This window comes from Oppia nitens, unplaced genomic scaffold (assembly GCF_028296485.1).
Source record: "Oppia nitens isolate AA-2021 unplaced genomic scaffold, nextdenovo-longstitch-racon4-pilon3 scaffold3_pilon_pilon_pilon, whole genome shotgun sequence".
NCBI lineage: Eukaryota > Metazoa > Arthropoda > Arachnida > Sarcoptiformes > Oppiidae > Oppia > Oppia nitens.
This window is the reverse complement of record NW_026533221.1, coordinates 10,087,945-10,160,033: the sequence shown is the minus strand read 5'-3', so window position 1 is coordinate 10,160,033 and position 72,089 is coordinate 10,087,945. Positions and strand designations below refer to the sequence as shown.

General features: G+C 24.5%; 9 protein-coding genes across 9 annotated transcripts in view; 5 read left to right on the top strand and 4 right to left on the bottom strand.

Annotated features, from left to right (window-relative positions):
• Positions 1-8,348, top strand: part of LOC128958291 (fatty acid synthase-like) — a 9,537-nt gene extending 1,189 nt beyond the window's left edge. Inside the window, exons 4-14 of the mRNA XM_054304106.1 lie at positions 56-417; positions 474-738; positions 803-1,084; positions 1,173-1,760; positions 1,818-2,675; positions 2,745-3,493; positions 3,675-5,169; positions 5,233-5,490; positions 5,573-6,912; positions 6,983-8,083; positions 8,238-8,348. Of these exons, the coding sequence (XP_054160081.1) occupies positions 56-417; positions 474-738; positions 803-1,084; positions 1,173-1,760; positions 1,818-2,675; positions 2,745-3,493; positions 3,675-5,169; positions 5,233-5,490; positions 5,573-6,912; positions 6,983-8,083; positions 8,238-8,348 (7,409 nt within the window). The remainder of the gene's footprint in view (positions 1-55; positions 418-473; positions 739-802; positions 1,085-1,172; positions 1,761-1,817; positions 2,676-2,744; positions 3,494-3,674; positions 5,170-5,232; positions 5,491-5,572; positions 6,913-6,982; positions 8,084-8,237) is intronic.
• Positions 8,349-8,997: 649 nt separating this feature from the next.
• On the bottom strand, positions 8,998-9,672 carry LOC128958561 (uncharacterized). Its single transcript, XM_054304439.1, has 2 exons — positions 9,446-9,672; positions 8,998-9,323 (listed from the first exon to the last, which is right to left on the bottom strand). The coding sequence occupies exons 1-2, from the start codon at positions 9,658-9,660 to the stop codon at positions 9,020-9,022; spliced, it is 519 nt and encodes a 172-aa protein (XP_054160414.1). The 5' UTR covers positions 9,661-9,672; the 3' UTR covers positions 8,998-9,019.
• Positions 9,673-12,418: 2,746 nt separating this feature from the next.
• LOC128958317 (uncharacterized) lies at positions 12,419-15,731 on the top strand. Its single transcript, XM_054304157.1, has 7 exons — positions 12,419-12,524; positions 13,265-13,475; positions 13,572-13,678; positions 13,767-14,319; positions 14,468-14,646; positions 14,879-15,026; positions 15,383-15,731. Exons 2-7 carry the CDS (start codon positions 13,415-13,417, stop codon positions 15,715-15,717), a joined length of 1,383 nt encoding a protein of 460 aa, XP_054160132.1. The 5' UTR covers positions 12,419-12,524; positions 13,265-13,414; the 3' UTR covers positions 15,718-15,731.
• A 3,144-nt stretch (positions 15,732-18,875) lies between these two features.
• LOC128958289 (very-long-chain 3-oxoacyl-CoA reductase-like) lies at positions 18,876-19,895 on the bottom strand (the record flags this gene model as incomplete). The annotated part of the gene is made up of 1 exon (XM_054304105.1): positions 18,876-19,895. A coding segment is annotated over one exon (1,020 nt), but the record flags the coding sequence as incomplete, so codon positions are not given.
• Positions 19,896-28,935: 9,040 nt separating this feature from the next.
• Positions 28,936-30,581, top strand: LOC128958288 (putative uncharacterized protein DDB_G0287457). The gene is made up of 2 exons (XM_054304104.1): positions 28,936-29,157; positions 29,895-30,581. The coding sequence occupies exons 1-2, from the start codon at positions 28,945-28,947 to the stop codon at positions 30,579-30,581; spliced, it is 900 nt and encodes a 299-aa protein (XP_054160079.1). The 5' UTR covers positions 28,936-28,944.
• Positions 30,582-31,857: 1,276 nt separating this feature from the next.
• LOC128958287 (cGMP-dependent protein kinase 1-like) lies at positions 31,858-42,333 on the bottom strand. The gene is made up of 10 exons (XM_054304103.1): positions 41,933-42,333; positions 36,766-37,295; positions 36,580-36,634; positions 34,399-34,504; positions 34,100-34,163; positions 33,647-33,924; positions 32,824-33,207; positions 32,566-32,728; positions 32,327-32,469; positions 31,858-32,248 (listed from the first exon to the last, which is right to left on the bottom strand). The coding sequence occupies exons 1-10, from the start codon at positions 42,114-42,116 to the stop codon at positions 31,858-31,860; spliced, it is 2,298 nt and encodes a 765-aa protein (XP_054160078.1). The 5' UTR covers positions 42,117-42,333.
• Positions 42,334-52,876: 10,543 nt separating this feature from the next.
• On the bottom strand, positions 52,877-53,221 carry LOC128958286 (dehydrogenase/reductase SDR family member 7-like). Its single transcript, XM_054304102.1, has one exon. The coding sequence runs from the start codon at positions 53,219-53,221 to the stop codon at positions 52,877-52,879; it is 345 nt and encodes a 114-aa protein (XP_054160077.1).
• Positions 53,222-59,926: 6,705 nt separating this feature from the next.
• Positions 59,927-62,037, top strand: LOC128958285 (fatty acid synthase-like). Its single transcript, XM_054304101.1, has 6 exons — positions 59,927-60,068; positions 60,159-60,311; positions 60,638-60,910; positions 60,987-61,348; positions 61,405-61,669; positions 61,739-62,037. Exons 1-6 carry the CDS (start codon positions 59,927-59,929, stop codon positions 62,035-62,037), a joined length of 1,494 nt encoding a protein of 497 aa, XP_054160076.1.
• Positions 62,038-62,248: 211 nt separating this feature from the next.
• Positions 62,249-68,989, top strand: LOC128958284 (fatty acid synthase-like). Its single transcript, XM_054304100.1, has 8 exons — positions 62,249-62,696; positions 62,754-63,611; positions 63,667-64,389; positions 64,761-66,080; positions 66,146-66,403; positions 66,484-67,223; positions 67,302-67,835; positions 67,901-68,989. Exons 1-8 carry the CDS (start codon positions 62,249-62,251, stop codon positions 68,987-68,989), a joined length of 5,970 nt encoding a protein of 1,989 aa, XP_054160075.1.
• Positions 68,990-72,089: the final 3,100 nt, after the last annotated feature.

The window sequence follows — 72,089 nt, the reverse complement described above, 5'->3', positions numbered from 1 at the left end:
ATTGTTATTAATATAACAGAAAATATATAATAGTTTTATCTATACAATCCTTCAGGTAATGTTGACTATGCTATCGTTGGCGGTACTCATATGACATTTGATCCGTACGTACTCCAAATGGCACAGGAATCTGGTGTTTGTTCGCCAACTGGACGCTCATCCGTAATGGATGAATGCGTCGACGGTATGGTCAAAGCAGATACTGTTGTGTCGCTTCTGCTTCAACTTAGACCCGGTGCCCGACGAGTGTACGCTAGAGTATTGACTTCGAGAGTCAATTGCGACGGCCGCAAGACTATCGGTATGTTTCATCCGTCGAGTGAAGAACAATGCAAACTAATGGTAATGGCCTACACTGAGGCTAATATAGATCCATTGAAACTGACATATTTTGAGGGACACTTGACTGGAACTAAGGTAAGTGATAAGCAAAATAAAGTGTTTTATATGTGAAGTATGTGACTGTCCTATAGGCTGGCGATCCCGAAGAAATTCGTTCAATTTTTAGGGCTTACTATGAAAAGCCAGACCGTCGTCAGCCGTTATTAGTGGGCAGTTTGAAAAGCAATATGGGTCACGCTGAGGGAGGTTCCGGTTTGGCCTCACTTATCAAAGTGTTGTTAGCTTTTGAAAATGAATGTATTCCCCGTAATATTAATCTAAACACATTAAGACATGAACTTAGACTATACTGTCCACCAATTAGTCCAGTGACTAGCAATATGCCTTACAAACCGGGTATAGTTTTTTAAAAATAGATAATCATTATATATTAAATAAGTTTTTTTTTATTTTGTTGAAGGAATGGCCGCTATTAACAACTTTGGTTTGGGTGGAGTTAATGCACACTTATTGGTTGAACCCAACTATAAAATTAGATCCACTACTGATGATGATTGTCTGTGTATAGCAGATACTATACCGAGAATAGTCAATATTTGCGGCCGAACTGAGGACTCGGTCACATATATTATGGATTTTATTGAACAAAATCCTGGAAAAATAACTAAAGATTTTTTGGCACTTTTGGGTGAAATTATGAAATACACGCCTAATATAAACTCATCCGGCTTTCCCTATAGAGGTAATATAATGTCTTAATTGCTGAGATATTTAAATAAATAATTTTTCAAAATATATAAATAAATATTATTTTCTATTATTTTATTAAGGATCACTTATTATCTCAAAATTGAGAGAAAACTGTAATGACATTAAATACAGTTATAAGAAGAGCATCAGTAGATATGTCAACAAAACACGCAAATCTTTGTGGATTGTGTTTCCCGGTTTGGGTGGCGAATGGCCAACAATGGCAAAGGCATTGATGTCTATACAAGTGTTTGCCGACAAAGTGGATGAATGCCATCAAATACTATCAAAAGACTTTAATGTTGACCTGAAATGGCTGATCCTATCGGACGATCCGCAGACAGTGTCGACAATGACCAATAAGTTTTGCTCGAAGACATCCATAGAGATTGCATTGTTTGAATTAATTAAATCATTAGACATTATACCAGACGGCATAATTGGCCACTCTTTCGGCGAGATTGCCTGTGCCTACGCAGACGGTTGCCTAACAACTCGAGAGGCTATGGCTGTGGCCTACTATAGGGGAGTCATAACTGCAAGTGATAGACTCATACCTAAAGGACTAATGGTTTTCGCTGCTGTTTCCAAATCAGAAGCTCAGAAGCTTTGTTCGGATGGCGTGTATGTGGTTTGCAATAATGCTAAAGATGTTATCATATTATCAGGTTTAGTATATTTGTAGAGTACATACAATATATGTTGAAAATTAAATTAATTTATAGGCCCCGTCAAAGAAATGCATGAAACCATTAATAGACTGGTAGATAGAAGCATATCTGTAAGACAATTGAATAGCAATGACATTCCCTATCACAGCAAATATTTGCAATCATCGGCACAGCCTATGATTGATGCAATAAAAAAATATCTACCTGAGCCGAAAATTAGATCAAATAAATGGTTGTCCACATCGTTGTTGACCGAACCTCGGGATGATGTGCTCAAGTATGCATCGGCCGAGTATTTTGTATACAATCTGTTAAATCCGGTCGAGTTTTACGAACGATTAAAACAAATACCTACCGATGCTGTTGTACTGGAGCTCAGTCCGCATCCTATATTCAACAAAATTATTGCCGAAACATTGGTTAATTCAACATATATATCGTTGCTTAAGAATGACAGGGAGGACAACAACTTAGACCGGTTTCTGACAGGTGTCAGCAAATTATATGAACTGGGATTCAATCCGTCCATTGAAATACTCTATCCGAAAGTCGAGTGGCCAGTAGCCCGACAAACGCCATCAATAGCATCGCTACACCGTTGGGATCATAGCGAACAATTCAAGCGACGTCTATATCCACTGACAAACTGTCGTTTGACGGCTTCCGATATGAATGTGACGGTTGATATCAATAGCAAAGACTGGGAATTTCTAGCCGATCACTGTATCGACGGTAATATTATATTTCCGGCCACCAATTATTTAATGCTCGCGTGGCGTCATTTGGCTGCCAGTGTCGGCAAATTATGGATTACCGTTCCCGTTGTGTTTGAAGACGTCCAGTTTCATCGGGCAACTTTTCTATCGGCTAATAGACCATCACATCTGAAAGTTAGATATTTTGCTGACACAGGTATATATATATATATATATATTAATTTATTTTTCAACTAAATTTGATTACTAAAAAATTGTTATCAAGGTGATTTTGTTATATTGGAAGACAACAATATTGCAGCTGTAGGTAAAATGTCGTCACCACCTAATAATACGGAGTTCCTTATGTGTCAGCATATGATTGCTGAAAAAAATAATCTTAAAGGGATTACAACCGATGAATATCTACTGGAAAGGGATGACATACGTAAGGAACTGCGTGTCAATGGTTACGACTTTGGATCATATTTTCGACGATTGAAATCAATTCGTACGAAAAATTTTCGACAATTTCTGTCTATTAACGAATGGGACGGAAATTTTGTCACATTCTTAGATTCGATGATACAGTCAATGCTTCTATCGGTACCAATACGTCAATTGATGGTACCTGTTATGGTTAGATCAGTCAAAATTGATCCGACAGTATTTTTTGATCAATTGAAACGATATCGTCGATCGGTTTCACCACCAAATAAACTAATTAATCCTATCGGTGATGAAAAACAAAATAAATTTAATCAAAATCTAGTTGACACTGATATAACTACTACCGAAAGACTGGATGAACGATTTCATAAATATCAGGCTGAAGTTCCCATTTATTATAATCGTGACATACCGGTGCTGGTCACCCATGGCATTGAAGTCTACGAGATTCGTACTTCGGCTGTATCGCGAAAAGTGGACACTCAATCAACGAGATTGGTATTGGATTCGTATGAATGGATGCCCAACACTGATGTTATGGCCATTGATGTCGACTATCGTAAAGAAATTCATAAATATATTGAGGCGAGTAATCACTAATTAAAATTATAAACTTTTATTTTATTATTACTATCATTATTATGTATTTATACATTGTAATACATAATTATTGTATTTATAATATTAATTATGTAAAACAAAAGTTTTGTTTTTACATAAATTAAATTTAATACTAAATGTCTAATATATTTATTTAAATATATAGGTTTGTAAATCATTGGCAGCTAAAGTAAAGCAAACAGTATTTAATGATATGAAATGCAATTTCAATTATCAACTTTTTGAAGACAATGTAATAAATGAGTATAAATCAGCTAATAATAGTAAAAATTGTTATACAATTTTACACATTTTGGATCAATTGCTGACTATTGTTAAAGATTATAATAATAATGACAACGATAGAAATATTGATACAATTAAAAACAATAATAAATTGATGACAATTGTTGCCGACATATATGCCGATCAGGAGGTTGATATCAATTGCGATATTATTAACAATATTGACAATAATGAACGCCTATTGAGGACAATGATTGACATGATTAGCGAAAATGTGATACCTGTCCATGAATTGAACGTCACTGAAATCAACTTAAACAACTCCGGTAGTAGTTATTTGATGGACAAAATAATGCCATTAATGGTTAACTTTAAACTGATACCCACTGATGTTAACTATCGGATTATTGTCAACAAATCAGGACAACAAACTACTGTTTCACCACTAGATATTGGTTACAAACACAACATTCAGGAATGGGATGTCAATGAAAGTATAGTTTTGTCTTCAAATCATTTAATTATACTGAGAGACAGCCACCAGATCTTGGATGACAGTAGTAGTGTTGTTGGCGGTGTCGAAAAATTTATACAAGATATGTACGACTCGATAGTCCCAAACGGTTTTTTATTGGCCATATTTCGTTATAAGTTAACCGAACCCGAAGTGGCCATTAAATCATTGATTAATCCGAAAAACAAGTGCTTAACAGACAAATATTTGACGGACAGAATCGATACGTTCCATAAAATTGCAGTTAAACTTGGATTTCGGTTTATTTGCTCCAAGTTTGACACTATTGGCACTCAGGCTATACTTTTCCGAAAATCTACTGATAAACCTACCGTTCCCAACAACGATAATATAGTATGGATTGCTGGACAACAACAGTATAATCTATGGTTTGATACATTAAAAAACAAGTTAAACAATATATCTGATGGCAAATTGGACACCATTTGGCTAATATCCACCAATAAGGACACAAATATAAACGGTTTATTGGGTTTTATAAATTGTCTGCGACTTGAGCCCAATGGACACTACTTTAAGTGTATTATTGATTATGACAACAACAACAACCTCGACGCTAATAATACAATTGATTTTACTGTTGAACCGTACGCTACAATATTAGCCAACAATATGGCTATAAATATTATACGCGACGGGAAAGTTGGTACATATAGACACTTTAGACTACCGAAATACTTTGACACAGTTATGAGTAATAACTATTTTCTCGATTATGGTCAACACAGTGTCGCTGAAATATCGGGGCTGACCTGGTATGACAGCAGTCATATTAGTTATCCAAAGGAACGTTACGATTTTAATAACAATAAATACACAAATGTTTCGGTCAATGTTTATTGTTCGGGCCTTGTCTTTAGGGATGTCATGTTAGCTTCCGGTTTGTAATAAATATTTAAAAAACTAATATTGTTTGACTAAAACTATCTGTAATTATCATTAGGTAGTATAACAGCTCCTATAGATATCCTGAACAGCAATATGAACAGTGATCTCGGCTGTGAATTTGCTGGCAGACGAGTGGACACTGGGGAACGTGTTATGGGAGTCGGTATGGGATGTATTGCATCGGTTGTTAATACTTTTTCAAACAATATTACCCCAATACCCGAGCACTGGTCAATGGAAGAGGCGGCCACTGTTGTGGCCAATTATTCAACACTATATTATGGTCTTATACTTAAGGGTAATCTACAAAAAGGTAAACTAATTGTTGTAAAATATCAATTATTGTATATTGATATCACATATTAAATAGTGATTATATAAAACTTTATTTTTAGGTGAAAAAGTATTGATTCATTCGGGAACCGGTGGAATTGGACAGTCGGCTATTAATATATGTAGACACTATAATTGTGATATATATACAACTGTAGGAACTAAAGAAAAACGACAGTTTCTTATTAAAGAATACGGATTATCTGATAATAAGATATTCAGTTCGCGGGACACACTGTTTAAACTGAAAATACTTGAGTTGACTGAAGGAAAGGGAGTAGACATTTGTATTAACTCATTGGCCGGCGATAAACTGGATGCCAGTTATCAGTGTATGGCAAATGGGGGCCGATTTTTGGAGTTAGGAAAAGTAGATATGATTCAAAACAAACGCTTAGGTATGTTTGACTTTTTACGTGACATCAGTTTTATTGGTGTGGCAATGGATAAGAAAGTGGATCTAATGCCCAAGTTTTTCCAATGGATGCATCAAAACTCTGGTTTCGATGGTTGTGTCAAACCTATAACAAAAACAGTGTTTACACATACTGAAGCCGTACAGGCATTTCGATATATGACAACTGGCAAACATATCGGCAAAATTGTAATTAAGTTTCGTAAGGAAGAAGATTATAGAGAACCGATAACTATAGTAAAACCCTCACCCGATATGTTGGTCATCAGGAAAACCTATTTCAATGCCGACAAGTGTTATATAATAACTGGTGGTTTGGGTGGCTTTGGCTTAGAGCTTATACATTGGATGATTAAAAAGGGCGCTAAAAAGTTTGTATTGACCTCCCGTTCCGGAGTTAAAACAAATTATCAGAAATATGTTATCAATCGTTTATTATTGTTTGGACAACACATACGAGCTCTCGAGGTTAATATAGTTGTGTCGACAGCAAATGGTAAGACCATTGATGGCAGTCGACAACTACTCTTTGAAGCGGAACAGTTGGGTCCCATCGGTGGTGTCTTTCATTTGGCTCTTGAGCTCAATGATTGTCTGTTGCAAAACTCAAAATCACTGGAAAAATATCAGTTGGCTATTGACACCAAATATTTATTGTTTGAGCATTTGGATCAACTGACCCGTGCGTTGTCATATAAATTGGATTATTTTGTTGTATTTTCATCTGTCGCTTGTGGTAAGGGTAATGCCGGCCAAACCAACTACGGTATGGGAAATGCTTTGTGCGAACGTATTTGCGAACAACGAAACCGCGATGGTCTACATGGACTGGCCATACAGTACGGACCTATTGGCGATGTTGGCGCTGTCGTCAATATGGAAAGTTATGTCAAACATTTGGCAAATATGCAAATGCAACGAATCAACTCGTGTTGTCACGTATTGGATAAATTGCTTCAAACCAGACAACCAATTGTTACATCATATGTATGTTTTGTATCAATAAATTTTATTAATACTTTATTTATTTATTTATTATATTTATTGCAAACTACAGGTAATAAATACATGTAACAAAAATTTGAACACAAAAGAAGATCGTGTTATCGGCAAACTATGGCGCGCACTGGGCATAGATCCTGACACCACACCCGACAACATGTCTTTGGGAGAGATTGGTATGGAATCTATGTTTGTCATTGAACTGCAACAGGAACTCCAAACCCGATACGGAAGTCAACTGAATGTCCAACAAATAAAACGAATCACTGTTAAAATGTTGAAAGATTACGATACCGACAATAATAATATCATCAGTCAGTATATGGATCAGTTGAGATCATGTAAATCACACCTACTATGCTATCGATTCCAATTACCTACCGATGCATGGGTTAGGCTTAACAATAGCACTCAAGGAAAGCCAGTTTATTTAATGCCGCCACCAGAATGTAATTTTGCCGCATTTGAACAATGGTCTCATAAAGTTAACCGACCAGTTATTGGTCTCAATTGGACCCGACATATGTATCAACCTTCGTCTGCAATGAAAGTGGTTTTTGAATATTACATAAATTTGATGCAAAATTTAGAGCCTAACGGAAACTATGATGTTGTGGGCTATTTGGACGGCGCATACATCGCAGCTCAGTTGGTTCGTAAAGGAAAAGCCGATAGAGCTTTGATTGTCGATATGTTTAACGAAAACGGTTTAAAAGTTGACGAACAGGTGCTTAACAACAACAACAATAATGATATTTTAAATATAATTATTGACTACTATTTTAATGACATACCCGAGTGTTACTATAATAAACTGCAAATTGATTTGAAAGATATTGGCGATGATCTGAGTAAACAAATCAAACGATTGATCGACGAACTAAAAGAGTTGGCCGGACGACAATTGGTCACTACCGATTCCGACCAAATATTAACTATTTTTGCCAAACGACTGTCCATGTTGTTGACCTACTTGAAGGACAAGCGTAATAAGTTTGGCACTAATTTAGATGAACGAGTAGACAAAATGTGGGCTAAAACTATTGGTAAAATAGTGTTTCTCAGTTCAAACACCGGCGACAGTGAAACTAATTTGTCTACAAATGATGGACACAAAAGTTTTATCCGTGACATGTATTTGTTGCCAAATTCAAGTGTTAGTTGATATTTATGTATTAATAGTAATAATAATAATAATAATACTAAAATTCTAGATATTATTGCCTGAATTATATTATATTGTATTAACTTTTATTTTCTAAAATATTTTAATTTGTTTTTAATTTATTTATTTGTTTTTTGTTGTTTAGAAATTGTTTACCGAAGTACCGATAGTGGACAATGCAGACAATACTCTCACTAAATATAAATTAAATGATGTTATTCAGCATAAAATTATGGAAATACTTAATAATACATAATTAAAAAAAATATCTGATAAAATTTAATATAAATACTTAAATATAATTGTATACTGATTTAATTTATAATTTTTATAAAAATGAGTTTAATAAAAAAATAACCATTACTATTAAACTATATTTATATAAATATATATATGATATATTTAATACTGTATATTATATACTAGTATATTAATTGTTAAAATATTTATTATAATAAATATTGTAAAGTTTAATAAAAAATATAGTTTTAGCACACATTTATAATTAAAAAAATTTCGGCTAAATATAACCAAATAACAAAATTCTTGCATTTTTTTGAATATTCAAAACTTATATATATATTGTAATCAAACATTAATTTATATAAAATATACAATTCTATATATTAGTAATTAATATAACAAAAAAATTTATTAAATAATAAAAATTTTAAACTTTTATTTTTATAAAATAAACATATGATAATGATAATGAGTTTATTAATAAACGATTTAATAAGCATAAGTAATAATTTTTGTAAAACAAAAAATCTAAAATAAACCAAATCTTGAATTATATTTATATTTTACAAAATTGCTAACTAATTGTTAATTAATAAGGAAACAAACAAATTAAAACAAAATAATAATAAAATGATTACTACAGGAAAAATAATGTACTAATACTTAATAATAATAATAATTGTCTTATAAATTGGTAAATATATTGATAAACGACGGAAGCATCGATCGCGAGGAACTGGACTTTCCTTTACGTGATGTACTCTTTGATGTCGATGTCGTCGTCGTCGTCGCCGCCGTTGTCCTACTGTTTCTCAATTGTCGACATTTGGCACTTCCGTCGTCATATTCACCGCACAGTAAGTCCAGTGCATCGTTTGAATAGCCATTGATTAGATTCAATATGGCGTCAATCGACTCTTTCGGACAACGATTGGTGTCCACTGATGTAAACGATTTTCTTATACAATCTTTGAAGTGCCAAAAATTGCTTATCATTGAGATTATCAAAGTTATTTGAGGGACAGTCGGGGGGGGGGGTTATACACAACAATAACAAAAATTATATTACAAATCAATTTATATTATAAATCAGTTATTATTAATAATTACCAACAAAAATACGGTATCTTTTTATCCTTGTCCTCTGTTTCCGTACGTCTAAGATCACCGACAAACACATCCATACACTTGTGTTTGTCTTCAATGTTGATATTACCACACTTTGAGTGCTTCAAAAAGGTCCGTTTGGTTGCATCGGTACTGCACATGGGTTTGTTAGCTTTGGTAACACCTGATACCAACATATTGGTTATCGTACGGGCCATACGTGATAAACATTGCCGTGAATAGCGTTTCACACAATCGTTTAGCTCAGTAATATTTCTGAACAACAGTTAATTATATGTATCAAAAAAAACAAAAAAAAATAATTTTCATAATTTTCTATAATCAATAAACTTGAAAAAATTAAATCAGAAATAATATATATATATATGTACAGATAATGCCAATTAAAAGTTTAAATTTGAGTAATATAGTGTACAGTTAACTTTACGCTAAGCAAGGTAACTTGATATACAGTTAACTAATATTAGGTAAGTTATATAAAGTACCCTGGCTAAAGTATTACATATTACTCAAATTTAAACACTTTTAAGTGGCATAAACTGTATAAATTTATATATACTATAAAATTATTAAATAAAATTATATATAAAAATAGTAAAAAAAATTATATATAATTAATTTAACTCTATATATATAATCATAATAAATATAAATTAATAATATAATGAATGCAAACTTGCAATATCCGTTCATTTCATCTATAGTTTCGCGAAATCGTTGACTCCGGTCGCCAATCATCAGCATCTGTGCCATACAGATATCGGCTTTAGTGGCGTCTCTGTCGACACACTTTTTGCCGTCAATTTCTGGCACTAAATAAACAAACAAAAAATTACATTAATATTATATTAAATATTTTTTTTAAAGAAAATGTATTTTAATGTATTTCAATGCAATCTATTTATTGCAACAAAAAAAAAATATAATTTACCAAAAAATAAAAGTAATGATAATAAACAAATAAATAACACTCTCATCATTATTGCCTCAATAACTGTTTATTGATTATTATTATTAATAATAATTTAGTAACAAATATCAAATATAATAAATCACAAAATATATATTAATATATATATATGATATTTTTTTAATGAATTTACAAGACAAAATATTTTTTTAACTTTTTTTTATTTTAAAAACAATTATCATTATTACTAATAAGTTTTGTTGTTGTTGGTGGTGTAAATAAATATAGACATCAAACATAACAATTTTATAATTAATACATTGTGCACTAGTTTAGAAAAAAATAAACTACATTAAATATATATATATATTGTACACTAATAAAATTTAATAATAATAATGATAAAAATTGCTAAACAATACTAATTATAAAAACAAAAATATCAACGATTGAAAAAAATACTGTATATAATAAACTGTTTTAAAAAGACAATAATGTTTTTTGTTTGGGAAAAATCAATTTAATGTGAAAATGATTTTTTGAGGAAAATGCTTATAATGTCAACACTAACTAAATAATAGCCGCAAAGTATTTTACTTTATATTTATTGATAACAGTATATACAGTACATACATATACTGTATATATATATATATATATAAACAGTAATATATATATATAACTTAAATATTGTATATATCGGTCACAACAACGAGATTTTTGGGGAAGAAATTGCGATACTGTTTGGGCGCAAAAAATCGATGACATCGTGTAATAGTCGACAAAGTCATTAGTCATACTTTTATATAGCTTTCTCTCTCTATCTCTCTCTCTCTCTCTCTCACACACACACACACACACACACACTTACTCTCACTTACTCTCACTTACTCTCACTCACTCACTCACTCACTCACACATATCATCAGGTGTTTGCATGAAAACCGGTGCTTTTCAGGTAATGCCAGTGTCTCCCAATTCAAGTCATACCATACCATAGGTTAACCTAATTTAATTTTTTGGATCATAAATTTATTTTATAGTATTTAATAAAATTTTTTATTTGTTAATTTTTTATTTTACTAATCATTCATTAGAAAAAAGGGGAAAAAGAATAGTAATTTCTATACGATATCATACCGTATAATAAATTATATATTTTTTAAATAAATATTTTAGTAAAATATTTTATGGTTCATATTATATATGAAATGTTTTGAATGAATTAATGTTATATTTTTTTATTTAAAAACAACTATGTTTAATAAAATTTATTTCTATAAATGTATTTTACAAAAAAAATTAATTAAATTCTATTAATTAAAAATATAAATTTTTAATATTTACTCCTATTGTTATCCTAAAACAATTTTAATTACAATATAAAGATTATACTATTTATAAAATAATTATAATAATTAATACTAATTATACTTTTGAAAATCTATATTATAAACACTTATGATTATAAAGCTCAATTTAAATAAAAATACATTTAATTAAAATTATAAAATAAAGTATTTACTACTAATATACTGTACTGTATAGTTAAAAGTAATAATAATTATCACCATTTTTTCATTGAATAAATTGTATTTATATCACATGTAATATCAAGTACCCTGGATACTGTTATAAAATATTTATTATTATAAACAAATAAAATAGTTTTGGTTTTCTAAATATAATTATATGGTTTTCAGATTTAATTTTGATTTCATGTGTCAATCATTTTATTTAAGGGGTTTTTATATTTATGTATACACAGTATGTTTACATAAAAATTGAATGATAAGTATTATATTACATTTTATTTTTATATGATATATTAAATATTATACCATACATTGGTAATAAAGATAAACAATATAATTTTATAGTGATATTAAATATTAATCACAATATAGTATAGTATGCTAGTGTTAAGTGATATCATAATTTTGTTACCAAATATAATATAATATTTTTGTTTTTCAAATGCATAACACTATTTCAAAAATAATAGTAAACTAATAATTAGTAATATATTTATTATGAATAATGTCTTCTTATATAATAAGATCAAAATTAATTTCAAATAAAAATGATTATCAATCGATTAGTTCATTAATATTGGATAAACTTAAACAAAATTTTGATAAAACAGTTATCGTAAGTAATGAAACTTTTAAAGTATTATTTTTATAAAAATTTATATTATAATATAATACTACTGTACTATTACTACTAATAATAATAATAACAAAATAGATTTAATTGCTTAAAAATTAATAATATTAGTTGATACAATTTTTTATTTTATTTTGGTAAATAAAATATTTTAAATATTTTTTTCTGAAATATTTTAATTAACAGAGACCTCATTAATTTTTTCATTAAATTACTAGTTTTTGTTTATGTGTTTTATAATATTAATAATAATAAAAATGAAGTAACATATCATAAGACCATTATAATTATTATTAACTTTAAATACAGATAAGATTTTAATCAATTAAAGGTCAATTTGCTATAAGCAATATTATTATTTTTTAAATAAATTAAATACATTAAATAAAAATATTTTGATTTTATTGTACATATAATTTCAACTAACTTAAATAAAAAAAAAGTGAAATTAAAATTATTAACATTGATAAGTATTAACAAATCATTTAAACTTAATTATATAAAAAAATAAAATTAATTTTAATATCTATTAATATTGATTGAATAAAGCATACAATTATAGTTTACATTTAATTAATAAAATAATTAATCACTCTATTTATATACTGTAGTATTAATATAAACATATATCACATTTTCAGCAGTTTATATACAATAAATATGATAGTTATTTTGATTTAATTGTTTGTTTTTATAAATTATTTATATTAAACTTTTTAAAGTTAGACTGTGAGTCGGGCCGCAAATGGACGGGCGAACAGGTATACGAGTGGTCACAAAATTTAGCCTATTATTTGGTAACCGAGTGTCAACTCAAACGGCAAGATGTGGTCTGTTTTCTGGCCGCCGACAGTGGCATACATATTGTCGCTATGCTGGCCGTCTGGATAGCCGGCGGTATCTACATGTCTCTACCATACCGTTCCACATATCGTACGGTTTATTAATATTTTACTAAATTATTTTTTATTATTTAATATAATATTTAATTAATTTTTCTTTTGTTTTGTTTATTATTATAAATGATAGGAGAAATTGATGAATCAATGGTCAAAATAAGACCAACATTTCTGGTAACCGATTCACACAACTATGGTATCAGTGCTATACTAACAACAGAGATGATGTCAATTAAAGTACAGTATATTATTTGAAATAATTTTTTAATCAAAATAATAAAAACAAACAAAATATTATTATTATTAATTAGTTTATTATTTGCAGAAACTTTTACTAATTGATGAAAAATCTGTTTCGGATTTGACATCCAGTTTCGATATCATTGAAGCTATTATGCTATACGAGCGACAGTACCTACCGTTACCTATTGACGTATCAGGAAATGATACCTGTGCTCTACTATCAATCAGTTCAGTGGATGGCAGTAGTAGGCATGTTGTGCGTACTAATCGTAATCTAATAGCTGGTATAGAGTCACTGGAAAACCCGGAATCGTCGGCACTGGCCGTTACCGATACGGTCGCCGTCACTGGTCTCTATTCGAGCACTGGTATTAATTTTCTATTGCATGCATTGGCTACCGGTTCTACTATAGCTATATATGATAAAAATGATGATACACCAGATAGTACTAGACTACTAGACTATATAAACCGTTATGCAATTACCAGTACACTGTTGACTACCAGACAATTGGACAGATGTTTAGCCAATAAAAGCAATGTCCGCAGTCTGATGGACGTATGGTTTGTCGGTACAGCCATCGGTGTCAACACACATCAGAAAGCGCTGAAAATGTTTAGACAATTTAGAAAAGGTATCAAATAATTAACATAATTTTTTTTTGTATGTTCAGCAATATTACTATTAATTATACTAAACTTATAAATATACAGTATATATACTGTATATACGGTATATAATTACCGGTAATTAAATTTTTTAATATTTATGTTGTATTCTAGTATTAAACAGTCCAGAGGTCGGTTGGGTGACCACTGAATATCTAAGCGAATACCGTACTAATGGTAATCACAAGACAATTGGCCGACTAGTAGCCGGTGTCGAGCTGATGGTTGTGGACAGTAATGGCCGATCGGAACCGCACGACATCATTGGCGAGCTTTGTGTCCGCAGTTATCAGGTTTATATATATGCAGTATATACTGTATATCATGTTAATTAATATAATTTTGGTATATATATAAGTTATATAATATAACACATATACCTTAAATACACAAATGTAGTTTTCTTTCAATTAAATCAGTTAATTATTTGAGTAACTTATTAGTGCTATAACAGCCTATAACTGTATTATACGGTTGTAATGTATTGATATAATTTATATCTATGTCTTGTTATGTGATCATTAGTGTGCACCGGGCTATTGGCGTAATGAAGTGGAAAGCCAACAGTTGGTTATGTCAGATGGCTTTGTTAGGACCGGTGAATATGGCTATTATGATAGAAACGGACTTTTCTATATTGTCGGACATAAGGATCAGTTTGTTAAAGTAGATGGTATGTACTGTACAATAAAAACATTGATAAAAATAAACAACAGTTTTTGATTTTTGATTTTAATCAAAATGTTTATAAATAAAAAAAATATTATAGTAATCAAATCTAATATTTAACGTAACATTAATAATATATATAAACCGATTATTTTTAAATTGATAGAAATTTTTAGTTTTGTTTATTTATTATTATAAGAAAGTATATTATAAGATTATATATATATACACTATTTATAGAAAATAAAATAATAAATAAATATAAAGTGCATATACATAATATTTGTCTAAAACATAACCAATAATTTTTAGCTATTGTATAATTTATTATTATTAGTAATAATATTATAATTATTAAAGATTTTATGATCTCAACGGAGGAATTGGAGTCAATACTGTTAACTCATTTAACAGTCGGAGAAGCGATTGTCATCTGTGCCGAGGATGACAATGGCTGTGAATATCCTAAAGCCTATGTATCAATAAATCCAAACTATAAACATACCGGTGCTGCTGTTGCTGAGGAACAGTCATTGGAAAATCAATTGAGAGAGTTTGTCAATATAAGGATTGATCCGCGAAAACGGTTATCCATTGATTACCAATCGGTAGAGATGATCAATGGAGAAATACCCACACAATCACATAATATTAAAAGATTATCATTGAAAAAGGAACTGGAAACATTTTTATAATTTTTTTTAAATAAAAATTTATTTATATTAACTTATTTTTAAAAATTAATTATTTAATTATTTACCATTTAATATGTTACTATTACTATAATTATGATTAGTATACTACCACCACCACTACTACTACTACTACTACTACTACTACTACTAATAATAATAATAATAATAATAATCACATATATTAAAATTAATTAATTGTTATAAAATACATATATTGCACTGATTTTTAATAAAAATTCATATTTAAATTTTTTGACATTTAACATTTTAATAAATAAAGTAGAAAATTCAAATATTTTATTAAATATTTATGTACTATACATACGGTATACTTACCATAAAAATAATGACACAAAAATAATCCTATTTTAATTATATATTAATATTATTGTTTAACATTATCATGTTGTATAGTGATATAATAAAATTGAATGCGAGGCTAAATATAGCAATATTGATATTTCAGTGACAGTACAATAATAATAAATATAAATTATTAACCTGTAATAGTAGACAGCTAGATTATAATAATTGTAATATAAAAAATAAAAATATATTATTATTTACTTTACAAACAACATAACATTATATACGAAAAACAACAACAAAAATAACATTATTTATTTACTAAATAAATTTATTTCATACATATACTGTATAGTACATATAGTTTTTCATATTTATTTAATTTTATAAGTTTAAAGTTTTTTCAAAAATGTAATGCAAAAATAATTTATATAAAAATTTCCAGATAAAATTGTATTATACATGATTGAAATATTAAATAAGATTATATTTATCAGTTTAGCTTGATGATTTGTTTTAACTATTGAAAATATGCAATAACTGTAGCATAACATAGAAAGTAAACTAAAAACCGGACTAATTGGGGTTAATGATGTGCTAAACAAGCAAAACACATAATAGTTTAGTAGTAGATATAATGATAAACATATTTATTAGAAATGATAGATACAGTAGTTATAAATCTTATATACTGTTTGACTGATAAGTGTTTGTTTAATAAAGCAAACAATTTATATACTTTTATATTTATATACTGATTATCAATAATATATATCTATTGTATTATATTGTCTTATACAGCACAACACAAAATAACAGTTAATACAGTAATTTTGTGTTAGTTGCCTATAAATAGATTGTTATTTACATATAATATAATAATTGTGATGTTTTTAATAAATATTATTTTTTAATCATAAGATTCTTGTTTTTTTTAATAATAATAATAATAATAGAAAACATGTATAAATTCAGTTATGTTTACTGTTGTAATATCATAATTGAATATTATGTACACGTTTTGGGTGTATTTGAAATCCTTATTAACTATTCAACATAAGTATAGTACATACAGTATAATAAAAGCCTATTGAATTGTATTGTCAATACAGTATTGAATTAAATATAATTTATATTTATAACTTAAATAAATATATATAGTCTATATAATATATAATGCATTGTTGTGTAAATTAATATAAAAATAAAAATAGCATAAAATTATTGATTTTTTTTTGTTCATAACATCCAATTTTTATGTTTAATACTTATAACAAAAATATTTCTATATTTTGTATATTTTGCAAAACAAAATATTCTATTAAATATAATAATAGGCAATTTTTATTGTATTTTGAGGATTGAAAAATATTTTATAAAAATAATGACAATAATTTTATATTTTCAATTAATTTGTTTTTCAAAAAAAAAGATAATTATCTATAAAACGAGTGTAATTTATTTGACAGTAAAGCTGTTCTAACATTGAATAATAATTATAATTTTGTTGTTCAATATATTTAATTAAAATATTATTGACTACATATTACTGTATTTTATTTATTTTTATATAAAATAATTTATTTATAATCTTAAGATATTTTGTTTTATAATTAGTTTCACAAATGTATTACTATGTTTACAATTATTGTTTTTAATTATAATTTTAATGTTAATCGCATAATAGCATATTAACTATTTATTAAGTTATATTACATTAAAGTACTTTATAATCTATTGTATATTATAATTTATAATTATACTTACGTTATAAAACAAAATTCATATAATTTATAAGTAATAATAAGACAAAATATGCTAATTGTAAAATATTTTAATTTATTAAGTTTATAAAGATATAGCTAGGTTAATTAAGTAATCAATATGCATTATTATGATATACTTTTTGATTTAGTAAATATAAATTTTAGATAATTTATTATTTATTTATAATTATATTACATATATATGTAAAGTATAAATAATTTATATTTAGAAATATTTCACTAAAATTTAGAAATAATTTAATTAATAGAATAGATTTAAATTCAATATTTATGCCATTTATAAAAAATATGCTATATTTCTATAACTTAATTACCTTTTAAATAACTGCCGACTATTTTATGGATCAATCTATTGTCCATACATTTTATGCTCGGATATACCAGTGCTTCACGACTGCAACATATAAACTACAAATGTATAACTAAATCAAATAAAATGATTTCAAAAATACAAAATCTTTTTTTGTTGTTGAATGTATTGGTGCGCCTAATAAACAATTGCCGTAAAACTCAACTTACATATTTTACATATACAAACATTAATATCAATAATAAATTATATAAATAATTAAATTGCATATTTATTTATAAATAAGTTTATTAAAAATAATGTTTAAATATAATTAATTTTGTAAATATTATATTCAATGTTTATAAAATTGTTAATTTTTTATTATCTATAATAATAATAAATAAATAAATATCATTTTTATTGTTTTTAAATATTTTTGTGAGGTATTAATACTTTTCAGTAAAAAATTAAACATATAATTATATTGATTTTAATTACTAAAAAATATTTTTTAAATATTTTAAAAAACTATTTCAATTTACATATTGAAACACATAAATTAAATTGATAAAATCAAACACTAAATTAATAAATAAATGCTGGTATTTATGAAAAAAATACAAATTAATTAAATTAAACATAAATTGGATAAAAATTAAGTATAGTTACTATACATTATACAGATAGTAAAATTTAATCCAAAATAATGAAATAAAAAATTATATTATTAAGTAAACACACAAATAGTTTAATTAAAGACATTAATCAGTCAATCAATCATTATTATTATTGTTTGCATTGATTGCAGTATTCAATGCCATTTCTTCGTCATCGTCATCGGCACCGGTAGTAGTAATATTGTTGTTGTTGTTGTTGTTGTTACCCATTTTCTTATGAATAATACGATGCCTAATACCCCGGAGCCGAGCGTAGCTAACCTTAAGCGAAAAGTTAATGCCAAGCAATTCGGCCGAAACAGTGCCCCAGTAGTTGAAAAAGTTGAAAAAACGGTGCGTATAATAGCCCGAAGTTCGCGGCTCTTTGCCTACAGTTTTCAAGGCACTGGTCACGTATTGGCGAGCAGTTGGCACAAACCAATTGGACGACATATTGTGTGACATATTGGTGGATATGTAGGCCGGTACCAGTGACTGTATGACTATGCCTTTGGACTTGTATTCCTGGTGTAGCGATCGGGACAGATAGTCGATGTAGACTTTGGTAGCCGAATAGACTGATAACAGAGGAACGGGATGCAGAGCCGTAGCCGATGACAAATTAATAATGACTCCACGGCCCGAGGCCACCATCTGAGGTAATACCAGTGCTATCAGTTGAGTACAGGCGCGTACGTTGACGTTGAGAATGGCCGGTATGAACTCATTGAGCTTCGGTATGTTGAGAAAGTATTCGGGAGTTTCACTCGGATAACACATACCAACATTGTTGACGAGAACCTGTATATTAGTCAACTGTCTTAGTTCGTTATCGATCTTCTCATATACATTACTGTTCGTAAAATCTATTGCCAGCACCCGTACACTGCACTCCCGGTGCCGGCACTCGATGTCATGTTTAACATTTAACAATTTATGTTCACTGCGACTAATAAGCAGAAGATTATAGCCTTTTTCGGCTAATTGTTTGGCAAACTCTAGTCCGATGCCGTCAGTGGCGCCGGTAACCACTGCCCAGGTATTTGGGCTACCAGTCCACTGGAAACCTCGTTTCAGATACAGTCGCCATACAATTAGTGTAAAACGGATGGCAGTTATAATGACTATAAATATTGTAATAATAAAACCAATTATTTGGCAAAATATTTTAAATGTTTCACTAAACTCGTCCATAATTTCAGACATTTTATTTTATATTAATAAAATAAAATAATAATAATATTTTATTTTGATGTCACATTTATTAAACACACACACAACTATATTATTTTAACTTTATGTAAATTATAACAACTATTTTATTAATTTATCTTTTTTTTGTTATGAATTTTGGGAAAAACTAAAAGAAACTGATATAAAGTTTAGCACCGCATCAAACTTAATAATAATAATAATTTTTTATGTTAAATATGATGATTAAATATGTACATTAATTTTACATATATTATAAACATTCAATAGATTACAATGTATAAAAAAGTGATTTTATTTAATTATTGAAGATAATTAAGAAAAATATATTTTTTTTCATTAGCACAACAAATAAATTCAATTATTGATTGCACACGTTTTGTAAGTACACTAAATATATATACAGTATTTATATTTAGTTATTGTATATAACTTTTAGTTTATAAATATTATTGATTTATAAGTTATCATAAAATTATATTATTATTATTATTATATTTGTAGAAACACTTATATATCAACAAATGAGAAACAAATGTTTGCTTTTGTGTGTTGAAAACAAACACATAATGTTATTAAAATGAATTAATTTTACATATTTTAAAAAACGTTATTTAGCAATTTAGTTATTATGTTTTTTTTTATAATAACTTATTTCTAACAAAAATAAAATAAAACATAAAATTTAATAATAGTAATTAGCAAGTCAATATTAGATGGATATAAATTAATTTTTTCATCATCATATTATTATTATTATTTAACTACAGTATTAGTAGTTTTTTTAACTACATGTGTGCTATTTATATTAGCAATGCCAGCAATAGTCTATGTATTAGTCATTTTTCAATGTCAAGTCAAGCAATAAAATTTTTTGAAGCAATGGTTAGCACCAAAAAAAAAATAAAACAAAATAACTAAACATTTTTTTTGTTGTTGTTGTTTACGAACGGAATAATTTTATGTTTTTATTTCGGAAAATAATTTTTATTAAATATTTTAGACAAAACTCATACCCAAGCAAATTCATGGGACCCCAAAAAAAAAATAAATATCCCACAAAAATAATTTATATTTTCAATTAACACAATTGACCAACAACAAAAAATTGTTTTTAACAAAGTTTATTTTTTAGAAAATAAATTAATGTTTTAAATGATTTTTAAAAATTATTGATCAAATCATTGTTAGTTTAAATTGTATGTTTGAGTTTAGTCTAATTTATATTTGGTTAGTAATAATTTGGGTATTATGTTTTTACGATATGTGACATATTTTAGCACACCTATAAAAAAATATTTTTTTTTAATTACTATCATTACCAGGATGTATCTAAAAATAGCATACTATATAAAAATATTACGGTATACACAATTATTTAATCATTGAAATATATATATATATATATTTTGAAAAATAAACTTGAACTCCATGATAAGCAATTATAAGAGTATTTAGATAATGTATTTTATCAACAATAAAAATTTTTTTTCATTAATTGTCGTTATAATAAAAAACAAACAAAATTGACAGTAAATAAGAGTTCACACACCTATAATAATATATTTTTAATAATAATAATATAATAAAATAGTCCCCACAAATTGAGAAAGTCAAGGTTTTATTTTTACATTAGCACACAGTTTACAAACACACACACAAACAAACAAATGTTAGTCTATATTTAATATAATAAGTGATGATATTTTATTAACAAAAAAAAGATACTAATACACCAAAACAAGTATAAAGAAAAATAATTATTTACTAAATACAATATTATTTATATCACTACTAAATAAATAAATTTTTTGTTAGTGTGTCCATGAATGGCAATTTTTAATAGCATCTTCAATAGTATTATATATTATTTATATAAGTAAAGATAATTATATATTACAAGTAGTACTTATATAGATAATATAGATTTAGTTAGTTTTTCGAAAATAATGATAACAAAATAAAATTAAACCAAAATTAATAAATATATTGTTTATTATATATGTAAAGTTAATATGAAATATATTTATATAATCTAGAGTATTACAACTTATATGTACAGTATATAAATATTTATATACAGTATACTAAGATACCAAAAAAACAGGTTTTAAAAAATGTGTGTTTATGATTGAGAAAAAAGTAAAAGTGAGAGAGAGAGAGAGACAGAAAGAGAGAGAGAAAGAGAGAGAGAGAGAGAGATCATAATAAATTGAAGGACAATAAACGTTTAAAATAGATTTTATTTTTAAAAAAAATATGATATAAATAATAGATTATTCTTTAGACAATATTGTTCTAATGAATATAGTTTATATCTACAAATTATTATTATACATGTTTTTATAAATTAAATATATATATATATATTCCTAAAATATTTCTATATTTTATATATAATCACATTATTGTTAAATTTGGATAATATGTAAGGTAATTGATAATTTTCAATATAATTGGTGTGACATTGATTTTTTTAAAAAACATTTTTCTACAACTATAGTATGAAAAAAAACTTAACTGCAGTCTATAATAAACATTGATTATTTTTACAGTTGCATATTAATAAAGACGATAGCTAAAATTAGTGGAAAAAATTATTATCAATGCAATTTAATTTATTCAAAATGTATTTTTATTTTATTTGAAAATTCAATGTACATTATAATAACATTTATATTTTACTGTAATATAAATGTAAATTTAATCATATGACTCATTCAATATAATATATTATTGCCAATAGCAATTATTGCAATGGTTAATGTAATTAAAAAGTTTTTACATTATTTTTTTGATTTTATTTTATTTAAGTAAAAATAAATTATGAATAAATGAAAATAAATTGTATGATGCAGTTATGCAAAAATAAATATAAATTGTAATATTTAAAAATTTACATATTATTGACTTGTGGCATAGTTATTATAAATTATTATTAAAATGTAAATTGACATCTATATAAAAATAATTAGACGACAGTTGCACACTTATATACTGTATATATTAATATTTTTTATTAAAACATATTTTTGTAATAATTTTAACCATATATATGTAATAAAATGTCATTATTATAGTTAATCTACATTATATTAATAAAAAATAGGTTATCATAAAATTATAGTAATATTATTATTGTTGAAAAACATTTCTATGTCTCATTATGATCAAAATATTGCAATATTATCTAATCGAGTTGTAAAATATGACTTATTGGTCGTAGATATATAATTATGATAAAAAACTGGGAACTGGATGTCTACTAAAACGGTCAAACCTAGCACCGGTACAAAATTTTACCTGTTGACAAAACATCATGATAATTTTTATTTCATAACTTGTTGTAGTTTCACAATTATGTTGTGTTATTTTATTATCATCTAATAATAATTATTTAAAATTAAAAATATTTTTCAAATTAAATGAAAGTTACATTTGATTGGATAGTAATAAACTAATAAAGCTTATTTTCATTTTTAATAAAAAAATGGCTGTTTATATTAAATTAAATAATAAAATCAATTACATAATTAAATTAAAAAAAATTGTTACTGTATCTCTCATATGGTAATTATAATATTACTCAATTATAATTAACACTCAATTTACTATGTATAATAAATATTTATTATTATGTTTTTTAATGATTTTAATAAATATGTCCTGGATAAATGGATCACTATTTAAGTCATTAAATAATTTAAACTTATTAAATCTGAATCAACCTAAACAACATTTAAGTGCGTTTTATTATTTTAATTATTAATGTTTATAATTAAATCTATCATTAACATTATTATTAATTTAACTATTATTTTTTTAATTAATTCAAATTACTTATAGTAATCTTTGAATAATCTTTAAAAATTTTTACAAATAATTTATGTATTTGCAATAATATTATATATGAATATTTTCTATTAAAGTATTTTTTTAAATAAATAGTAATAAATAAATATTTTATAATTTGTAAGCATAACTTTTTAATAAATACTATTGACGTCTAGTATTGTATTATTAATTAGTATAATATTAAATTTAAAAACACATACATAAAATAAATTAAAATATCTAATTATATATTTTTAAAAAAAAAAATGTATTTCTATTATTTGGATGTAATAATATTATTATTAATAATAATAGCAAAAACATCAACACCTATAACAACAATAACACCATCACCACCAACAACAACAACAACACTAACACCACCATCAATAACAAGACTAACATCACAACCACTAACAGCAACAACAATAGCAAAAACGACAATATTATCAACCGGTGAACCGCTAGAAATATATAGGATTTATGCGACCGGAGAATCATTAGCTCAAACATCGGTCGATTTCGATGCAATCAGTCTCGCAGCTTAATAATGTATAATTTATAATAATAATAATAATAATAATTTTTAATAATTTTAATGTCAATTTCATATAATTATCATTTTTAGTTTTTGTGTCAAAATTTTGTATAAACTATTATTTATTTAATAATTTATTATGTATTAATTGATTAGAAAATATTTTTAAAATTGTTAATAATCAATTATAAAATGTCTACATAATTAGTACTTAAGTGTGTGTGTGTGTGTGTATGTGTGTGTGTGTGTGTGTGTGTGAGAGAGAGAGAGAGAGAGAGAGAGAGAGAGAGAGAGTACGTGTATGTGTGTGTGTATGTGTGTTTGTGTGTGTTTATATATATATGTGTGTATGTGTGTGCTAAAATGTTATTATATTTAAATTACATTAAACTTAAATGTTTTATTAACATTTAACATTTAATATTAACTTGTGGATTTATTTCTATTTATAAATAATTTTAAAAAAATTATAATATTTATTGAATGTTATTTATAAATGAAAATTTCAATAAATATTAAATATTAAATTACTATATATTATAGATATAAATAAATGATTAATATAATTTGTAAAAATGAACTAAAATAAATTTTTATTTAATTTTTAATTTAAAACTATTTTTATAAATTTATTATATTTGTCCTAAAACTATATTACTGTATAAAAAATATTTATTTAGTAGTGTTATAAAACTATTTTTAGTTATTAATATTATATTATATAATCGCAAAATTTTTGTATTATAGTAATAATAAGACAAATATTACAAAATCTATGAGTTATTTAATATATCATATATTAATATATTTTTTATACAGTTCTATAATATTAATGTTTTTTTATTTTTGCCAATCTAGCATTTTAGTATATTTAAAATTTATTACAAAAACAAAAATAAATAATAAGGTAAATATAGTATGTAATCTTTAAATAAAATAATGGACAAAAATACAAAATGTATTTTATATATTTATGAAATAATAATATCATTTAAAAAAAATGTTTTATACATTTAAATTCTAAGTGAAATTCAAATAAGATTTATATAATATAATAAAATGTATTGAACCTTTATTGTTTTCTAAAATACTAATATGTATACAATTTATATTTATAATGTATCTACAATATGTACATTATGTACAATATATATATACAATATATACAAGTACTATAACTAAATCCTTAGAAAAAAATATTTATTAAAAAAATAAGATTTTTCTATATCTAATAGATCTATAAAATTCTAAGAAAATGTGTGTATATAATAAATATTGAAACAAATGTATATATATTAGTATTAATAATAATAATAATAAAATACACGAAAGGGACGTAGTTTTGCTCATTAATGAAAAATATATTACACATTATATTATATAATTTAGAGGAAATTATTATTTTCAAAAAATAAATAGCTTTTATTACTTTATACAGTTGATGTTATTTAATAAAATAAATAAAATTATATAAAAATATTAATAGGTTTTTATAATAAAAATTGATTTACAAGAAAATTGTATTATTCAATTGTAATTTAATGGAAAACTATTATATTATTATATGAAATTATTAGGAATTTTTTTTATTACATTTGTTATCTCAGTTATAAAACAATTGATTTTTTATAATATATAATAATTTAAAATGATATCCTATTACAAAATTTTAACAAGTATTCTACAGGTATATAGTATATATATAAAATTAAGTTGTTATCAATTTTCAATAAAATAATTTATTTTTTTATATTAAAACACAATAAATACTTGACTACTACTACTACTACTAATAATAATAACAATAATAATAAGAATAATACTTACAAATATTATTTTCTATAATTTTGATAATAAAAATTATTATTACCATGTAAAAATATTAAAGAGAAAAAAAATTATAAATGTCAACATTTCAAATGAAATGTCAAATTTTTATATAAATTAGCATTTTATTTAACAAATAAAAAGTAACAAATATTTCACAAAAAAATTAATTTAGTGTAAATCTTTGTTAAAGTTCGTTTATTTAAAATCTTATAAAAATTTTATATATTGATTTAGTATTTTTAATATATATATATATATATATATATTTATATATATATACTCATTAACAAAAAATAATAATATATAAAAAATGAATTTTGTTTTAAACTTTTGTTACAAAAGTGATTATGATTTAAAGCTTTTCAAAAAAATCATAAAATAACATTATACTAAAGTCTATCAAAAACTTTATGTTTTTATATTTAATAATAATAATATACTATAATGATTTATAATAATGATATACTATATTTTATATATCACTTTAAAGTAGTAAAATAAATATAAATTCAATCATAGATGAATAATATTCATATAAATATATACTTGTATTGAATTTTTTTATAACAACATTATATTTTGTATAACTTTATAATGAATACAATTAAATGAATGAATAATTTTGTTATAAAATTTTCAATAATTATCTATTATATATATATATGTATGTATAATATTGTTAAGCATAGAGTTTGTTAGCAAATAAAATAATGTTGTTTGCATATAACAGATATATACAATACTGTACCAAATTATAAATATAAAGTATATAAAACTTTTATTATATTTGTGTAAATTTTATGCAAATTATTTGGTGTTATTATATTCTTTATATTATTCTTTATAAGTTTATTTGTATTTATTTACAGTATTTTTGTAATTCAATATTTTTAAAGTGGAATATTTTCATATTAGACATAATTTATAAATATACTGTAAATATATATATATATAATATTGATAAACATGTATATATAGTATTTTTAAAACAGCCTTTACTTCAATTATATTTTTAAATAATATTTTTGAATATATCAAAAATTTATAATTAAATAGTAAATATAAAAATTTAGCAAATTATTTATTGTACATAACTATATAAATATACAATAATATAGAACTACTAATTACAAAAATAAGCAAAAATATATAAATCTTTTAATGATTAAATTATTTTTGATATTATCTAGTATATATATACTAAAATAAAAATTAAATACTGTATATTAATAAGTATTACTAATAATTTTTATATTATTATATTATCATTGAATAAGATAATTAATATTTTGAATTTTAATATTATTGTATAATACACTAAATAATTATTAAAGAATATTTCTGAGAAATTTTATAAAATTAATTGTTATTCTACAAATTTTATATTTTAATGAATTATTTTAATTAAAATTAAAAGTATTATTATTATTATTATTATTTACTATTAATTATTAAATATAATAAACTGTAACAACCTAGTGCTTGAGGAAATATGAGTTTATGATTGACCTTATCTATTTTATTAACTACCATAGCTATATATACAGTATACAGTATATTATGAATCTACAGTTTCAACATCATCATTATTGATTGTGAATGTGCAGCTTATACTGTATATATATATATTAAATAATAATTGCATCTTATATAGTAGAATATTTGCTATACATATCCTATATATATATATATTATAGCTACCAGTGCTTATAGACATGCACTTATATTTTACTGAATATACCGTATCACATGCCAAGCACTGGCATACAGTTATTAATGATGTTTAAAACTTTTAGTGTTTAATATTTTTATATGTATTTTAATATAAATGAATGTGTCGTTCATTTAATTTGTAAACATTAGATTTTTGTAATTATATTAAATAATTAAATTTCTAAATAATAATAATAAGTATTAATATTCCATTTAATTTAAATTTAAAAATAAATAAGTTTAATATAGATTTTTTAACATAATATAATTAATAAAACAATATAATTATTTATAAATATTAACTTCTTAATTATTTAATTAATTATGCAGATCATTGTCGTTTAATACGGTATGTACAGTGCTATTAAATATAATTTAAATTTAATATTATATATATAATACATACAAACTCATATGTAGTTTATTATATCTGTAAAAACTATATACATTTCTATCCACACACACACACACACACACACACACACACACACACACACACACACACACACACACACACACACACACACACACACACACACACACACACACACACACACACACACACAAACACATACCTGTTGTGCGACAGACATATATAGACAACACACAGAATCACTACAACTAATACTTAACGTCAAACACATATACAGAATATTCTCTATTTCTCTGTCTCTCACTCTTACTGTTTGTGAGTTTTGATTATCATTTACTGTATTATTATTATTATTATTATTATAGACAGATAGTATTGTGAGCTAAAAGCTAAATGTTTTTTTCATATTGTGCTTTCACTTACACACACACACACACAGAGAGAGAAAAAGAGAGATTTATTTTATTCAAATATTAAAATGATTGAATTTACTGTATTTGCGTGCTATTAATGTAATATATATTTACTTATATATAGATATGGATATATGTTGACTACTAGTTTTACCTATTGATTGATTGAAGATTTTGAATAATAAATAACTTAAGCTTAACACTTAATAATAATAAACCTTTTTATATAAAATAAATATATAAGTTTATATAATAGTGGGTCCAATAATTAATATGTCCGCCGCGGCCGCCGCTTCCGATAAGGAACACCGTATCAGAAGTTCGACATTTGGATCGTTGCAGACACTGACCCGTGCGCTCCGGGAGTCGCTTAGACTACGGCGACTACGCAAACAAAAACGTTTGCGAAATGAGGCCAATGCCGAACAAATGAGACGGAGAAGCAAATCGGTCGGCAATGCTATAGTCGACGATGATATCAGTGATGTATTAAAAAATAATAATAATTTTAATTTCTAGTTATTATATAATTAATTAATAAATAATGAAAATATTATAAGTTAATTTTTTTATGTATACAAATAGTTTACAATAATTTAGCATTAATAATATATTAGACATATCTTTATACAGTATACACTATTATAAAATAATAACTTATAATCAAAATAATTTATTTGTAAAACTAAAATTAAGTTAAATTAGATTAACGGTTTTGTTGAGTATTACAATAAATTTCTTAACAATTTTCAATATATATTTTTAAAATAAATTATATAACATTTTTATTATTATATAAATATATCAGTTAAGAAAAAAATCAATTTATATGTCAATAATTTATTTATAATTAAATTTTATTAATAGAAAATTCTTAATTAATCTAAATAAGTTTTTTTCAATTAACTTTTGTATTCAATTATTTATATAATATTATACAATATTGTAAATAAGTAAGACTCTGTAACTTAAACAATATAATATAATTATTTTTAGAAAATTATTATTATTTAGTATAATTTTTTATTATTTGCTAACTGTCCCTAATAAAATTAATAGCAAATTGTTAAACATTAATGTGCAAATAATAAACAATTTTTATAGTATTATATTTATAGTTATTTAATTGAATAATAATTATTAATATATATATATATATATAGATAATAAATTACTGTATAAAATTGCTTAATAATATTATTTTTATTATAATATGTAAACAGATCGGCATCAGTGTAGTGATGGCCTCAGATATCGGGCCAATCGTGAATCCGACCCGAATGCCGATGCAAATGAAGCCAAAACAGTTGACACATAGGCGTCAATCAAAATCGGTAGACGACGTCGAGTTGGCCGAAATCAAGCGCAACGTTGAACGTGAACGGGAAGCGGCCAGCAGTAAGCTATCGCCGCGTATGAATGCCAACAACAATGGCCACAATGTGAGACGTCGGTCAAAGGACGACCACGACTTACCTAACAATACCAACAAAGAAAAGTCGTCTAACTATTACGCCTCCGAACAGAAAGGCTTTCGCAAACGGTTTGGCCGACTGTTTGGATCGCTTCGTACTAAACAGTCATCGCATACACAGCTACAGCCAGAGACACCGTCACCGTCGTCGGCCTCCAGTAACGAGTTTGACGACAATCAGACACCAACAACAGTAACAGTAGCCACCGTCAAGACAACTGCGGCCGGCAATGATAGCGGCGGTGGTAGTGGTAGTAGTGGCACAACAGTTGTTGCCAATGATGGGGATCGGGATGTTGTCAGCAAAGTCAATGAAAATGATAATAGTGGTAAAGCCGTTGTCGAGACAGTAAACAATGATAAAAATAATAGTATGACTAATAATACTAATAATGATAAGGATAACGATATTGTTAGCGTCGATATTGAAAATTAGATCCAGACTATAATAATGAAAAAATAATAATAACTAAATAATATTATTACTGTCTAATCATATAAATGTTTTGACTGTGTTTTTATTAAAATGTAAATCAACAACAAATATATTATATCTATAATCTTTATGTTTAGCTTAAATAATAGCTAATTATTTTGTTAAATCCTATTGCTGCCAATTGTTATCTATTATATAAAAACCTTATTATGATAATTATTCAATATATTAAACATTAATCATATTTTATATAAATAAAATATCCTTAAAATGCCTAAATAAGTATTATTGCATAAAATAATTACTATAAAAATAAAATAAATATAATATAATACATGTAAATAAAATTATATTTAACGTATTAAAACAACGTATAATTTAAAATAAAGTCAATTGTTTTGAATTATTTTACATAATCTATTAATTATGTAACATTTAAACTATAACAATTTCCAAAATAATATTTCAAAATATAACCAATTTGTTTAAAAATATATATTGAATGCAATAAAATTTATATTATTTTAATCTATTAATTTGCTAAATGTATAATTAAATCTTTAGTTTTTAAAAATAATTAAACAAACAGTATTAAAGATAAATTACAATTAAAATTGATATGAAAAATATTAAAATAATAAGTTTTAAGAAAACTAATTTATTTAGTAATTTACATTTTTGTTTGTAATTTTTATTGAGAATTACCGGTAAATCAAAGCTTAAATATATTTATTATCATTAATTATAATAACAAATCAATAAATGAATTGTCTATATAAAGATAATGTTAACATAATTTATTTTATCAATTTATTTTTTAATTATTCAAATTTTTAGATAAATATAAAACAAATTATATATAAATTGATATGTTAATTAATAAAAGAAATAATTTTAATTTATTTTTAAGTATAAGTAATTTACACAACAATTGTTATTTGATTTTAATCATAAAATTTAAAGCAATTACTGAATATAATTAATTATATTTAATATAAAGTATGTGATAAATTAATAAATAAAAACACAACATTTAATTTAACAAACAATATTTAGTTATAAATACTTAAAAATTAAACAGTTTTAACAATAATTTTAATTAAATTAACAATTAATGAGTATAATTACTCTTTATAAATATAACAATATTTAATACATTTAAAAAATACAACAAATAATATATCATATTATATATGTTAATTTGAAATCCAAATGATAAAATATGGCAACAATTTTATTTTATATTCAAAAAAAATATATATAAACTACTTGTCCATCAAAAATATTTATCCCAACTTTTATCGTACTCTTGATCTGTATCTACAGCCATGTCTTTCATATCAAATTCTGCTTCTTTGAGTGTCTGATCGGGTGTTACATCAAAATAGTGACTATCGGTAGCACTGTTCAGTCGGGGAACAATTGGCGGCTTAATCTGTCTGCGGACGAGTTGATCCCAATCGAAACCGGCAAACCATTTGTGCGATTTGAGCTCTGAATAGCCATTTTTCTGGACACCGATCCGTTCGGACGGGTTTTCACGGCACAGACGTCTGATAAGGTTTACACAGTTCTTCGAAAAGATGGCCTCTTCGAAGCCGATGGCATCAAATCCTCGAAGTATAATATTGTATGTCTTCAATGGATCAGCAGAGGTAAAGGGAGGCCTACATAATATATACAGTATATAAAAAACGGTGCTATTATGTCATTGTATGTGTTAACTATTGATAAGTCATATTTACATTCCCGTCAACAACTCGTACAACAGTATACCAATTGACCAAAAGTCGACCGCCTGGTCGTGACCTTTGTTCAGTATGATCTCCGGTGCTACGTATTCGGGTGTACCGCAAAATGTCCACGTTTTATCGCCAGTAGTGAGGATCTGGTGTTTTTTGGGGAGGGTGTGTGTGTGTCAATAGATTAATCAACAACAAAAAATACAGACAATTGTTGACATTATTTTTTCAACAATACATACTTTACTGAACCCAAAGTCAGTAATCTTCAGATAACCAGTTTTGTCGAGCAAACAGTTTTCCGGTTTCAGATCGCGATAAATAATTTGATGTGAATGCAGATACCGGAGCGCTTCGACAACACAACCGATATAGAATCGTGCGGCCGGTTCTTCAAATGCACCCCTAAATTAACAACAACAACAAAAAATGATATAACGTAAACTCATTAGATCGTTAAAAAATATTTTAGACTAACTCTAACTCTTATCTTTACATACCTGTGCCTCAATAGTGTCCATAGTTCGCCTCCTAGTGCTGCCTCTAATAAAAAATAAACTGATTGATCGTCTTTGAACGTACGATACAGTTTGCAGACAAACTGATGGCGTGAAGCCAATCGCTGGACAACCCTTTCATTGTTGATATGCTGTTCCTGTCGTGTGCTTCGGACAAATGCTTTTGAACAGGACTTGAGTGCAAACACTTGTTGCCGATTCTGATGGTGACGAACGAGATCTACTTTACCAAAACCTCCAATGCCTAGTGTGGTAACCCTTTCCAGATCCGATAGTTTCATATCAATTACCGATGAATCGACACTGTCGTCACTTTCCGAACTGTCCAATCCGTGAAACACATCCCTGTCCTCGTAATACTTTGTTCTGTTGAAATCAAATCAAATTTTAGTTTTTTTGATTGAAAATCATTTAAAATTAATATTTTATTATAACTGTACAGTATTTACAATACTACTGTGTATTAATGTATATATAAAATTTAAAATAATTTAATTTGTTGTTGTTTTTAATGTATTGAACTAAATATAAAGTTTATTAATATAGTATATACTATTAAATTTATACGGTATAACTCTATATGTTTGACTATGCAAAATACAAATAAGTACAACTATGATACAATAGTGATTAATAATTGATTTTATTTAATTGCAAAAAAATTATTTGTATTTTTTAGTCTAATTTAAAAAAAAATTATATACTTTAAGTTAAGCCAATAATTTAATTTTTGAATAATAATTCTCTGTTTATTTATTTGTTTTTTCTTCTTTAAATTATATGAGAGTTAATATTAAACACTCACTTAAGTTCGTTAAGATCACCAATTAGTGAGTGAAAGTTAGATCTGTCCAAAACTAGACACTCGCAGTCTAGTGAAACAACATTAGCCGTACGTAGGGCTGAGCTACTGGTCATTAGTAGGGCCTGTTCGCCAAAATAGTCGCCCATTTTCAGTGTCCGAAGTGTTTCTTCGCCCATAAAGTTATGTTGAGTGACTTTTACAGAGCCGGCGCTTATTATGTAAAACGAGTCGCCGGAACAGCCCTGTCGGCAGATGTAGTCGCCGGCCGGATAGTACTCCTGTTTTTTTTATCATATTTTAATTTTCATAATTAATTGACAACAAAAGTAATTGACAAACACTTGAACTTTTTGTTTTTTATTTAATAGGTGTGTCCACACCGAGGAAAAGTATAAAAATTGTTTGTTTGTTTGTTTTGTTTTTATGTATTTTAGTTTTATTAAAAATAAATACCGCTTCGATAGTGTCGGCAATCTTTCCGATTAACTCCTCATTCAGATTGTGAAGTAGAGGAACACTTGAATTAAATAAATAAATAAAAATATTTTATTAATTAAATCTATTATATTTATTATTATTATTTAGGATATATAATATCTAATATATTAGTTTATTGAAATTTTTCGTAGATATTATAATAAAATAACAACAAGTAATATCTATAATATCTAATTTTTTAAAATTTTATTTTTAGATAAATTAATAATTAATTAATTAATTGCATTTATTTATTTTATATATATATATAATACCTTTGTAGGAACTTTTTATATTGTTGATTTTTATCTTTGCCTGTTTTCATCATAATCACCTGAAAGGCACGCCTATCCAATACCCAGGTTCTCACTTTAGTCAATGCTATTTGAAAATTATTATATATATTAATTAATTAATTAACAAATTATTATATCAAATATTTTTGTTGTTGTAATTTATTCAAATTTTCATTTAAGTACCAAATTATTATTATATATATATACACTATATTTAAAAATTAGTATCATATTTAGTATTTAGTATCTTGGTATTACAATATCAAATAAAAAATTACTAAATAATTGAGTAATTTTATACATATTTTTAAAGTTGCAATTTTATTTATATATTATATATATTTTCAGTATATATTTGAAAGTTTATTTTTATTATTATTATAGTGATAATTAATCAAAATATAATATAATATAATATTTTATATATTGTTTAGAGAATTGATATGCAATTACTCTACATTTTGATCTTATTTGACATAATATGATTAAAAAAAATATTTTTGTAAAAATAATATGAATAGTTTATATATAATATAATTTAATTATTTCAATGGCATCATTTTTTAAAAAAATATTTAATAAATAATAGCATATTTTTATTATCAATATAAAAAACATTATTAATTGATTATCAGTGATTATTTCCGTCATTTTTAATATACCAAATTTGATAGCAATGACCTAATTCATACCATATATATATATATATATATATATACTAATAATAATAATATAATTTTATAGAGTCTATCTATATATTTACTCTATTTTTTACAATGATTTCATAGGTTTAAAAATAGAAAGTATTGTACAGTATTTACTCAATTATGAAACAAATCATAGGGTGTGTTAGCTAATTGTAATATTTATGAATAAATGTGTGCATCAAAATCATATATATTGTGTCCCTGACTATGTTTTAGATTATATTTTAAAATAGACAATTATGGCAATAAATTTTATTGTACCAAATAATTAAACATTTAAATTTTTTAGCTTTAGTTTTTATTGTAAAATTGTTAATATTGTTAAAATTTTTATTGTTAATAATAATTATAATAAAATACATTATGATTAATGTTGTAATAATAACTAAATAGGATTATTATTATTTGAAAAAAATAATCTTTTTATTATTATTGTTGAGTAAGTAATGTGTATATGTGTCAAAAATATTATATTATTATTATTATTTTATTATTATTATTATTATTATTATTATTATTATTATTATTATTATTATTATTATTATTATTATTATTATTATTATTATTATTATTATTATTATTATTATTATTATTATTATTATTATTATTATTATTATTATTATTATTATTATTATTATTATTATTATTATTATTATTATTATTATTATTATTATTATTATTATTATTATTATTATTATTATTATTATTATTATTATTATTATTATTATTATTATTATTATTATTATTATTATTATTATTATTATTTTATTATTATTATTCTTAAAAAAGTAATTTAAGAATATTCTTAAATTTTCGTTGCAAATGACATAAGAAATTAATTTTGAAAAGTGTTTATAAACGCATAAAATTGAAAGTCATTTTTTATACAAAAACATTATTATATTTATATTTTACTAAAAAATTAACTTTTCTATATACATATAGTATATATGATATATACTTTTAATTAGTGACTTAATATTATTTAGACTGTATAATTTAAACTAGATTTTTATAATAATTATATAATAATAATAATACTGTATATTTAATATAAAGTTTTCTAATATTTCATTAATCTATTGGACTTAACTCTTATATTTTGTAATAATTGATTAAACATTATTATTGTATAGTTTAACATATGATATTACAGTCTAATACTATAGTAAACATTTTGTTTGATATTTGAAATTATATACAATTAATGCTACTATTTTTAAAGTTAATTATATTAGTTTCTATATATATATATATTTAATACTTTTAGTAGTATTATTATTTTTTCCCCAAAACTTTAATTATCTTGTCAATCAACCAAATAAAGTAATTACTTACTATAATTATTAACATTATATTGTTTCAACATTTATAACTATATATATATATATATATTATAAATTGTTGTATATTGTATATTGAATTTTAAGCAATTATTTTATGTGATTAATACCTTTAACACTAGCAGTACGGGTGCAGTTATATAACAGTGCTAATTCGCCAAATGCCTAAAAACAAAAAAAAATGATTAATAGTATTATAATTATTATTAATTCAAAAATTATTAATCTAAATATACTGCAATAAAATATAATTAAAAATTTTATTAACTGTAGTACTATACTATTGAGTTATTTACCTTGCCTGGTCCCAATTGATTGACCAGTGTATTGTTACTATCGATAATTTCGCAGTGGCCATAGGCTATGACATACAGGTGCGAACCATTGGTACCCTGTTTACAAATCAGACAGTTTTTGGCAAACTCTTTCTCATACATGGCGTCGACAATCAGTTTCAGTTGATGTGTGTCGAGAAAGTGTCTCAAAAACTGGTTGTCCAGCAGTGCCTCTTTGATCAACTGTCTCGACCGGTTGTCTTTGGACACCTTCATCACCGGCATCTGCAGTGCCGACGATTGTGAATAGCATTCACCGCTGACGCCGCACTTTTTTGTCGGACCAGTAGCCGATCCGCTGCCGCCGACGCCACTGCTGCCAACGCCACCGGTCATCGAACTGATAGACGATTTTAATGTTAACGATTTTTGTTCAAGGACACATTTCATTTTATGTATCTCCCGGTGCAATTTTAGCAGCTGCTGATCCCGTTCGTATAGTTGCAATTTAGTAGCCCGGAGCTCATCGCGCAAATGTACTACTATTTCATCTATTGATAATTCAACAAAAAATAAATGAAAATAAATAATAGAAAATTTCTATTATTTTATTTTTTAAACAATTTATACAATACTTGAAATATAATTATTGTTGTTATTATTATTATAAAAAAATTAAATATATAAATACTAACAATTAAGCAATTTTTGTTTCATAATTAACATTATAATAAAAAAGATACATAATTATAATAATAATTCATTAATAACTATATAAAACATATTCAATATTAATAAATATATACTGTATCAATTTTATAACATATTAAATTATAACTTATATGATAATAAATACTAACTTAAATCAATTAATATTATGAAATAATTTTATTATTGACAAAATACTTTACTTAAATTAGCTATAATGAATGTCAAGTATTATTTAAAAATAAAATTTTGTATATTGTAAAATATAAGATGACCAACATTCAGGGAATAATTATGATAAATAGAAATAATAAACAAAATTTATTTAATATAAACAAACAAGATTGAAATATTTAAAAATATTTTTAAAAAATCTAAAACTGTCAAATATTATGCATATTTTTAAAATTTTATCCAAGTAAACTAATTAATAATATTAATTTCTATATAGTAATTTTTGTTTATTAATAAAAATTTCTAATATTATATACGAGATTTATAAATATGTAGATATAATATACAAAAAAAAACTTGTATGAAAATTATAGGTTATTTTTGTGGATAATATTTGAAAATGATCACTTTAATAAAACAGTCGATTAGAGTACTATAAACTATGATTATATATTATATTATAATATTTTACTGATATATTCAATATAACAAATACAATCGTTATAATGTATTGTGTAGTACTGTAAGTGCTTTTCAAAAATGTAATATAAACACACAAACATATAAAATAATTGAATTGTTATACATGTTAACACAAATATGCTTTAGGCTAACAATTTTATATATCATATATATATATATATACAATATATCCCTAGATGTCAATTTGCTATATAACAAATTGTTAAGTTGTTCAACCAATAAAATTTAGCTATTTAGTTGTTTATATAATACGTTATATATAATTAAATATATATATACAAAAATTTATGTGTAGAAAATTTAATTTGTAATATCTATAAAAAAATAAAATTTAATAGTCAATAATAATGATAATTGTAGATAATAAATTCATTTTTATAATAAAAATTTTATGATAAAGTAAACAGTGATTTTTTTACAACAATTTAGTTATATTAGATGACATTTATTTTATTTATTAAGTTCAAAATTGTGTGAAATTTTATTATAATTTTTATGCGTCACAAGTATATATCAAAAAATGTCGTTTCCTTAGCGTAAATACTAAAAAAATTTTAATATTTTTTTCATTTAAATGACAATTTTATTATCATTTTCAACAGTCAGTATATATATTAGTAAAGATTTATAAATTTATATATTATATAACATCAGTTGTGTGTTGGCATTCAACAGTGTTTTTATTTAAATTATCTAATCTTTTACATTTAGTGTATGTATTTTAAATACAGAATATTCTGTATTTTAAATATAACTATATATATATAGTCAGTTTTTACCCATATTTATGAAACTATTGGTATTTTTAATACAAATTTTCTTTTACAAACACAGCTAAGAGACCCTTGAGCGACATAGAGAGAGAGAGAGAGAGAGAGAGAGAGAGAGAGAGAGAGAGAGAGAGAGAGAGAGAGAGAGAGAGAGAGAGAGAGAGAGAGAGAGAGAGAGAGAAAGAGAGAAAGAGAGAGAGAGAGAGAGAGCGTATCAAATACTATATAAATGCCAAGAATCAAATAATAATAAAAATAGTTGAAATAATAAAAAAAATATTGAGCATAACATTTAAGACAATAAAGAAAATTGCTTTTATATAATGTACTGAATATATAAATACTATACATTTGTATAGATCTTATATATATCATTTATTATATTGAATATTTATAGAAAATTTATAAGTTATATAATACCATTGTTTATATTAAAAATAAAAAGAATTGATTAATATTAAAATGTTTTTTTACAAAAATATTTTTTTATATAAATTAAAAAATCTACATTATAATGTTTTAATTACAAAATTTTTAAATAAAACTTATTATTATTAATACAATATACTATTATAATATTAATTTAAATTATATCAATGACCATAAATATTCTACTTAAAATAAAATAAATTACAGATATTGTATATAAAAAATTATTGTCTGATTGATTTCTAAAAAAAATTATAACACAAATACTTAAAAACATTTAATATATCATATTTTTGTTTTTTACATAATATTTCAGTTAGAATAATATAAATGTATTTTCTTTATTTATAAAAGTATATTATTTCAAATATTTTTCTAAAAAAACATACAAAAACATATATACTATGGATTTTTTATAGTTCAAAAATATTATTAAAATTATTTGATAAATACGTGTATTTATTATTTTTATATATATTTTTCCTATTTTAAATAAATAAAGTCTACCTTATATTATTTATTTTCTATTTGAATATGATATATGAATATATAAATTTATATAAAATATATTGTATGTTAAATAATACAAATTTGATCTTATAATATAAAATATTTTTAAATTGTAAGTTACATTTAAATTTATTATTTATTCATGAAAAATAATATAACTAATTTAGATTAAATAATCAAAGGTTACATTTTGTATGACATTTACAAATAATGATTATTATTTTATATTTGTAAAAATCAAAATTTAATATTTATTTTTTAAAATTGAATAAAAACGAAAGATTAAATAATAAAAATATCTGTTAATAAATATGACTTTAATATAAAAAAATGTTAACAATAAAATGTATGATAAATAAATAAATTTTTAATGTTTATTGATTTTATATATTTTACTAATCTATTTTATTTTTTTTTTAATTTAATAATATTTTAACTAAAATAAATTGGAATATTATTAATACTATATTAATAAAGTAAAGTTTATAAGTATTTTTTATATATTTAAATAATTCTGAATAAATAATACAATTATGCAGTATATAAAATGTTAGATAAATATTATTATAAATGCATAATAAATTAAATAATTTTCTTTAAACATTTGACTCATATTTAATACAATTAATATTATGGCCAAAAAATATGAATATACTGTACTATAATTGCAATAACATATATACTGTATTATAATAAAAAAAATAGTAAAAATCATAAATATTGCTATTATTATACTGAATATATATATGAATACTAAAAATATATTATTATCTAATGAACCAAAAATTGTTTGACTATATAAATAATTCATGACTTTTGAATTTTTTCTTTGATTATTATTATTATGTATAAAAAATAGTATAAAATCTAATAAATATTTCTAGAAAATTTATTGGTAATAAACAAATTTTCATATAATAATTTTGTGATTTGCAATTTTTTATACTACAAATAAATATAACTTAAATTTAAATTATCATATAGTTATTCTAGTTTTATTAAATTAGTTTGAAAAGTTCAATTTTTATTTAATAAACTTCAAAACTAATTAATAAATTATTTAAAAATATAAATCTCATAATTAAGAAGATGATAGTTGTAACTATTGTTTAATAATAAATTTGTATTTTACGTAAATATATTAAATCTTAACTTTTTAAAAAAAAATATATATAAGTACAATATTTATTTTAAAAATTAAATTTATATTTAATTGATTATAAATAACAAAATAAAACTTAAACTTAGAAAATAAATGTCATAAAAGTTAATATAAAAACAGTATATTTAATAGTAATAAATATAATAAAATTTATATAAAATTTATTGATTGAAATTGCTTTATTCTACATTTCCATTTATCATATATTATATATATACACCTAATTGTATTTATTATATAATCACTAGACTTTAGGTGTGACATTTGAATTTTTAGATTTTATTTGTAAAGTAAAATTAATTATTATTATCATAATTTTTATTTTGTAAAAAATTGTTTTTTTTATTTAATTTTATTATTATTGTACTTATTCTGTTTTTTGCAAATTAAATTTGAAGAAATTTTTATTATAAAAATTTTAAATTGAAAAATCATTATTTTTTGCACAAAAATAAAACTAAATTAGAGTATAAATGTTTAAATCTTTTTCTAAAAAAACTTTATTTTACTAAATATATATATATATATATTTCTATCATTACATTAAGACAATTAGTTTTATATTTAAATATAATAGTAAACACACACACTATATATATGCACATTAATTAGTAAAACATCTATAATTTATACACATATAAAGTAAAACAAATTGTTCATCAAAATGACAAAAACAAATAATACAGAATATTCTGTACTGTATTTTTCATTTGACAAATAAGTTTTACAAATAAATGATTTACTGATTTAAACGATAAATCTATCGAAACAATTAATTGCTTGCAATTAGTGTTTATATTAAACAATACTGTTTTGTGACTGTAATGCTTAGTGTTTTAACACAAATAAACAACTAAATAAAATAAAATAAAAAATTTAAATTAAACTTATTTATGCAATATAAACTACATGAAAATTACTTTAGGTATTAAATGATAAAAGATAATTATACCGGTATTAGTAGTAGCACTGGTATCCATTGGTTTGTCCGACTTTCCAGTGACAACACTGGAGCCACTGCCACTACCACCACCAACACTACTGCCAGCATTACTGATAGCTGTATTGGTGACAGTATTGGCAGTACTAGTAGTATTGTCAATTACTGGCGATGTCGTTGACGTGTTTTGACCCATTATCGGCTTCTTTAGCTTAAGCTTACGGCGCCGGATAAACGACTTACCCGATAGATAGCTAAGTGTTCGCTTAAATTTTGAACACTTACTACTATTGTTGTTAATGTTGGCGATCAAACTGTCGCTAATTGAATCGTTATAGACATTGTCGACACTGTCTGAATTGCTATCTATTAGTTCGTTGTCGAGCACTGGTATGTCGTTCAGCGAATAGGATCTCTTGTGCCAAATGGGCGGCTGTCGAGTACAGTTGGTCTGATGTTTTGAATTTTTTATTAAATAGAGAAGCCGTAGCAAATCTGGTCCACCACCACTAGGGCTGCTATTATTATTATTATTAGTATTAGTAGTACTATTGGCGGCAATTGTCCGCAATTTATTAATAAATGTAACAAACTTTTGTTCAATACTACTACAATCGATACTATTATTAGTATTATTATTATTATTACAATAATTAACTGCTAAATTAATAGGACTTTTCAATGAGCTATTATTAGTCGTTTGTTTATAAAAACTTTTGCTATTAATTGTTGTCGATGTTGTTGTTGCTGCTGTTGTTGTTGTTGTAGGAAAGTTAGTCACTTTTGACTGATCACTGGCTACATTGCCAACACTATTAGCATCATCACCACTACCACCATCACCACCACCACCGCCAACAACAACAACATCGCCTATTTTATCATCATTGTGTTGTTGATGATTATGTTTGTCCTTATTTTTTCTGTTATTTAGCTTTTTAGCTAAACGTTTATCACTACTATTACTACTACTACTACTATTAACTTTACTATTGTCGCGGCTATTATTACTGTCGGGGCGTTTACTTTTTGCTCCAATACTACGGCCCAAAAATAGCCTCAATTGGTGTCGATAGCCACCACTTGTGGATGACATAACTGTGTAGTCCATAGCGTAGTCAAAGCAGCAGTATTACCAAACCGTAACAATTATCAATTAAATTGTTTTGTTTTTCAGAAACAAAAATAAAATGAAAATAAAATTCATAATTCAATCATATTTTAAATAAATATTAAAATATTTTGTGAAAACTGTTTATAATTGTAAAATACTTTATATATATATTTATATACTTGTAAATTAATCTAACATAACATAAAGCTAATACAATATATAAACATAATTAATTTTAAATATATGAAAAATTCTTTATGTTATATATAAGTTTATATTTTATAAATTTTATAAATGATATATGAATATAATGATAATTTATGGCTTCAATGTTATCATATATATTGTACAGTATAAAAGATATAAATAGATACTGTAAATTATATTAATAAATAACACAAAATTACTGATCATTCAATATATTTTTTTATTGTAACAAAAATTGCTTTTTAGCGATCAAATTACTGAATATACAGTTATATATCATTTATATGAGCATATATTCTCAATATATGTTTATTTTATAATATACAAGTTTAGTCTACAATCTACTAATTTGATCAAATTATTTTGTTAGGTTTCAGTACACTGTTAGCTATTTACTATATATTCAATATTATATATATATATTGCATATTGTTTTTAACGTAAAGTATGATTCACTATAAATGCTGTCATAATATAAAGTAAATATATTTATTAATGTATACTAATATATCAATTTATACAGTATATATGTTTAGTAAGTTATTTATAAATAATTTTAAAATATTTAGTGAAATATATACAATATATATATATATAATTTTTCTGAAACAAATTTCTATGAAAATAATATTCATTGTTTACAATAACTAAAATTAACAATAATTTCTATGAATAATTGAAAAAATACAAACCTTAATTTTTTGATGTAAACGCTTTATATTAATGGGGCTTCTCATATATGATGACAATCGCAAACCAGATATATCATAAAGTTTCACAACAGTTATAGGCTTTTAATTATAAACACTCTATAATTAGATGGTATGGAAAATAAATTAGTGCACCGGTATTACACTGCTTTACCAACAAATTTCTATATTGTATATCTATATTATATATATATATATATATAGCATTCAATTGACTAAACAAAATAAAAAATAATAACATAAATATAGATTATAAAAGCAAAGAAAAATTATAAATAATATATATATATAAATATATATCTGGATTCACAATAAATATCTCAATAAAAATGTTAATAACTTTTTATATTTTTGTGTTTGCAGTTGTATGACATGTCATTGTTAACATACACACACATACAACACATAATATTAAAGATTTAAAAAAAATTTCAATTTATATAAATGACATGTCATGTTTTTTACAAAATAATAATCTTACTATATATATATGGTTTATAAGTATTAAAATAATTTCTAAAATAAATTGTTAGTAAATAATAAATAATATTAATTAAAATTTTCGGCAATAGATTATTTAAAAGATAAAAGAGCAATTATATACATTTATAATTAATGTTAAAAATTATTTAGTAAATTGCAACTAACAAATAAAACAAAACTAAATACAATAATAAAATATTAATTATAATTATATAATTTAGTTTTATTACTAATAATTTAAAATTTTAATTTATATATATATTCTTTTCATATAATACTTTAAATAAATAAACAAAAATTTAGAAATATTTGCACATTTTGTTATTAAAATAGATTTATAATATAATGATTGTATTTTTTAATTTGAAAAATAATTAATTACATAAGCAACTATAAATTTATATAATTTAAAAAAAAAATAAAATTATAATTATTATCTAATCCTAATAATATTAATGCAATAATACATTTATAAATTATAATGACTTTCAAATAAAATCATTACCCTTTAGTTTTGCGCACACATACAGACAATCATTAATACAGTGCATACACACACATATTGAAAGATTATATGTGTATATGTGAGACTTGTGAACACAATATGATTGGCACCGTTATATAAATCGGAGTTTTCTCAAACAATGTGTGTGTGTGTGTGTGTGTGTGTGTGTGTGTGTGGTGTCTATGTGTATGATATTTAAAATCACATCACGAGTCTATGTCATAGACATTCAAGTCATATATACTATATATATATATAACGTTATAGAGAATATTCCGTATCTGAGATACTGCTAAAATTTGTTATATAGCTAACAAACACACACCAGTGTTAAACACACCAATAAAGTGTGCGCAAACATTTGTGGTGAAGGCATTTGGTATTGTTATAATATATATATATACTGCATAAAGGATAGGTAGATACAGATAACACAAACACATACATACACACAATATAAAGTATACAACATATACCTACAAAGATAATATACAGCAACTGGTGATCTCTTATTTTTTTATATATTTAATATATGATTTTCCTCGGGAAAGAAAACAAAATCATTATTGCATTTTAAGTTTATTGTATTCATACTCTCTATTGTATTATTATTATTATTATTATTATTGATATAACAAAATACTTTACATACATCTATAATATCTGTATTGTATTATTTAATGACATATAAATAAGATAGGTTAAATACTAGTTTGTTTCTTTATATTTAATTTGTTGTTGTTGTTGTTGTTGTTGTTGTTGTAGTTGTTGTTGTATACTTACTCTACTGTATATAAGCTATACTATGAATACTAAATATATTTAGTTTTATATTATTTTATTGATTAAATCAAATATATATTATTATACAATATATTGTTCATGCAATTATAATATCAATATATTGAATTTTCTTTTATATAATATTATACATTTACTATCAGTTAATAAATTTTTAGACATGTAGTTTATTTGTATAATATATTTACTTAAATTTATATACTAGTATATTTCATATTATTATTATAGTATACTAACTATTATTATACAAAATAAAATAAAATGATTTATAGTGTTCTCTGTTTGAGACACAATAATTAAAAGCTATATAATTGATTGATTTTTGCATTTATTAAAAAAATGCAAAAATATTATATTTATTTTTGTCTCCTATTTTTACTAAATAGAAAAATAATTAAAAATTAGATTTATTTGCAATATTAAAATATACAAATTTATATATAATTTTTTATCTTTAAGTTAAATATTCTATTTAAAGAAATATTTATAGTGAAAAATATTTTAATATATTTTTAAAAATATATATTATATAGAAATTTAAAAGTTAAGTATTTTATCTATAGTTAGTGTTGTATTACATAGAAATATAAGTCAATTATTTAGTGAAATGTGTTGCAACAGTTTATATATATATCAATAATTTATTTTTATTATTATATTTTATAAGAGAGTTGAGTTTATAATATTTTTTTAGATAAATATTTAATAATGCATATAACAATATATATTTTATTTTATTTAATAGAAATATAAATTTAAATTTACAAATAATTAAATAAATATATAAAAAGTTAATACCATATAGAGATGGGCAAATAGAAAGTTTCTAATAAATTTCCCTGAGAAAGTTTCTAGAAAGTTTCTCAGGAATAAATTTCTATAGAAATTTAACTTTTTTGTTATAATATGGGATCCCCATATCTATAGATATTGTAAAACTATAAATATATTAATGAGACATATAATACTATACATATAATATTATACTATATAATGTAGATTACTGTATAATATTATATTATACAAATGGGATACCTATATAAATAATTATAATTCTTTAATAATAATCAGTTTTGTAAAATTTTATTCACCATTTTATTATATCATAGTTTAATATAATTAAATAAATAAATTTTTTACTTTAATTAATAATTAAAATACTATTAATAATATTTAAATATTACTTATAAAAACAATGTTAAAGATAACAAATATCGAGAAAACAAAATTAACCATGGGGATCCCATAAATAGAAATTTCTTTTAGAAACTTTCTAGAAATTTCTCTTTTTTTGCTAACACTAATACCATCTCAAAAACATAATAAACTATTTAAAATTATAATTTATATATTTTGTTATAAATTTACTATTATAAATATGTTTTTATCGTTTTTATCATTTTTATTTTATTAATATGACATTTTCAATTTATAAAGTTTTATATTAGTTTAGGTATATTAGCCAAACAATAATTTTTCATAAAAATAACTTTATTAACTAATTTTTTAATTCTATAAAATTGCAATTTAAAATATTTCTATAAAAAAATAAACTTAACAATAATAATAATAATATAAAAATTTAATGTTAAATATTAATCTAATATAGTGATTATAAAAAAATAAATTTTAAAAGTATAATTCAAAAAACACTATTGATAGATTTATAAATAATAAATTAAAATAACTAATTCAACTATTAATTATGAAAACTATGTTTAACAGTATATATCAATTAAAGAATGTAAACAATAAATAATTTAATGATTTCTACAAATTTATTTTGAAATATATTTGAAAATTGCTAGTAAAACATAAATTATTAAATAACAAGTTGTTTAAACTAATATTTTATTTACAAACTTTAGTGTATCAAAATTACTTACTTTTAAAATTTAAAATTTATTTTTATATAGATGTTTAAATATTCTTGCAGTTTTTTTTAATTTAAAAAAACATAACTAATACAATATTTTTATAGTACTATATATTATTGTGAGTACATTGTATTATATTGTAATGAATTAAATTTTATTAGTTATTTTAAGTTTTAATAATAACATTAATGTTACAAAAAACGCGGTTTCTTGCCATATCTTTAAATCTATAAAAAATATTCTTAAAAACATTAATTAATATTAATAAAATAAACAAAACATTTCCCCAAAAATAACAATTATTTATTATTAACAATAACAAATCTTAAATTACAATTAAATATAAACCCTAATAACTGATTAAAACATTTAAACCCATACTAATGACAATATGTCATAATATTACAATTACTTTTATAATAAAATATACAATAATAAAAATATATATGTTGTACATACCATGCGTACAACATTTACAATTGTATTAAAATAATAAATAATATTACAAATAATTATAAAATATAAATTGCGTAACATTAACAATAAAAAAACATTTGAAAATTGATGATTAATACGGTTATTATTATTATTACTTTTATTATATAATATATTTAGTTGATCTATTAATTTATAGGATAACAGTAATACTGCTATTCAAAAAAATATTCATTATTTAAAAGTCAACTCTATTTATATATAAATCCTATATCACTGTGCAGTTAACATAACGGTGCGTAATTTCATTCATGCACAGTGCATATGAGTACATATAGTATCGGGTATTAAATACACACACACACACACACACACACACACACACACACAAATACATACATACATATCACACACATATACGAACATATATACAAACACATACACACCTGTATCCACCTTAAAAAACAACTCATTAAGACAATTGAGTTGAGATTTTGTTTTGTTTTATGTCCCTAAAGATAGTTTATATTATAGAAACCATTACCTGTATCGATACAACATGTGTTGATTGATTGTCTTATAAAAAACTAATAAATTAATATTATACAGACAAACATATACACATTTTATATTGTCACCAATATATATATATTAATATCTTTTAAGCTAAATTCAAAAAAACAAAATAATAATATCATAAAATTTTCATCAAAAACATTTATTAAATTGTTTTTTTTTATTACTAATATTATTAATAGTAAACACATTTAATAGTTTTTAAAAAAAGAAAACTAATTAAATTTATTAATATATTAAAACCTTTTTTCTATATTAATTTACTTAAAAAAAATAAATGATTATTTTTGTTAGTGTATACTGTATATAGTGTATAGTACAGTATGTACTTAATAATAAATTACACCAACACTTGTTATGTCATTAATATATATTTTTTAATTTTATTAAAAATAATATCGATTATATAATTATATTGTTATCATTACAAGTATATATCAAACATTAAAAAACTGTTAAAAAACAATAAGGAATTTTGGAAAATTAAAACAAAAAATAATAATAATGATTCATTACTAAAACACTAAAATATAGTTTATATTTAATTAAAAAAAAACATTTACTATTAAAAAACCAGTGAGAATGCTATAAAGCATTGCCAGAAGCAAACTTTGATGGCATAAAATTATATAGTCTATATTAATAGAAATTATTTTTATAAATTTCGATATCAAATAACTCAATATGACAAAATAAACTCAACTTTAGTCATGTATGGTATAAAATTTATAATTTAAAACAGATTTATAAAATAAATTACTGAACTACTTCTACATTTTATATAAATATTAGAATTACAAACATTGCCATACATTATCTTAAAATATTCTTAAATTACAGTAATTTACTAAAAATAAAAAAATTATAAATTGGTAGCCATTTTCTTTTTTTAAAAATCAATAGAAATCAAAACATATTAAAACATTTATAATTTTAATTTTTTTTATATTTTTTACCGCTATTTTCTTTATTTTTAAAGAAATAAAAAATGTTGATGAATTATATATTATTTTTGATGATCTCTACAATTCTAAACCTTAATTTTTTTATACTTTGGCCGCCATTTTCTCTATGTTCCCGAAGATATATCAAAATTTTAATACCGATCGCCTATACCTTATTTTTGATGTTATAACCGGATCTGAAATCAAAATTTTAATATTCGTAATATGATTATAAACAGACACACAAATATACATTTAAAAAAAAGTTTTTTTTTGAAAATCTACAGTATATTTACTCATATACACACATAATTAATCAATAAATTTAGTGCACAAAAAAACAGTTCAAATTTATTTTTGTTCACATAAACTTTATATTTTTTGTTTATATATGCACACATAGACTATTAGCATAGTAGTCTTATTTTTTATTAATAAAATTTTTAAAAAACAAAAAATTTAAATAAACTTTGATTTTGTTTTGTTTTGATTTTTTAAAAAATGCAAACAAAAAATATTTTGTATTAATATATTAATATTTTTTTTCGTCTCATTAGAGATTATTGAAATATATAGTGTATATATTGATAATATATAAATATATTTACATATTGTAGCCAATATTAATGATAGTTTACTGATTAACTACAGTATATATTTATTATAATACATCAATCATATGATATAAGTTTTATATATAAATATATATATATATAGATACTGTATAAAAATTTATAGTACCTGTATATACTGTAGTGTATGGAGTGTTAGTACAGTATAGTTTGTATGAATAAATCATTATTTTATTACAAAATTAGTAATCATTATTATGTTTTAAAATTTATAAGTTTATAGAAAGTTTTAATATTTTAACTTTATTCAATATAACAGTATAAAAAAATTATATAATTTTCTACAATATATTCAATATATCATATACTGTAATAATTGTCATCATAAAATGTGTTGCTAATAATATAAAAATAAATATGATTATAATTATTTTGCTTAACATTCATACATAAATTATACTAAATATAGTATTTTATAAATTCTATGATTTTCATTATCTATGTTTACAAATGTAATTCCCAAAATCCCAGTACTTATAAATATTAGTTATTAATTTTAGTAGTCATAGTAGTAATAATAATAATAATAATAATAATAATAATAGCGTAGTATTAGAAGTATTAGTAGTAGTCAGTGTTGGCAGAGACAAAGTGTATGTATAATACAAAGCGTATTATACAGTATAATACAATGTAAATTACATGACAATTTTGGCTTACAAAAAAAATTAGCGCCACCTAGTAACAAAAATACCAAAATTCACAAACAAACACGTGTTTTGTAATAATAATTATTTTTTATATTGAAAAAATTTGAAATTAGCTATTCAATTTAATTCTGGTATTGAAATATATTAATAAAATAATTAATATTAATTTTAATAGTTTTAGAAAACAACGATTCTAATAACGATATTGAAATTATGTAATAATAATAATAATTTTAATAAAAAATAAATATTTTATCATTGTTAATGTAATTTTTCTATTATTGTAAAATACACCCAGTACATTGTATTTTACTGTATTTTATAAAGCCAAAATTGAAAACCTTGTATTTTTCCAACCCTGTTAGTAGTAGCTGTAGTAATATTAGTAGTGAAATTGTTAGGACATAAACGTAAAATAAGATGAAAGATCACATTTTGATTTAACAATTGTTTACTATTTGATTGAAATAAATCTCAACTAAAAAAACAATATATTTATTAATTTATTGATAATACTAAAATAGATTATGATATTAATCCAAAATTATATATTTATAGTGATTTTAATAAAAACAATTATTTATACATGATCTTTTACTATTAAATAATGATATTATTTAAACATATAATATTTATAATATTAAACATTGAATATATCAATATTATATTAGATATTAAAAAAAATTTTGTTAGTATTACAATTTTTAAAATTTTCATTATAATACTTATTTAATTACTAATTATAATAAATAATAATATTATACAGTATAATGCAAACCACACACATATATATACAGTATAAATATTTCAAATCTATCAATTTAAACTAATTAAATAATTAAAAATGTATTTTAAATCACTTTGAAAGCATCATATTATCCATTAAATCAAATACAAGAAATATATTTTTAAAATCTAAAACACTAGTAATGCCAATGTTACAGACAAACATAAAAACACATAAATATTACAATATATAATAAATATCTTAAATAGATATAAAAAAATTTCATACCTATTATGCCACCTATACTTTATATCAATATAGGTATACAGATATAAATTTATATACAGGTAAAGATTTATACTGTATTATTATTATAATGTACAGTACATTCAATTACTACATTACATTTTATTATCTATCTTTAATATAAATTAGTAATGTTTCATAAATGTTATAATATTGTATTGTTTTTAAAAAAAAAAAAATATTATTTTGTCAAACAATTAATGAATGTATGGATGGATAGACAATAATAAAATCTATTGTAAATTATTTGCTATATATTTGTTAAAACAATTGGCCCATTATTTTATACTATTATTTTCGCTATCAATTATTGTCTATATATATATAAAAGAGTCTATTAAAATAGTAGTGTTTGTTTTATAATGAGTGTTACAACAACAAAAATAATTGCTTTTTTAATAAATTATAATGTTAGTTTTTTTTATTATATAAAAAATAATATATATAATTAGTTAATAAAAAATACACAATATGTCATAGAGTAGATAATATAAAATTATTTTAATAATTTTATTAAGTTGTTAATTATGTATAATTTTTTAATTAATATCATAAAATTTTCTATTAGTTTTACAATTTATTATTTTTAATCGGAAAAAATAAACAAAATATTACACAAAATAAAATAAGTCTCATTTAATTATTGAATTCAAGTGTGCAATGATTATAATTTGCTATAATATCCTATTTATATCCAATTTATAATATCCTATGTTTTATTATTATTATTATGATATTGTTTTAATAGTAACTAATATAAACATAAACTTTATAGATAAATACATAAAACATATAAGGCTTACAATTGATCCTATTGTAGATTTTATATTAATAAAATTAATTAATATATAAAACAACTTCACACACACACACACATAAATGCTTGATATATAATTATATCATAGATAGTATAATATTTATTTTATAAATACAATATTATAATGTTATAATCATCATACAAATGTCAAAATCAAAGTTATTTTTCAGAGTCATGGCTTCCCGATAACTGTCCACTCGTTTTTTTCTACCCAGTAGTCTGGATCTAACTGTCCGAAGCTCTGGCACCGAGACTTGACTTCGTCGAGTCGCTGCCGGTTAGTACCCGACAGTACTAGTTTGACACCATTGGTGGCTAAAATATAGACCAATGCTTCGCCATTACTACTGTTGGCACCGATAATCCAGCAAACCTTACCGCGCAAATCGTGCAACGAGTGGCCAAACTTAGAGTAGATGACCAGTTGTAGATCACAGTCCAATCGGGACAGTAGCCATACGGTCAGTGCTAGGAAACCAATTGTCAGTAATGCTAATCCTATTAACAATTCCCACATTTTCTGTTTGGTTGGTAAATGTCAATTAAAGCACCGACTGATTAGTTGATAAATTATATTAATATAATACTAATAACTAATTATTATTAAATAAATAATAAACACTTTTAAGTACATTTTTAAAGTATACTGTAGATGTATTACTAAATTATTATCATTGTAGTGAATTATTGTACATAATTTTCTTATTCAATTAAATTTATTTAATAATAATGATAAATCTTATGACATAAAGTAGTTAAAACAATTGAGTTATAGTTATAAATTGATGCTAACATTAAATATTATTAAAAGTTTTAGTAGACTTATTGTAAACTACAATAAATATAAAGTAAACTAAAATTATCAAATTGAAATATTATTAGATTTACAATATTATTTAGTAAAGTTTATTATTATTTTTATTTCTACTTTATATTACTCAAAGTGTGACATATAAAAATTGAATTTTAGTTTAATTTTTATAAAAATGAAAATTTAATTGAATCATTTTTTGACATTTAAAAATATATTTCACATTTTACTAATAATATTAAAAAATATAAAAATACATTTAAAAAACAAAAATAAAAAGCAAATCAATGTTTTGCTAGTGATGTCACATCAATGGATTTATATTAAGTAATGATTAGACTGTACTCTATTCAAGTTAATCAGGTATTCAATGATTTAGACAAAATTCATAATAATGTATATAATTATTTTTATAAACTTTAAATTTTATAATAATAATAATACATTTTCTAAAACTGCAGTTTAATTTGTTATATGAATTTAAGTATTGTATTTAAATATTTTTTTGCTTTAGTCAAGCTTTTAAATATAAATATAAAATACATTATAATCATAATATAGAGTATAATATATTGTTATTTATTTTAAAATAAAATATTTATCGAATACATATTATATATTATGTCAAATTACCCAGTATGAATTTAGATAATTTAAAAGTTATGATTATTATTTATTATTTAATAAAAAATATATAAATATAACAATAAAGAAGATTATTTATAATTTACTTAAAAAGCAAATTAAAAACTAAATACTGTTAAATGCTTTCAAAAGATTTTAGTAGATTTATTTTTTTTTTTATAAATATCATATAATATAAACACTTTATATAATAATTTTAGCTAAGTTTTTAGGAATTGCATATAAATCAATTTAAATACTAAAAACGTATAAAAATATTTAATACTAAAAATTATAAATCTATTTAAATATTAAACAATATAAATCTATTTATTTTTGTTGTTTTATTTGCTTTTTAAATTTTTAATAATAACTTTGATAGTTAAGTATTATAATATATTGTCAAGTTGATATTAATGTTAATAAAAAAATTAGTAATTGTTAATTAAATTCAAAACATTAATATAATATAATATAATATAATATACATATATTATATATTATATTATATAATAAACCATTGTCAACAGTAAATTATATGTTTAAAACTTTATATGAACGTTTTAGCTATTTGATCCTGATCAGTTGCAAATTGTATATAATTATTTATTAATTATTTTTTTGTTAAATTTTAAAATTTAAACTTAACTATTAATTTTATACAAAAATTGTTAACCAATGATTTAGATATCCTATACATCTGGAACTACTGGCCAACCAAAAGACAAACTAATGACATCCAAACATATGGTAAGCGCCGGCATATCGGCAAAAAAATAAAATATAATTATAATAAAATTTATGCTAAAAATAGCTTCCCTCTATATTCCTACTAAAAAATATAAATTTTTAAAATATTAAAATATAATTATTTTAAAATTTATGTTAAAATTTTAGTTTTTTTACTTTTAAAATAAAATAAAGTATATATATTTTATCTTTTATAAAGAGCTAAAAAATAAAATTAATTTTCTTTATTTTTCTGGAAAATTGGTGGGAATTTATTAGGGAACCTTTTTTCCCTTATAGAGAGTCCCGAACTATACATATGTAATATTTATTTAATATAATATTTAGTATTTTTAAAGTATATTTTTCGTTAATTAGAAAATAAATAATTATTTATGTTTAAATATAAAAACAATTAAGTTTTTATTGTTTTATTAAATATATTACGATATTATTTAGTGTAAAAATGTTAAATAGATGTAATTAGGTATTTTTGTCTATTTATTTTGTATACAAAAGCTAGAAATTTATATAAAAACTAATTTAATATTTATTTATTTTTGTTTAATACAAAATTTTACAAAGATGAACAAAAAATTTCGGCGCCTTAAACCGTAATTAATTAAAAATAATATAAGGGGCCCTCTAATTTTTTGGCTTTAAGCCAGGGGGTAAGATCCAAAATTTCTCGATCTCAGGGAGGGGGTAAGAGGTTTTACCCCTTACCCCTTTAGAAACCCTGGTTTTATTATATTTTTATCTAGTGAATAATATAAATATATTGATATAAAAATAGGTTTTTTTAATTTGTTTTTATTATTTTAAGATTATATTTTTATAGTTATGATTATTATCTATTAATATTTGTGCGTATGTTTGATATTTTTAGTAAATTGTAGTAAATTATTTTTAGCAAAAAATCTAACAAAAATCTTTATATTAACAGATTTGATGTTTTTAAAAAAGGAAATTAATTGCTATATTTGTTGATTACATTTATTGCATTTATTAAAATTAATTTACTATTAGATTACCGATTATAATGATTGCACTACAAAAATGATTTAATACAGTATTATTTATATACACAATAATAATAACTATACTTTAATACAGTAATAATATTTTATTCAATCTGTAATTTATTGTTTATTTTGACGCATAAATAAGTGATTGATTTTTGCAGTTATTTATAGAGTTATATATTTATAGAAAAATAAGTAAAGTATTGTTATTATTATACGAATTGTGAGATAGACTACTCATTACAGTAATTATTTTATCACACATATCATACTTTTTTATATAATAATAATAATAATACTGTATATACCATTGAATATACAAATATACTGTAGAGTATAATCTTATTTTGTTGTCAATAATGAATACTATAACTCCACTGAATATATTGACTCAATTTGTTAGAAATCATATCAAAATTTATTATAATATTATATTCAAACAAACTTTGAAAAAGATTTTGTTTTCTGAAATCTATAGGAGTGTTGTTACTATTGGAGTTAGAAAATTACTAATAATATGTATAGAATATGTCTGATAAATATAGACAATAAAAAATTTTGTAATACATATGTGAATTATTATAATATTTATTTGGTATAATTTACGCTATAAAAGTTTGTTTATGGGCAATGTTTTGTAGCATTCTCAACTGTATAATATAATACTAGTTTCTATTAAAACATCTATTTTAATAATAATTCAAAATATAAATCATATGTCATCATTAGTTATCTTATTTGAATATTTGAATAATACATATTTATTATGAGATAAAATATAAAATAAAATTATATAATTAAATTTTGTTACAAATATTCCATATAAAACATACACAAAAATATAATATTATTTCATTTGTCTAATTGTTTAGTAATGTAGAAAATACTATAGAAAATACTGAATATTTCTCATTTATAAAACAAAAACATTGACTTTTTATTTTCTTATAAATTATTTGAATACATATTTTATATACAATTATAAATAATAAAAACATTTATTTGTTAAAATTAATTATAATAATTATATTATAATTATTGCATAATGCAGTGATTACTCTACATAATAATAATTACTATAATTATAAATTAATTAATAAATTAAACTATTGTAGGAAAAAAATTAAATCTCATAACTATTGAATTAGTTAAACAAATAATTTTAATTATTTCTTATTTAAAAAAATAACTAATATTTTTTCTATAAGATTGATTCGTGTCTAAAAAAAACTGGAAACTAGTCGACGCCAAACAATATCAAAACGATGACCATATTTAGGAGTCCAACCCATTATTTATATGTTTATAATAAGTGATATATGAATAATATATGAATAATTTTAATATAAGTAAAAAAATTAATTAATAATTTTTTTATCAAAACATTTACACTAAAAACATAATCTAATTTCGTATCGTAAAAATATTGATATCATTAACTTTAAACTTTAATAACTTTTTTATTTTTTAACTTAAATAAACAAATTTGATATCAAATAATAGAGTAATAAATCACAATTAAATTGATATACTAGATGGTCAAAACAATGGTTTAAATAACAAAATATATCAAGGTAAAGTTATAGGTGTTAATAATTTAGGTACAAAAATTATTTTCGTGTTTTTAAAACGCGCGTGATTTCAGACACATTGTTGGGACCAATTGATTCCAATGCATTGTTATTAATTTGAATACACGTAAATAAACAGTAAATGCAGTGATTATCATAAAAATGGTTAAAATACAAGAATTTTCAGATGCAATTCGCCAACAAATGTATGATATGAGAGTCAGCACCGGAAAGTCATACGCAAAAATAGCGGAACTGTTTACAACAACTGATAATACTGTCCGATCAATTGTAAAGAAAGTCGAAAAGTACGGGACAGTTAGAAATCTCGCAAGAAGTGGTCGAAAAAGATGTACCAGTGCTAAACAGGACAGGATATTGAGTCGAATTGTGGCAAAAAATAAGAAGTTGACCACCGATGAGATTAAGGAAGAGTTGGCCGCCAGAAACATTTTGTGTCACAGAAACACTATTAGACACCGGATTCAAGAAATGGGTTATTACAGTGGTATTGCGCGAAGACGTCCAATGATAAGCCTAACAAATCAGAGAAAACGATTAGACTTTGCACGAAAGTACATCCGGATGCCTATGTCATACTGGAGGAAGGTCTTGTGGTCAGATGAGTCAAAATTTGAGATTATTAGTACTAAACGTCGCCAACGAGTGTTTAAAAAGAGAGGCGAAAGCATTAATCCTGATAATATATGTCCAACTGTGAAGCACTCGAAATCAGTTATGGTATGGGGGTGTATGACAGGCCAGGGAGTTGGCCATTTGGTCGAAATTCCATCAACTATGGACCGCTACATTTACGTTAACAATATTTTGACCCCACATTTGCTTCAGAGTGCCAGAGATCTACAAATAAGCGATGATTTTTTATTTCAAGCGGACAACGACCCAAAGCACACATCAAAATTGGCAAAGAAATGGTTGTCTGACAATCAAATTGAGACACTTGAGTGGCCGCCACAGAGCCCTGACCTCAATATTATTGAACATCTATGGGATGAATTGGACAGACGTGTGCCAAAGAGCGAAAGAAAAAGTTTTTCTGCGTTTAAAGAGTCGTTATTTAATGTCTGGAAAAATATACCTGAAGAAGTCACAGAAAAGCTGATCCAAAGTGTTCCAAGAAGATTGCAGGCTGTGATTGATGCCAACGGAGGCAATACTCGATATTAATATTGTTTTTACTAAATTAATAGCTTTATTTTGTTAATAATATTTAAAGTTTTGATTTCACGAAAATACTTTTTGTACATAACTTTTTTTACCATTTCTTACTTCTTATGCTTTTTTATAGATAATATGATAATTAATGCAATTTTATTTATTGACTTATAAACTTTGAAAAGTGTTCTTTCATTTGATATCAAATTTGTTTATTTAAGTTAAAAAATAAAAAAGTTATTAAAGTTCAAAGTTAATGATATCAATATTTTTGCGATACGAAATTAAATTATGTTTGTAGTGTATATCAAAAAAAAATATTTTTTTAAAAATAATTAAATACAATCAAATTTTAAAATTTTCCTAATTATGAAAAAATAACGACTTATTTTTTAGAATATATATATACTGTATATATAAGTTAGTATTATTTGAAATTTTAGTCACTTTTATTTTGTATAATTTTTTCCCAAACATTTATATCACCTCTTTATTGGCTAAATCGGATGATTACACAGTTATCAGAACTTTCAATAAATATAACGATCCAAACATCTTATAAATAATTAAGAAATAAAAACATTTTTAAAAGCTAACTATAAGTAAAAATAAAAATATTCATATGTTATTTAATATTACATAACACACACATAATGTAATTTAAAATAATTACTTTACTACAGACTACTTACTAATTACTCAATTACTGACTTTCATATATTTCTGTTATATTTTTAAAATAGTTATTATTATAGTTATGTTAGATAAGAAAGACCTTCAAATTATTTTAATTTTTTTATCACTTAATATTGTTGTGGTTTAGGAATTAGATGATTGAATGGCTAAATAAACGAAAAAAAAATTATATAGAATTTGTTTTTATTATAATAAAATATGCATCAATTTATAGTTAACTAAAAATATAATAATTTAAATTGGTAATCAAAATTCTAAAAATAAAATTATTAAAAAAATACAGTATAAATAAGCAATAAGTTTTTAAAAGTAAGTAATAAGGTTATAAACTTTACAAGGTTATATCATAATATTATATATATGTATAATATAAGCAAAAATTTCGATACTATATAAGTAATGTGGTTTATAATTTTACCCAGTATAAAATATCTATAGATATTTTGCAATGTATAAAAAAATTTTACAAAAATTACTCACAAAAAATAATTATTCAATACTTAGATAAATTGTTTGAATACAGTAATCAGAATATAAATTTTGTTTAATAAAATTAAAAACATATATATCAACAATAATTTTTAAAAAATATGTCTAAAACATTGAACGATCAGATAGTGATCAGTGGTATGAGTGGACGATTCCCACAATCCGACACTATTGATGAGTTTGCCGAAAACCTATACAATGGCACTGATATGATAAGTGATGACAACCCGCGTTGGCCTAAAGGTATATATATTTAGTATATTAGACATGTTTTTTGAAAATAACTGTCTAATAAAAGAGAAAAATCTAAACTCATGTTTCGGTTTTTTGTAGGACTGTATGATATGAACTCACGAATGGGTAAACTGAAAACTTACGACAGGTTTGACATAACTTTTTTCGGTTTAATGGAAAAAATGTGTCACGAAATTGATCCGCAATCTCGTCTACTATTAGAGGTAACCTACGAAGCCATCATCGATGCAGGTATTGTTTTTGGGGCTATTATCGTAATTATGTCTAATTGTTTAAATTTTTGGCTAAATAGTGTTTTTTATATTATTGTTTATATATATATATATATATACAGTATATACTATATTTAGTACATAATAAATATGAATATAATAAGTTGAGAGCATTAGTATTTAATATAATAATAAAAAATAATAATTAATTAATTTTTGACTTCTATATTAATGACTTATAGAAAAAAATAGATTCGAATAAATATATTTTTGGAAAAAAATTATCAACTTTTATTAAGTACTATAAAAATTATTGACAAATAATTATATCCATTCATTATATAGGAATAAATCCCGATTCACTTCGCGGTACGCGAACCGGTGTTTACATAGGAGTTGCCAGTTATGCGGCCAGTGATGGATATGCAGAGGAACTACAACCGGATATTATTACACAAAAGGATTCAGTGTTTTTGCAAAATACAGGGAATATGAAGTCAATGTTCGCCAATCGGGTGTCTTTTGTATTTGATTTTAAAGGTCCATCAATGATAGTGGACACGGCGTGTTCGTCCAGTTTAACGGCATTTAACTTAGCAATCAATGATCTCAGATTAGGTATGTTTTCAATAATGTTATTATTATTAATATCACATAAAATATATAATAGAATTTTATATATACATTATTTTAGGTAATGTGGACTATGCTATCGTTGGCGGTACACACATGACATTTGATCCGTACGTACTCCAAATGGCACAGGAATCGGGTATTTGTTCGCCAACTGGACGCTCATCAGTAATGGACGAATACGCCGATGGTATGGTCAAAGCAGATACTGTTGTGGCGCTTCTGCTTCAACGTGGACCCGGTGCTCGACGAGTGTACGCTAGTGTACTGACTTCGAGAGTCAATTGCGACGGCCGCAAGACTATCGGTATGTTTCATCCGTCGAGTGAAGACCAATACAAATTAATGGTAATGGCCTACACTGAGGCCAATATAGATCCATTGAAATTGACATATTTTGAGGGACACTTGACTGGAACTAAAGTAAGTGATTAGCAAAATAAGGTGTTTTATGTGTGAAGTATGTGACTGTATTATAGGCTGGCGATCCCGAAGAAATTCGTTCAATTTTTAGGGCTTACTGTGAAAAGCCAGACCGTCGACAGCCATTATTAGTGGGCAGTTTGAAAAGCAATATGGGTCACGCTGAGGGAGGTTCCGGTTTGGCCTCACTTATCAAAGTGTTGTTAGCTTTTGAAAATGAATGTATTCCTCGTAATATTAATTTAAACAAATTAAGACATGAACTTAGACTATACTGTCCACCAATTAGTCCAGTGACTAGCAATATGCCATACAAACCGGGTATAGTTTTTAAAACATAAATAACTATTATATATTAAATCTCAAAACTAATTTTTGATTTTGTTGAAGGAATGGCCGCTATTAACAACTTTGGTTTGGGTGGAGTTAATGCACACTTATTGGTTGAACCCAACTATAAAATTAGATCCATTAGTGATGACGATTGTCTGAGTATAACCGATACTATACCGAGAATAGTCAATATTTGCGGCCGAACTGAGGACTCGGTCAAACATATTATGGATTTTATTGAACAAAATCCTAAAAAAATCACTAAAGATTTTTTGGCACTTTTGGGTGAAATTATGAAATACTCGCCTAATGTAAACTCATCCGGCTTTCCCTATAGAGGTAATGTAATGTTGTAATTGCTGACAATTTCAAATAAATATTTTTTTTTAATATATAAATAAATCTTTTTATCTATTATATTTCTAAGGCTCACTTATGATAAAAAAATTGAGAGAAAACAGTAATGACATTAAATACAGTTATAAGAGAAACATTGGTAGATATGTCAACAAAACACGCAAATCTTTGTGGATTGTGTTTCCCGGTTTGGGCGACGAATGGCCAGCAATGGCAAAGGCATTGATGTCTATACAAGTGTTTGCCGACAAAGTGGATGAATGCCATCAAATACTATCAGAAAACTTTAATATTGACTTGAAATGGTTGCTCCTATCGGACGATCCTCAAACAGTGTCGACAATGACCAATAAGTTTTGCTCGAAGACATCCATAGAAATTGCATTGTTTGAGTTAATTAAATCATTAGACATTACACCAGACGGCATAATTGGCCACTCGTTCGGCGAGATTGCCAGTGCCTATGCGGACGGCTGTCTAACAACTCGAGAGGCTATGGCTGTGGCCTACTATAGGGGAGTCATAACTGCAAGTGATAGACTCATACCTAAGGGTCTAATGGTTTTCGCTGCTGTTTCCAAATCGGAAGCTCAAAAGCTTTGTTCGGATGGCGTGTATGTGGTTTGCAATAATGCTAAAGATGTTATCATATTATCAGGTTTAGTATGTTTGTAGAGTACATACAGTATATGTTGAAAATTAAATCAATTTATAGGTCCCGTCAAAGAAATGCATGAAACCATAGATAAACTGGTAAATAGAGAAGTGATTGTAAGACAATTGAAAACCAATGACATTCCCTATCACAGCAAATATTTGCAATCATCGGCACAGCCTATGATTGATGCAATAAAAAAATATCTACCTGAGCCGAAAATTAGATCAAATAAATGGTTGTCCACATCGTTGTTGACCGAACCTCATGATGATGTGCTCAAGTATGCATCGGCCGAGTATTTTGTATATAATTTGTTAAATCCGGTCGAGTTTTACGAACGATTAAAACAAATACCTACCGATGCTGTTGTACTGGAGCTCAGTCCACATCCTATATTCAACAAAATTATTGCCGAAACATTGGTTAACTCAACATATATATCGTTGCTTAAGAATGACACGGAGGACAACAACTTAGACCGGTTTCTGACAGGTGTCAGCAAATTATATGAACTGGGATTCAATCCGTCCATTGAAATACTCTATCCGAAAGTCGAGTGGCCAGTAGCCCGACAAACGCCATCAATAGCATCGCTACACCGTTGGGATCATAGCGAGCAATTCAAGCGACGTCTATATCCACTGACAAACTGTCGTTTGACGGCTTCCGATATGAATGTGACGGTTGATATTAATAGCAAAGACTGGGAATTTTTAGCCGATCACTGTATCGACGGTAACATTATATTTCCGGCCACCAATTATTTAATGCTCGCGTGGCGCCATTTGGCTGCCAGTGTCGGGAAATTGTGGATTACCGTTCCCGTTGTGTTTGAAAACATACAGTTTCGTCGGGCAACGTTGATATCAGCTAATAGACCATCTCATCTAAAAGTCAGATATTTTGCCAACAATGGTATGTAATGAAATCTATGTTAACTAAATTTATTTACTAAAAAACTATTATCAAGGTGATTTTGTTATATTGGAAGACGACAATATTGCAGTAGTAGGTAAAATGTCGTCACCACCTAATAATACGGAGTTCCTTATGTGTCAGCATATGATTGCCGAAAAAAACAATCATAAAGTGATTGCAACCGATGAATATCTACTGGAAAGGGATGACATACGTAAGGAATTGCGTGTCAATGGCTACGACTTCGGATCACATTTTCGCCGATTGAAATCAATTCGTACGAAAAATTTCCGAAATTTTCTGGCCATTAACGAATGGGACGGCAATTTTGTCACATTCTTAGATTCGATGCTACAGTCAATGCTTTTATCGGCACCGATACGTCAAATGATGGTACCTGTTATGGTTAGATCAGTCAAAATTGATCCGACAGTATTTTTTGATCAATTGAAACGATATCGTCAATCGGATTCACCACCAAATAAACTAATTAATCCTACAGATGATGAACAACAAAATAAATTTAATCTAAATCATGTAGACATTGATATTACTGCTACCGATATACTCGCTGAACGATTTCATAAATATCAGGCTGAAGTTCCCATCTATTATAATCGTGACATACCGGTGCTGGTCACACATGGCATTGAAATCCACGAGATTTGTACTTCGGCTATACCGCGAAAATTGGACACTCAGTCAACGAAACTCGTGTTGGATTCATATGAATGGATGCCCAACACTGATGTTATGGCCATTGATGTCGACTATCGTAAAGAAATTCATAAATATATTGAGGCGAGTAATCATTAATTAAAATTATAAACTTTTATTTTATTATTACTATTATTATTATTACATTGTTATTACATTTATAATATTAATTAAGTATGACAAAAGTTTTGTTTTTACATAAATTAAATTTAATATTAAATGTAAGATTATATTATATTTATTTAAATATATAGGTTTGTAAATCATTGGCAGCTAAAGTAAAGCAAACAATATTTAATGATATGAAATGTAATTTCAATTATCAACTTTTTGAAGACAATGTAATAAATGAGTATAAATCAGCTAATAATAGTAAAAATTGTTATACAATTTTACACATTTTGGATCAATTGCTGACTATTGTTAAAGACTATAATAGTAATGACAATAGAAATATTGATACAATTAAAAACAATAATAAATTGATGACAATTGTTGCCGACATATGTAATAAACCCGAATTTGATATCAATTTCGATATCATTAACAATATTGACAATAATGAACGCCTATTGAGGACAATGATTGACATAATTAGTGAAAATATGATACCTGTCCACGAATTGAATGTCACTGAAATCAATTTAAAAAACTCCGGTAGTAGTTATTTGATGGATAAAATAATACCATTAATGGTTAACTTTAAAGTGATGCCCACTGATGTCAACTATCGGATTATTTTCAACAAATCAGGACAACAACCTAGAGTTCCACCACTAGATATTGGTTACAAATACAACATTCAGGAATGGGATGTCAATGAAAGTATAGTTTTGTTGTCAAATCATTTGATTATAATGAGAGACAACTGCCAGCTCTGGGATGACAGCAGTAGTATTGTCGGCTGTGTCGACAATTTTATACAAGATATGTACGACTCGATAGTCACAAACGGTTTTTTATTAGCCATATTTCGCTATAAGTTAACCGAACCCGAAGTGGCCATTAAATCATTGATTAATCCGAAAAACAAGTGCTTAACAGACAAATATTTGACGGACAGAATCGATACGTTCCATAAAATTGCAGTTAAACTTGGATTTCGGTTTATTTGCTCTAAGTTTGACACGATTGGCACACAGACTATACTTTTCCGTAAATCTACTGATACACCTACCGTTCCCATCAACGATAGTATAGTATGGATTGCTGGACAACAACAGTATAATCTATGGTTTGATACATTAAAAAACAAGTTAAACAATATATCGGATGGTAAAGTGGACACCATTTGGCTAATATCCAACAATAAGGACACGAATATAAACGGTTTATTAGGTTTTATAAATTGTCTGCGACTTGAGCCCAATGGACACTATTTTAAGTGTATTATTAATTATGAAAACAACAACAACATCATCAACGCTAATAACACAATTGATTTTACTGTTGAACCGTACGCTACAATATTAGCCAACAATATGGCCATAAATATTATACGCGACGGTAATATTGGTACATATAGATACATGAGACTACCGAAATATTTTGACACAGTTATCAGTAATAACTATTTTCTAAATTATGGCCAAAACAATGTTGCCGACATATCGGGTCTGACCTGGTATGACAGCAATCATATTTGGCATCCTAAGGAACGTTACGATTTTAATAACAATAAATACACAAATGTTTCGGTCAATGTTTATTGTTCGGGTCTTATTTTCAAGGATGTCATATTAGCTTCAGGTTTGTAATAAATATTTTAAAAAAACTAATATTTATTGATTGAAAATATCTGTAATTATCATTAGGTCGTATAACAGCTCCTATAGATATCCTGTACAGCAATAATACCAGTGATCTCGGCTGTGAATTTGCTGGCAGACGAGTGGACACTGGGGAACGTGTTATGGGAGTCGGTATGGGGTGTATTGCATCGGTTATTAATACTCAATCGAATTGGATTACAACAATACCCGATCACTGGTCAATGGAAGAGGCGGCCACTGTTGTGGCCAATTATTCAACACTATATTACGGTCTTATACTTAAGGGTAATCTACAAAAAGGTAAACAAATTGTTGTAAAATATCAATTATCGTATATTGATATGATATATTAAATAATGATTATATAAAACTATTTTTAGGCGAAAAAGTATTGATTCATTCGGGAACCGGTGGTATCGGACAGTCGGCTATTAATATATGTAGACACTATGATTGCGATATATATACCACTATTGGGACTGAAGAAAAACGACAGTTTCTTATTAAAGAATACGGATTATCTGATAATAAGATATTCAGTTCACGCGATACACTGTTTAAACTGAAAATACTTGAGTTGACTGAAGGAAAGGGAGTAGACATTTGTATTAACTCATTGACCGGCGATTTACTTGATGCCAGTTATCAGTGTATAGCAAATGGGGGCCGATTTTTGGAGTTAGGAAAAGTAGATATGATTCAAAATAAGCGCTTAGATATGTTTGACTTTTTACGTGATATCAGTTTTATTGGTGTGGCAATGGATATGGCTTTGACTAAGAAAGTGGATCTAATGCCCAAGTTTTTCCAATGGATGCATCAAAACTCTGGTTTCGATGGTTGTGTCAAACCTATAACAAAAACAGTGTTTACGCCTACCGAAGCCGTACAGGCATTTCGATATATGACAACTGGCAAACATATCGGCAAAATTGTAATTAAGTTTCGTAAGGAAGAAGATTATAGAGAACCGATAACTATAGTAAAACCCTCACCCGATATGTTGGTCATCAGGAAAACCTATTTCAATGCCGACAAGTGTTATATAATAACTGGTGGTTTGGGTGGCTATGGCTTAGAGCTTATACATTGGATGATTAAAAAGGGCGCTAAAAACTTTGTATTGACCTCCCGTTCCGGAATTAAAACAAATTATCAGAAATATGTTATCAATCGTTTATTATTGTTTGGACAACAGATACGGGCACTTAAAGTTAGTATAGTTGTGTCGACAGCAAATGGTAAGACTATTGATGGCAGTCGACAACTACTTTGTGAAGCGGAACAATTGGGTCCCATCGGCGGTGTCTTTCATTTGGCTCTTGAGCTCAATGATTGTCTGTTGAATAAATCAAAATCATTGGAAAAATATCGGTTGGCTATTGACACAAAGTATTTGTTGTTTGAGCACTTGGATCAACTGACCCGTGCGTTGACATATAAATTGGATTATTTTGTTGTATTTTCATCTCTCGCTTGCGGTAAGGGTAACGCCGGTCAAACCAACTACAGTTTGGGAAACTCTTTATGCGAACGTATTTGCGAACAACGAAACCGCGATGGTCTACATGGACTGGCCATACAGTACGGACCTATTGGCGATGTTGGCGCTGTCGTCAATATGGAAAGTTATGTCAAACATTTTGCAACTATGCAAATGCAACGAATCAACTCGTGTTGTCACGTATTGGACAAATTGCTTCAAACTAGACAACCAATTGTTACATCATATGTATGTTTAGAATAAATAAATTTTATTAATACTATTTTATTTATAATATTTATTACAAACTTCAGGTGATAAATACATATAATAAAAATTTGGTCACAAAAGGAGATCGTGTTATTGGTAAATTATGGCGCGCACTGGGCATAGATCCGGACACCACACCCGACAACATGAGTTTAGGAGAGATTGGTATGGAATCAATGTTTGTCATTGAAATGCAACATGAATTCCAAACCCGATACGGTAGTCAACTGAGTGTCCAACAAATCAAACGAATCACTGTTAAAATGTTGAAAGATTACGATACCGGCAATAATAATATCATCCGTCAGTATATGGATCAGTTGAAAGCATGTAAATCACATATACTATGCTATCGATTTCAATTACCTACCGATGCATGGGTTAGGCTCAACAATAACACTCAAGGAAAGCCAGTTTACTTAATGCCACCACCAGAATGTAATTTTGCCGCATTTGAACAATGGACTCATAAAGTTAACCGACCCGTTATTGGTCTCAATTGGACCCGACATATGTATCAACCGTCGTATACAATGAAAGTGGTTTTTGAATATTATATAAATTTGATGGAAAATTTAGAGCCTAACGGCAACTATGATGTTGTGGGCTATTTGGACGGCGCATACATCGCTACTCAGTTGGTTCGTAAAGGAAAAGCCGATAGAGCTTTGATTGTCGATATGTTTGACGAAAAGATGCAAAACAACAACAACAACAACGATATTCTAAATTTAATTATAGACTACTATTTTAATGACATACCTGAGTGTTATTATGATAAATTGCAAATTGATTTAAAAGCTATTGGCGATGATCTGAGTAAACAAATTCAGCGATTGGTTTACGAACTAAAAGAGTTGGCCGGTCGGCAATTGGTCATTACCGATGCCGAACAAATACTCACCATTTTTCACAAACGACTGGACATGTTGTTGACCTACTTGAAGGACAAGAGCAAAAAGTTTGGCACCAATTTAGATGAACGAGTAGACAAAATGTGGGCCAAAACTACTGGGAAAGTAGTGTTTCTCAGTTCAAACACAGACGACAGTGAAACTAATTTGTCTACAAATGATGGACACAAAAGTTTTATCGGTGACATGTATTTGTTGCCAAATTCAAGTGTTAGTTGATATTTATGTATTAATAGTAAAAATATTATATAGAATATTTTTATTACTGTAGATATTATTATATATTACATTAATTTTTATTTTTATTATTTTAGAAATTGATTACCGAATTACCGATTTTGGATACTATGGATAACACTGTCACTAAGTCTAACATTAATAATATTATAAAGCATAAGATTATTAAAATACTTAATACATAATTTTATATATTCAACACATTTTAGAGAGAGAGAGAGAGAGGGAGAGAGAGAGAGAGAGAGAGAGAGAGAGAGAGAGAAGGGATCTGTTGTCACGACAAAAATAAAAAATATACATAAAAACAACAAATTGCTTAAATACGTACTCCACTATATAAAATAAACTAAATTTAAATGAAAATAGTACTTTATTATGCTAAAAAATAATTTAATTAAAACTATAATATATTAAATAGAAAATAACAATATATAAAGTAAAATAAAACTAATAATACATATTAAAAATTTATAATTTATACAATCAAAAATACTTTTTTAGTGCCAATTCCTAATTTTTAACTATAAATTACAACATAAATATTTTTGTTAATAAATTATATTATTTAATAATATGTAATTGTTTTTTTTACCTAATTATATATTTGCTATTGTCATATATCAATATAAATGTATATTTTAAGCATTACTGTAGACTTAAAAACATACAATACTTATTTTTAAATAATTATTTATATTTTCATTATATACTAAATTAAACAAAAACTAAACATTAGTTGATAAAATTTAGTAATTATTAATATTTTAATATCAATAATTGTTATTAATAAAAAATCTAAATAAAACTCTAGTATATATTGATATTATAAATATATATATATTGATTGTATTAATTTTTATATAAATGTTATTTTTTTTATAAATTACTTATTTTTAATAGTTTACAAAATTTAAGTTGATTTAATTTTGATTGACATCTAAAAACTTTGTAGTTTTTTGTATTATAAAAATTACTATTAGAAAATTAAAATTAATATAGTTATTGATAAAAAATATATTTAATTATGCAGTGTTAACTATTTTTTAAAAGTTGATTAATTTTATTAGTTAATATCAATAAATAATTATCTATTTTTTAAGTTGGTTTTTTTGTATACCTTTTGCAATAAATATTTTATTTACTTGTTTTATAAGTTATATAAAGTGGCTTTATATAAATTTTTACATATTTTAATATATTTTAAATGTATATGTTTTATATAAAATTATAATTTTTGAAATAATATAACATTAACAATTGTAAATATACTATTATAACCAATTAATACTAAACAACGATAAAATAGTTGTAAATGTTTCAATAGTGACCAACCATTATATTGAATATTACGTATAATATTGGTACCCAAAGCCATCGGTAAAATATTTGTTATAAAAGTTAGATAACCGGGTAATGACTCAATCGGCCAAATACCTGACGATATTAACATCTGAGTAAAAATTATAGACCAAATAAATAGCTAGAAAACAATCAAATAAAATATAAAAATTTTAATTTTAATAATTTTTCTAAAACAAAAATAAATAAATATTTTTTGATTTACAATTTATAATGTATTTTTTTAAAACTTACAATTATTATTAAAATATTATTGAAGAATAGCTGAATTGTTGTGCCAATTGTCATACCATGAATACCATTGATTAGTAAAATAATAAAAATATCCAGATATGTGCCATAAAGTGGATAATTTAATATATTGAATACAAAAACAATGTATACTAACGATTGTAGTGAAATGTGGATAAAACTAATTATAATATTTGTTATAAATATATCCATAGGCCTAACACCGGCTATCATATAACGATCCAAATATCCTAACCGACGTTCAATGACTGTATTCATAACATTATTAACAAATAATGCATTCATTAGTTGGCTTTGAGAGGCCAATAGTGCGGGTATAAAATAATTACTGAATTTTCTAATTGAATAATTATTTTTATATGATATATCAATAGGCAGATTGTAAGCCCTGGGATTATGGCCTATATTTTGACTAAAATTTTCTATCATTTCAGTGAATGTTTGATATAAATAATATTGACTATAATATATAGAAATTGGATCAGTCATATCAGCAAACAAACTGATTAACGATACGTTTGTCGACATATCATAATCATTCATAATTATAGTGCCATTTATTAATAGACCTTCAAGTGTATCACTGAAACCATCATTTATTATAATTGATAGATAATTTTTCCCCGAAACTACTGAATTGTAGGCCAAATTTGTTGAGTTGTAATAAGTTTTATAAAAATATCTATTATTTAATAATTGGATAAATTGTTTTGAAATGGTATTATTATAATAATAATAATTATTATTATCATCAGTGATAAAATCGTTGTTAACTATAGAAACAGGTATGTCATGTGGTTCATTGAATGCTATATGTACGGGATATATAATAGTAAATGATAGTAAATAATAGCACAGGTATGGCCAGGGACAGCGTCTAATTTCAATAAAGTTTCGCAATACTAGTGCTTTTACACAATTAAATTGAATTTTTTTGGTTTTAACAAAATTTTGATCAATTTCTACATAATTATTATTATCATTACAGCTATTGTTGTCACTAGTTGATGGCTCAACTATATTAATATTGTTTTCATTATCATTTATATCAATATTTTTAGCCATAGATTTTTGACATAACTTGTAATAGACATCATCCAGTGTTGAACATCGATAAGTTTCTATCAGATTATTAGGCGATTGATTTGCCAGACAATAGCCATTATATATAAAAGCCACTGAATCTGCACGTCTGGCCTCTTCAGTGTAATGAGTCGTTATTATAACTGTTGTGTCTTATAATTAAAAAAAATCAAACAAAAAATATACTACTCATAAATAATACTGTAATTCACATTTTTTAATACAAAACTTTAACAAATATAATTAATTTTTCAAAAAAAAGTAAAAAAAAGTAAGATTAACTTTTTCTAATAAATCTAAGTTTTGCTAAAATATTTTAATAATAAATTTCATTTGATTTAAGTTGTAATTATTAAAAAAAACTAAACATGATAATTTTATACAAATT

Bases quoted from the DNA above. Each gene is read 5' to 3' on its own strand.
- LOC128958561 (XM_054304439.1), bottom strand. From the start codon at position 9,660: ATGGCCCGTACGATAACCAATATGTTGGTATCAGGTGTTACCAAAGCT. The intron at 9,324-9,445 runs GTAATTATTAAT...CTCAATGATAAG, and splicing joins AAGATACCGTATTTTTGTTG to CAATTTTTGGCACTTCAAAG.
- LOC128958317 (XM_054304157.1), top strand. From the start codon at position 13,415: ATGCTGGCCGTCTGGATAGCCGGCGGTATCTACATGTCTCTACCATAC. The intron at 13,679-13,766 runs GTACAGTATATT...TATTATTTGCAG, and splicing joins CAGAGATGATGTCAATTAAA to AAACTTTTACTAATTGATGA. The intron at 14,320-14,467 runs GTATCAAATAAT...GTTGTATTCTAG, and splicing joins GTTTAGACAATTTAGAAAAG to TATTAAACAGTCCAGAGGTC.
- LOC128958288 (XM_054304104.1), top strand. From the start codon at position 28,945: ATGTCCGCCGCGGCCGCCGCTTCCGATAAGGAACACCGTATCAGAAGT. The intron at 29,158-29,894 runs GTATTAAAAAAT...ATATGTAAACAG, and splicing joins TCGACGATGATATCAGTGAT to ATCGGCATCAGTGTAGTGAT.
- LOC128958287 (XM_054304103.1), bottom strand. From the start codon at position 42,116: ATGGGTCAAAACACGTCAACGACATCGCCAGTAATTGACAATACTACT. The intron at 33,925-34,099 runs GTATTTATTTTT...TAAAAAAAACAG, and splicing joins TTGCCGACACTATCGAAGCG to GAGTACTATCCGGCCGGCGA. The intron at 33,208-33,646 runs GTGAGTGTTTAA...TGATTTCAACAG, and splicing joins GGTGATCTTAACGAACTTAA to AACAAAGTATTACGAGGACA.
- LOC128958286 (XM_054304102.1), bottom strand. From the start codon at position 53,221: ATGTGGGAATTGTTAATAGGATTAGCATTACTGACAATTGGTTTCCTA.
- LOC128958285 (XM_054304101.1), top strand. From the start codon at position 59,927: ATGTCTAAAACATTGAACGATCAGATAGTGATCAGTGGTATGAGTGGA. The intron at 60,069-60,158 runs GTATATATATTT...GGTTTTTTGTAG, and splicing joins CAACCCGCGTTGGCCTAAAG to GACTGTATGATATGAACTCA. The intron at 61,670-61,738 runs GTATAGTTTTTA...ATTTTGTTGAAG, and splicing joins CAATATGCCATACAAACCGG to GAATGGCCGCTATTAACAAC.
- LOC128958284 (XM_054304100.1), top strand. From the start codon at position 62,249: ATGGCAAAGGCATTGATGTCTATACAAGTGTTTGCCGACAAAGTGGAT. The intron at 62,697-62,753 runs GTTTAGTATGTT...ATCAATTTATAG, and splicing joins AGATGTTATCATATTATCAG to GTCCCGTCAAAGAAATGCAT. The intron at 66,404-66,483 runs GTAAACAAATTG...AACTATTTTTAG, and splicing joins TAAGGGTAATCTACAAAAAG to GCGAAAAAGTATTGATTCAT.